Genomic DNA, 71714 nt, shown 5'->3' on the forward strand with positions numbered 1-71714 from the left:
TGTCGGAGATGGTGCTATCTCACAAACTTGCTCTTTCACCAAGCAAGTGTTTTGCTGCTTTCGGGGATTTATGGAAGCTGTTCGCACATGCGGAGGAAACCAGGCTAGCCCACCTAATCCCCTCCCCCATACACCGTTTAATTGAAGTTAGTGGAGCGAGAGTTCCATTAACCCCATTTTTCGAATTGTGAGTCGCCATGTCTCAGCTCCATGCTGCAACAACTCAAGAGGACACCCCTAACTGGGAGGCTACAGCCAGCCTCCTGATATTGGGGGGCTCTCCAGAATGCCCCCGCGCACTTGTGCAGGGCATTCTGGGGCTTCCGGGGGGCAGGCAGCCCCTGATCCCCGCTGCCCCTACTGGCTCCATGACAGAGTTGGTAATTGTGTGGGCGGACAATCTGGCCACCTAGGGCTCGCTGAATGCTCATGTGTGGGGAGAACGGGTCAAGCCCACTCTTTTTGCAGAAGCCCTGCAGGCTCTCCGCACTGCTTGTGTGGAGAGCCTCATGATGATGCTCTGTCCTGAGAGAACTCGATCTTCAGATCAAATGATCAAACTTAGTATAAAGGTGAAGACTTTTTGTACATGGTTCAGCAATCTTTGCTCATGCTAAGAGCCTGCTGCCCTGGCTGCATGGCCGGCAGAAGCTTTTACACCTTGATCCAGACCTATGCCTGAGATACCCGCACATCTGCCTGAAAACCTGTCTGCATTGCTCATCAGCTAGCAACAAACCCTGGCATTGTTTACATCCGTGGGGTCACGGCAAGATTTGGTAAAATGCCTTCCTAGGAACAACCAGCCTACCCCTTCCCAAACTAACTCTATCTCTTCACTCCTAAAGCAATCCCCCTCCCTTCTTCTCATTTTCATTTCTCTGTCTTATGTTAGAATTTGATATCCAGGTGAGTCCATATGTAACCAACACATTTATGAGTTAGAAATACTACACTACACTACACTAGGAAACATTATTGATTTAATTGATTTGCTTTATTGCAATATTGGGAAACCTGAGTGATCTTATTGACCTGTTTGACTTACCTGATCAGCACCATTGACTTAAGGAAGCCCTTCGAAACTTAATAAGTGTGTTTGTCTTTTCCCCCTATTAGTGTGTCCAGATCATACATAGTTACCGTATTAAAGAACTGTGCCAGTTTGTGGCTAGACTGAACAAGCCTTATTCTCTTTGCTAGCTCCGGGGCATACACAGAGTGTGAATCAGATTCTAGCCTTGTGGCTTGCCCATTCCTCCAAGCTTTCCATGTTCTCTAATCATTTTAATATCAGAAACAGCAGGTCGGATATGACTGGTCACGCCATATATTTTGCACCCAATAAAAGCTACTGTTGTCCAGTCACTTAATTATCTGAAATTTCCATAGGAAATAAACATTTACCTTAATAACATAAGTACATGCTGGTCTCTGTGCTTCCAAAGCAGGGCTGCTCTTGCACAAGAGTGCAACTATTTTTGGTGCTGTCCCTGTGCTCTGAAAGCAAGAGAAACATCCCTGATGCTCAGAGCTTCCAGAACACAGGAAGAATGTGCAAAATATTTGCATTTTTCTGCAAGAGTGCCCACACTTAGGAAGCACAGGGTCTAGTGCGGGGCCTAGCACTGAGTGTGCACTGCTGTTGGCAGCACTTATAGAGCATTAGTCAGGATGGCAGCCAATAATTATTGTTTAACACAATTAATGTAACTTTCAGAATAAACACAATGATAAAACATAAACAATTAGCACGCATACATTTCTCATTCCCCCTCACTGCATAAGAATCTGGACTGTTGCTTTCAGATGCCTAGAGTTGATGTGCCATTGAGTAAAACAGGAATCCAGAGAGATTAATTATGTTAGGCCTGAAGTAAAAGGACAACAAATGAATATATTCCAACTAAAGTAGATCAGTTCAATAGCGGCCACAAGCTGAGAAGTGACTGTGAAATGCTCTGCGGCAAAGGACATATGCTGCAACTATATGAAACAGAGTACTGATGGCCTTTCTTCCATGCAAAGAACTAACAGAAGGTGCAATAGGGTTCTTGCCTTTCCGCCAACCAGTTGGTTTCCCACAGTAACTCAGAGGTTGACACCAAGTCAACATGCCATTACTGTAACAGTGTGATGGTGTTGGGGGGGGGAAGGGTGATTTTCATAGATCTCCTCTTCTCGCTGAAGCTGACTGTGACCCCCCCCCCCAATATATACCTGTCTGAGGGTCATGCAATCCTTAGGGTCATATTTTTGAGAGTCACCGTCAGCTTCACAGAGAAGAGGAGGTTGTCAAAAATTGCTTCTCCTGTATAGCAACAAGAACAGTGTTAGCTGCAATCTGGATGTCACCATGAGTGTGTTCTTCATGGACACACCAAGCCCATATTTAAAACTGAACTGTGAGAAATATCAGGAAACTAAATGCAATCTGAAATAGCTCAGCTTTCTCCCTTTCCACTGGCTCCATTTTTCCTTATCATACCTCCTACTCCTGCCCACCACAGTTGCAACTATCCCATCCTCTGTCTCTGGTTGGGGAATGTTAACAATGCACAATGCAATCAAGTGCTTATATTTGAATGCTCACACCTGGAGGCAAAAGAGGAGGTCATGGAAGTAAGTGCCAGCAGGGAAAAGCAAGAGCAAAAGGTTGCAACCAGGATGTGTTTGACTAGTATATATGACAGTTGAGATTTCTGTTGTGCTTGTACATCTGTCCTCAGCCTAGATGACATGTTCTAGATCCACAACAAATAATATTATTTTCCATGCTGGGAAATAATATAATGGGGGAAAGTGTGGTTCTAAATTAATTCATCAGTGAATTGCAATTCGTTCTGTTATTCTCTTCAAAGCATCCTTCACCTCTTTGTTTCTCAGACTGTAGATCAGGGGATTCAGCATAGGAATCACCAGTGTGTAGAACACTGAGGCTATTTTATCTGTTGCTAGAGAGTGGTTACTACTAGGCTGCAAATACATAAACATCAGAGTTGCATAGAAGATGGTGACAGCTGTCAGGTGGGAAGCACAGGTGGAGAAGGCTTTGCTTCGACCTTGAGCAGAGCGGATTCTCAGGATGGCAGAGAGGATGTAAATGTAAGAGATGAGGACAATGAGAAAGGAACATATCATATCAAAACCAGCAAAAGCATAAATCAGAATCTGTTTGGTGTTAGTGTTGGAACAGGAAAGTGCTAACAGTGGGAGGTCATCACAGTAGAAATGGTTAATTACTTTAGCAGAGCAGAAGGACAAACGAAATGTAACTATTGTGTGAAACAGAGCAACACAAAAACTGTATATATAAGGACCTGAAACCAACTGTATGCAGACTCTCTGAGACATGATAGTCCGATAAAGCAGTGGTTTACAGATAGCCACATAGCGGTCATATGCCATCACTGCCAAAAGGAAACATTCTGTGATCATGAAAGTTAGGAAGCAGCCCAGCTGTGTTGCACATGCATTGTATGAAATTGTTTTCTTTGTGGCTAAAAAGTTTGCCAACATTTTAGGGGCAATGACAGAGGAATAGCAAAGATCAACAAAAGCCAAGTGGCTGAGGAAGAAGTACATGGGGTTGTGGAGGTGGGAATCAGTTCTGATTAAAATGATTATCCCCAGGTTTCCCATCATGGTGATTAGATAGATCAGGAGGAACAATACAAAGAGGGGAATCTGGAGATCTGGGTGGTCAGTGATTCCAAACAGAATGAATTCCTTCACTGTGTTCACAGTGTGATTGGTCTCTGCCATTTATTCCACTTCACTCATCTTCTTTAGGAGGGAAGGATTCAGTCAGGGAGTTAGTGACATGCATTGATGATAAATTCTTCTGGTGGTTGTTATGTGCTGATTGTTATGTGCTGATCAGGTGAAGACTCTTATGCATTTACAACAGTGCATCTGAAAGTATTTTTAGGGAAATGTTATTTACCAAATTCTTTTTTCAGTATTTCACTGCTTTATATTTCTTATGTCCCTTGTTCTCAATAACAACAACAAATGTGAGGTTCTGGGGCTCCTTTCCTGATGGGGCTTCTAGATCAAAATCCAAGACTGTGTCCCCTTTTCCATAGGGTCCTTTAGAAATGGTAGCAATTTGGCAAATACATTTCTGCATTTTCTCCTTCAGAAACTAATTACATATAATATTTTTTGACAACAAGAGGCCTCAGTTCAAAAGACCATGGTACAGGTACACTATTCAAAGTGCCGCAGCCAATGCAACAATGCAAGTGGCAATGGGTACGATAAATACTAAGGGGCTTCCTCCTCCAAGTTTGTATGGGAAGATGGACAATTACCCCTGCTACCTGGGAAAAGAGGCACATTTTACCGTGGTGATTCTCTTTATTTAGCAGGGGGAGAGTAACTGGCCCTATTCACCCACAGCACAGTACTTCCAGTGACTGTTGCTGTTGTCTATCTTGTGTTTCTTTTTAGAATGTGAGCCCTTTGGGGACAGGGAGCCATCTTATTTGTTTATTTCTCTTTGCAAACCACCCTGAGCCATTTTTGGAAGGGCGGTATAGAAATTGAATTAATAATAATAATAATCATCATCATCATCATCATCTGGGGCAATGTGGTAAAGATTTATGAAGCAGAACTATTATTTTTGGCACCCACAGAAGACCTTGCCTCTTAATGAATAAAACAATGGTCGTCAAACTGCCTTTATAGGACAGCTAGCACTTCACAAATGTCTGCTTTCTCGTGAGCTTTTGACCCCAGCTTGAATTATTGCCCACCTGGTATTTTCATCAATAGTTTCCATGTGGCAGTTCTTGGACCATATAATGTACAGTAACAGTCTCTTGAATATGTTGTTGGGTAGTTTTCTCTACGTTCCACATGGCAAAACTCTCGAAGTTTCTGAGCTCTTCTACCTTATTCCTCAAGATCTGTGAAGGCACTAAATCCATTTTTTGCAAGTGAAGACAGCTAAGTGTGGGGTCTTAGGATTTATTACAAAAAATAGATTTTTCCCAAGGTATCCTAATAAATGTGGTTATGAGGTCCTGAGGGGCCCTTTTATAATTATGGACACATTTTCTATACAGACATAATCTTCATGTTTAATATTATGTGTTTACAGTGATTTCAAAAGGCACACTTTTCCTCATGGATTGTCTGCAAATGGCCAGCAGACTGTTCTGCAAAATTGCATGTGGTCTCTGCTGACCATGTTACCAGTCCATTAGGGATGTGCACAAATTGATTTTTTTTAATTCAATTTGTGCCCAAAACAAATTGCCCCTGATTTGTTTTGTGTCCAAATCTACCCCTCACAAATCACCCCAGATTCGATTTGTATTTGCTTCAATTTGATTTGGATTCAGACCGATTCAGACCACTTAAGAAGGTCCTAGGGGCACCAAATTTGGGTGGTGGGTAGGTCCTCATGGGTGCCATGTACCACCCAAATATCAATTGGGTGGTACATGGCAGTGGTACATGGCAGTGGGACACTTGGTTGATTTTGAATGATTTTTTTTAATTTTTGAACATTTCTGCCATAGGGAACAATGGGGATTCAAAATTACCATATCCTAACTCCAACACAGATCCCCAGATTTCATTTTTTTAAAATGGTAAGCTCTAGCCCTTGTAGAAATGGAGTTATGGAGCAAAATATGTGGTCATTATTTTTCAAGTGTTTGGATTCTTTGGTATATATTAACTTTTCCTCATAATGAACCCCTATGAGGATTCATTGCACACCTTCATTTCTTCTCTTCATTTTGACTGTCACTGGACAGTGCCAAATGTCAACTGCCATGTGCCAACTACACCCCACCCTCCCACCTGCAAAGCAGTGTGGTGCCCATTTTAAGTTTTAGGAATATTGAAATTTTTAGATTCTTTGGTGTCTAACAATTTTTCCTCATAATGAATCCTTATGAGGATTCATTATATGCCTTCATTTCTTCTGTTCAGTTTGACTATTATTGGACAGTGCCAACAGTGAACTGCCATGTGTCAACTACACCCACACCCACCCCACATACACTGGGGTACTCAGTTTATTTTTTAGGTATTTTTGAAGTGTTTAGATTCTTTGGTGTTTCATTACATACCTTCATTTCTTCTGTTCATTTTGACCCCATTTCTTTGCAGGTGGGGGTGGGGAATTAGTGGCATCCCATGTTCCAATGACACCGCAACCCACAAGCCACTGGGTACTCAGTTTTTATTTTAGGAATGTGTGAGGTGTTTAGTGTGTAATGAATCCTCATAGGGATTCATGATGAGGAAAGGTTATTAGACACCAAAGAGCCTAAATACTTGGAGGCGGGGCAGAATCTAGAACATAAACTGAGTAGTACCCCACTGCCTTGCGGGTGGGAGTGGGGTGTAGTTGGCACATGGCAGTTGACAGTTGGCACTGGCAAAAAGACAGTCAAAATGAATAGAAGAAATGAAGATGTGTAATGAATCCTCATATGGATTCATTGAAGGAAACCTATCATACACCAAAGATTCCAAACACTTGAAAAATAGTGACCACACATTTTGCTGCATAACTCCAGTTCTACAAAGGCTAGAGCTTAGGTTTTTCTTTTAAATGAAAGCTGGGAATCTGGGGGAATTAATAGGAGGGATCAAAATCTTGAATTTATTTGAATCAAATCAGGTGGGATTCGATTTGGACCCAAATCTAGCCAATGGTCCACAGGCGTGATTTGTTTTGTCTCCAAATCACCTGAATCAGCTAGATTCAGATACAAATCGATCTGAACCTGAATCAATTTGCACATCCCTATAGTCTATGAGCACACCCTCAGAGAGAGAACATGAAACTAGCATGTCTGGACACTAGGGAAGCTCTTGCATCCAACCTGCTGGCAAATTCTTCAGGTTGGGGATATTTTGTGGTACGGAAGGAACTGTATTAAACCACATAATCTATGTGCTCATAACTAAACAGACAATTCTGCATTCTTTGTGCATGTCAGGATACACACTTTGTAGACAGTTCTTTTCCCCCAGCCAATAAATAATCATCTTGGAGGACAATGCATGACTAAATTGGGTGTTAGTTAAAATCCTCACCAGCTATCACGGTGTATTTCTGTACCCTTAGAGGCTCAAAACATTAATTAATTATTGGTTCTTAATTCTAAAATTTTGTCCATTTAGGATATTGTCAGGGACCACAGTAAATAAAACTTGCTAAGAGCAGGTCATTAACATAAATGGTTTTGCCTCCATGATCAAAACACTGCTGGGGTACAAGCATGCTCAACTCAGGGTACTTTCAAAACGCACACTGTCTTAGTGAAATGTATTTGTCTAGGACTTGGTTGGCCTCTGCAAGTTTTGTTTGGTTGACCTTTGGGTCAGGGTGCATTCTAAGTTCACTATAATGGAAAATTTGCACACACAAAAAAGGGGGGGGGAAGAGTCCAGCATTTTTACCTCTTGGAACCTTGCAATGACTGCCCCTAGTGTAATCCCTCATTATGTTTTGTAGATGACCTATTGGTCAAGATGCATTCAAAGTTCACCATAATGGCAACTTTGGAACAATATCACCTAGCAATGACTACCCCTTAACACCTAACTATGTTATCTGGTCCGTGTCACTCCTGGACACAGGAAAAAGTCATTATCACCTGTTCTCAAGAGGAAGGAACCTCTTCTTGACCTTCTGTCTCAAGAATGCCAAGTCACTTTTGACCTTCCAAATATGAAGTCCTATGTCAACCAGTCATCATTGCCTATAAAGCCCCTTTCCTACAAGCAAGAACAGAAAAGCAAGTAAACATGAAGATCAAGCAGGAGGAGAAGTGCAAAGCATAATGGATGCTCCTTCAACAGTAAGTACTTCTGTGTATTTCTCTGTCTGGTTGCCAAGGGCAGGCTGGCCAATGTGGGGTAAGGAGTTACCCCATGACAACAACATTTGCATTTTCATAACCTCTGGTGAAGATTAAAGTAATCCCCTGCCCCGCCTACCTGCAGATGTACTTCCTGTTTCTTTCTCCAGTAATGTACACCCTTCCTTGAAGATATCTATTTATATGAGCATCTATGTCCCTTCAGTAATCTGCTCCAAATAATGTCTAGAGATGTTCTGCTCCTAAGAGACATCTCCAAATTAACTGATAATAACATAAACAGCCAGGGATGTAATTGGGAGAGAAAAACAAATCAAGTTGCTGTGGTTTCATTTTTCCTTGATGGATAAGCCGAGAATAGGTTTGTTCAACAAAGAGTTTTATTTTGGGCCTGGACACAAGTTGGGAAACAACGAACTTGGTACAGTATTGTTGTGTGTTATTTGAACAAAGAGGCTTCCATCAGAACTTCAGAGGCAGCACCACACAGAAATCAGCGAGATATGTGTGACTGTGGCAAAACCAGCTTTCCCCAGCAGTAGGCAACAGCTGATACATCAGCCTAAGCTATGAGAAAGTGCCCCTGGCCACAGCAACCACAGCAGCCACTCCAGGAGCAATGCCAGAAAGAGGAACATTCCTAGCCTACAGACTTGATCCTTAAGGGAGAATGCAGGCCTACCTCAAACAGGCTCTTTTTCTCGGTCAGTTACTCTCCTGACCAGAAGCCAATCTGTCTTGTCTGGAAAGCCCTTCCATTTGTGGATATTATCAGCAGATTTAAAATAACACCCTCCAAATTTCTGGACAGTCTCTGCCAATGGTTTCATGTAGTCATTAAGTTATGATGAGTGGGGTCAAAATGGAGTCCTGCAGAAACTCATACTATAAGCAAAGGAAATGGGGACGAGTAGCAATTCCCCAGCACCACCACCAGGAGGCTCACAAGCATACCGTTCTGAGGCCCCTGAGGAACTGAGCAGGGATGCACTCCCCATGTCCAGTTCCCGGTCATGCATTAGAAGGACCAGGACTGTGTCACCCACAAAAGCAAGCTGGAAATCAGACAGAATAGGATTTAGGAAATTAGCACAATGTTACCATACCTGCTAACTGCCCTGTTTTTCTCAGGACAGCAACATTTAAAAAAGCAATTCCAGGTATCCCTGGGAGGCCCGCCAAAATCCCAGTTTCACTGTCACGGTCTCCCCCCACTTCTCCCCCACAGCTGCTGTGTGTCCTCTGCCTCCTCCTTCCTTTCTCCTCTGGCAAGACTTCCCACAAGATATGCAGAGGAGGAGGCTCCCAGCAGCCCAGAGCCTCCTCAGTGCCACAGTGTGGCCACCATGAGTGGGGAAGAGTCCAGCAGCAGCCGCCACCTGCTCTCTTCACGATTTGGTTTCTGCAGGTCAGTGGGAAGTAATCCTTAAAACAAACAAACCAAAAAAACCACCCTGGTCTCAACCTTCCCCTGAGTATTCTGGTTTTAAAAATAGTGCATTCAGCTAATTTAAGTGGCTGAATTGAATCTGTGTGTAATTTCTGTTTAAATATTTGCAGAAACAAGTATGGTTAATGCCTCTGTTTTCACAAAAACATGGGGATTACAATATTCATGGTTCCTGTGGTATGATATGTGTTGGAAGTAAAGGACTATATGCTGTCTCTTGTCTCAATGACATAGGAGGACAGACTAGTGAGTCAGAAGGCTAGAGGGTCAAGACATTGGTCGTCCCTTCTCTACTGCTCTGACACTATCCCTTTGGAATGTAGATTGCTAATCTCAGGGACACTTCCTTCCTTCCAGCCACTTCCTTCCTCCCCCCTTCTCTTCCTTTTCCTTCTACTTTGCAACATGCAAGCTCCTCTCCCCTGCACCATGTGTGCAGAGATGCAGAATCCATCTGCATCCAGCTAGCTAGCTAGATTAGAGATCTTTACTCTTCACTTTCCTATCCAGAATGGAGTTCTCTAATAAATACCATTTATATTGATTTGAAACTATGAACTGGCTCCAAGTTACTTTACTCTCAGCATACACTCATGCCTAACTAAATTCCGCTGTGCTGTGCCTCTGTGCACTCTGCTATGATGAAAAAGGGTTTCTCCTACCAGAGAGAATTCCCAACAATATGATGGTGTCATGCACTGATATAATAGTATGATTTGATACAAGTTTCAAGGCTACAATGAAGTTCAGATAACAGCATAAGAAGGAGCTAAAGACAGAAGGGAATAAAAAAGTTCTTGCTTATCCCTAGCTATCATGACTACATTACATCACTGATTTCATTTTTATTGTTATCTGCTTATTTCATGAAATATATTGTCAGGTTCTCTCTAGACTCTATAGCTGGTGGGAAAGCAGGAAACAAGTGTGTCCATGTGTGTATAAAGGTGGACCTTGATATCTATGGATTCTGGTCGGGTGAAAGACACCAACCCTGGCATACACGGGGGGGGAAAGTGGGGGGGGGACATGCCAATCTTGCATATCTGCAGGTTGTGGGGTGGCCAGAAATGACCGTGGAGGTCATTTCTGGCAGCCATTTTGTATTTTGGAGCCTCAAAAAGCCTATGCATATGAGTTAAATTAATACATTCTATTCTGAGGGGTTCATAGCTATACATACACAAGTTACGAACGTTAATTTTATGCTTAAATATATTTAGAGCATCTCTTTCAATTACTATGCAGATTCATTCACTGTGGAGAGGAGGCAGAGCTTGAATTTCACTTCTCTCCTCTCATTACATATGCTATTTCCACAGCTAGGAACATGTCCGTAAGGGCTGCCCTTATGCAAATATTCCTGTCAATCAAAACAGCTTTTTCAGCACCACCATGCTTCTTCTGTTCATGTAGTCCTGCATATTATGTCAATCATTGCCAGGATATTAATTTATTTTGTGGGTGTGCTTATATATTTTTATTCCACTTGTCTTCAGGCTCCTCCTTACCTTTATTCGTAGAGGTTCTAGGGTGATAACGAATAATTATGCCTGTTGCGGTTTCCATCCCCACCTAGGTTTTATTACGCCTTTCTTATATTTAAATCCTAAAGTTCTTCCATGGCCTCTAATGTCCTTAACCTACTTTTTCAAACTTCCTTTTACTATACCCTTTCAATTGCTGGGATAAATATTAGGCATGAGAATGGAACAATGAGAAGACCAATTGAAGTTAAGCCAAAAAGGTATAAATATTTATTTAACAAAAGATACCTTTGAGGTATTTTATATGTTGTAATTATATTTTATATTATCTTAGATATTTTATATGCTGGGATTATTTTATATTCACAGCATATAAAATAAACATATACTCTGTCATCTGTATACACAATTTACAGATTATAGAATAGATGTTTATTTCATATGTTGTGAGGTTTACTGCTCTGAAGGGTTGTGGCTATAGAACTGGACTAAGTCACTTGTGTAATTCAAGACTTTATCCAGACTCATCTCTATTTCCTAGTGAATGCTGCTGGTAGATGTCTCTGCTGCAAGGCCTCTGTCAGCTGTAGGTTGAGCTGTAGGCTTTCTTTGATCAAGTTCTTCCTGAAGACAAAACCTGGCCTGGATTATTATCTGGTGCAGGATTTGCTGACCTCCATCTTCCTTCTGTTTTGCGTCTCCTTGAAATAGGTTCAGGCAATGCAAAGTGTCGGTGTCTCCTAGAAGCTCCCTTGAAGGCTGCCTCAAGACACAGTACTCTCTTCTTTTCTCTGCCCCTTCTGCTTCCCTCTTTGCAACCCTATCACTTCTTCTAAATATAGATTCAAAATAAAAACCTTTCACATTCCAAACTGTAAGATATTAAAGCTTTTTTCTTAGTGTCTGAAGATAATGTAAAAAGAAGGCTTTGAAGAAGCAGTTTTTATTTGGATCCGCACAAGCCAGGCTACAGAGGCCTAGTTAATTTTCTCTGCAGAATCTGGCCTGGATTATCTTCATACACGACCAAATTTCAACTCCAGCAGAAACATGAACTTGCTTTCTAAACACTGCACAAATAAAAAAATGGCCATTCAATATTACCAAAGGCTTTCTCAGCACCAGGGAAACCATCAATATTTCTCCTTGTAAATAGGCTGCAAAGCCAGCATGGTTTAGTGGTTAGAGTGCTGGACTAGGACCAGGGAGACCCGAGTTCAAATCCCCATTCAGCCATGATACTAGCTGTGTGACTCTGGGCCAGTCACTTCTCTCTCAACCTAACCTACTTCACAGGGTTGTTGTGAGGAGAAACTTGAGTATGTAGTAGACCGCTCTGGACTCCTTGGAGGAAGAGCGGGATACAAATGTAAAATAAATTTTAAGATTTTTCCAAACATTGGCTGACATTCTGACTAATGAAGCACCAGCAAAGCAGAGTTGCATTCCAGACTAAGAATCCAGAGTAAGAAAAAATGACCTCCTCTTCTGCAGTGATGTAGATATTATCAGCAGATTGATGACACTACCTTTAAATATCTGGATAAATTCTCCCAGTATTTTATATAGCTTTAAAATAGTGGTAGGTGCAATCAAGATAAAGTCCTGAAGCTAAAGGGATGAGCAGCAGTCCCTCAGCATCAAGTTCAGGTGGCTCATGAGGATACCATCTATGGTCATTGAGAACACTCCAGGCCATAGTCCATACACTAAAAACCATGCTGGAAATTAGTTAGAAAAGGTTTCAGATAATCATTGAGGAATGTATGGAGATGAGCTGTCACTGCATGCACTTATGCTTTCCCTAACAATGATATACTTGATATTGAACTTGATACTGAACTATGTTGGGGGGATGAAGGGAGGGTTTGTTTGTTTGTTTGTTTGTTTGTTTGTTTAACACATTTTTATACCACTCAAAATGCAAGTTCTCTGGGTGATTTACAAGACAATACAAACCATTCATTTCCATTTAAAATATATATCCATATATTTATATATCCATATATATATATATGGTTTCCATTTAAAATATATATCAGTACTGTGTATCAGAAACAGGACACACTGGAACAGCTATTATTTATGCATTATTTATTTTTATTTATTTATTCGATTTCTATATTGCTAATGAGAATGGAATCAAAGGAACACAGAAGATCATTCATTCCGTTTCTGAAGCTGTCATATCTGAACATTCTGGCTTTTCCTCCCATGTTACAATCAATTACTGGGGACAACATACACTGGGGGGAAAGAGAGTTCTTTTACATGTTCATTGGCAAATGGCCATCACTGGCAAATTGGCAAATGGCCATCATTCTTTTTGTTGTTCTCTTCAAAGCATCCTTCACCTCTTTGTTTCTCAGGCTGTAGATCAGGGGATTTAGCATGGGAATCACCAGGGTGTAGAACACAGAGGCTATTTTATCTGTCCCTAAAGAGTGGGTAGTACTGGGCTGCAAATACATGAACATCAGAGTTGCGTAAAATATGGTGACGGCTGTCAGGTGGGAAGCACAAGTGGAGAAGGCTTTGCTTCGACCTTGAACAGAGCGGATTCTCAGAATGGTGGAGACGATGAAAATATAAGAGATGAGGACAACGAGGAGGGAGCATGAATCAAAACCAGCAAAAGCATAAATCAATATCCGGTTGATACTGGTGTTGGAACAGGAAAGCTCTAACAGAGCAAGTTCATCACAGTAAAAATGGTTAATCACAGCAGAGCAGAAGGACAAACGGAATGTAATTATCATGTGGAACAGAGCAGCAAAAATGCTATACACATAAGGACCGGCAACCAACAGTATGCAGGCTCTCTGAGACATGATGGTCTGATAAAGCAGTGGTTTACAGATAGCCATGTAGCGGTCATATGCCATCACAGCCAAGAGGAAACACTCTGTGATCATGCAAGTTAGGAAGCCAACCAGCTGTGCTGCACATGCATTGTATGAAATTGTTTTCTTCAGTGCTAAAAGGTTTGCCAGCATCTTTGGAGCAATGACAGAGGAATAGGAAAGATCAATAAAAGCCAGGTGGCTGAGGAAGAAGTACATGGGGGTATGGAGGTGGATATCCGTTCTGATTAAAACAAATATTCCCAGATTTCCCATCACAGTTGTCACATAGATCAGGAGGAACAATACAAAGAGGGGAACCTGCAGCTCTGAGCGGTCAGTGATTCCAAACAGAATGAACTCCTTCACTGTGGTCACACTGTGATTGGTCTCTGCCATTTATTCCACTTCACCTTCTTAAAGAGAGAGTGATTTAATGAGGGAGGCAGTTCACTTTTCTTAGGAGCAGAAACCAATGCACAGGACTTATTTTGTGTTATCTTAGTTAAGAGGCACTCATATATCCAGATGGCTTAGAAATTATCCTTTCTTGTGCTTTGCAATATGAAAACAGAGTAGTCATCTTTTTGATACTGATGAGGCAAACATCCTGCTATAAAGTGAGGTCAATCACACAGTCAAAAACTGTGTACTCCCGAGGTTTGGGAGCTGTGTGCACTCCCAATTTTTCAGTTGTGTGGAAGTAAATGTAAGAGGAAAACCTGGGTAATTATGATTGTGTGGAAGCAAGGTAGAAAGAAAAGCTACCCAGGTTTCCCTCCTACCTTGTTTCTACTCCTACCTTGCACACACAGCTCCCAAACCTGGGTAGAACACCATTTTTGTTTGTCTGAATGGCCTCAGTTACTTATGTGTCAGAATGGAGTGAGGGGAAATGCTGCTTACTAACTTTCATTAGATCAAGTAATTTTATTTGACATATAACGAATGAGAGGTCAGTTTCAACAGGAAAACAAACTTTAAAAATAATTCATTAAATTCTAGGCAATGATCTGAGGCATAAAATAATATAGACAATGACATGTAAATAGCTTAAGAGAGAGCTAACAGGCATTTAAGAGGTTAATAACCATAGCATCTTAAAATGGAGCGCCTTGCATTCCCTGACACAAAGGCTGTTCTTATGAGCAGCCTAATTCAGGCTAGGGCAGCCCAGCCTGGGTTAGGCAGTGCTGGGATCGTTCTTGATCCTGGTGCTACTGTCCAGCCTAACCCCACTTTGTGGTCCAGCATACAGCCGAGGTTAAGGGTATGAACATGCTCTTAACCTGGCTGCTGAATTGGTGTGTGTGCACACAGAGATGGGCACCTACACCACCTGTCTCTTGGGGGATGCCCTGAATGCACTGTGCTTGTCACGCATTGTGGGATATCTGGAGGCTGGGGCAAGTCGGGGGGGGGAGGGAGGTGGGTGAAACCCTGCCTTCCCCTCCCCACGCTTGGTAGGTCATGTGAATACCCTTGTAGTTTACAGCATCACCGAGACACTGTAGATCATGCTGGCCACTGAAAAGAGAGAGAAAGAAAACCCTCAATCTGCTGTTTCAGGTTTTTTGTGCAAATTCTTAACTCTTGGGATTCTGGAGGCCTGCCTTTTAGCTGCTACACAGAGGTTTGTACACAAGCAGAACACAGTTACATTTATGTTTAGTGAATGGCACAATCTAGCAAAGGAAAGCTGCTTTGTAACTTCCCCAGTTTTGGATCAGGCAGGAACAAAATGTTCTTCACACACTCATGAAGACTCATGCAGGGGGTGGGGACTATCTTGATAAGAGGAAGAGAGCAAAGATAAGACAAAGCAACGTTTAAAGTGGCTTGAGCCCAAAGTATGCCTGTCCCAAATCTGTTGAGCTGAGTGTCTGTAGTCAAAGTGATCATGATAACAGAGGAGAGTGAGCATAGCAGTTCCCAGGAGGGAAAATCAGAGCCACACAAATATAGTCCAACTTTCCTCATCCTTTTTCTCTAAAACTCATTCTAGTAATGTATGAAGGACAAAGTATGTGAACAACTTCAAGTGGTACTAACTATTCCTGGAATGGCTCTTAATGGTTCTGACCAAAAGTACTGTGCTTGCTTGAACAGGGAGTTTCCTGGAACGTTGCTGGATAGTAGATTCAGACTAGACATTTGATGGGGGAAATCCTTTTTGACTGAAGCCAGTGGCTGACATCCTGACTAAATTCATTTGAGGAAGGCCTATTGAAATTTAATAGTCGTCTAGACTACTCCTTGAGTACTACTAGTCAGTAAGTTAGTCTGGATGTCAGCCAGTACATTTGCATAACTGATCTGGCAGTTTGTTACAATAGCCGTTCTTTCCTGGTCTTTAACAGATTATTATGGTTCTTTGGAATTATGCTTCCTGGAGGTGCCAGACCTTTTAATTTACATTAAAGTCTGGAAAACTCCATACTTTCAATATCTTTGTCCAAGGTGTGAAGGGGGAGAAAGAAACTGCCATACATGCTGTTGCTGAGCCTTTCGCTTGAGCTTGAAGACAGGGCAGGGGGTAAAATAAATTGGAGCATCCTTAGCAAACTATATGCAATTTTAATGGCACCATCACATGAAAATATTATTAGAGAAACATTTAACATTCAGGTTTTTGTTCAGTGCAACAATACTTTATATTTCTTATGCTACCACACCTCACAACAACCACTCGGTGAGGTGAGTTAAGCCGAGTTGACGTTTCTTCTTGCCCGGAAAGGAAGAGGGAAGCATCCAAGAAGCACTCAAAAGCCAAGCCCACCCCCACCCCCCTGCAAAAGGGGAGGCAGGTTGCCAAAGACGTTGAATGTAAAATCTTTATTCAATCATTGTCTGATGTGTTTTGAGCATAAAAGTGCTCTTCCTCAGAGGCAGCGTCTGGGAGAGAGCATCTGGGTTGGATGGTGTTTCCTCCTCTCTAAGTAAAGTGCAGGTACTACAAGAGCTGTGAAGGACAGCATGCAGCTCCCCTCTCCCAGAGAATCACTTCCTCCCCCTCCAACCTTGCTGTTTCCCTCACATATGAACACAAAATGGGAGTGCGCTCAGCTCCTGAACCAGGATAGGACATATGTCTTGCTATAATTATAATCATGTGAACGAGCCTGTTATGTGCTCATAGCAAAATTGACCTTTCTTCATGTCCAGGTGGCAGGATACATGCTTTGTACAAGTTTTCCTCTGAATTTTCACCTTGGAGAAAATGGTCATACCTAAATTGGCTACTAGTCAAAGTAGTTAGTTGCCCAGCCTACCTGTAGATGTGCTTTCTTTGTCTTTCGCCAGTAATAACAGTATTTGTCAGATATCTGACTATTTTTATATGTGAGTTCATCTCTCTCCATTAATTAGTTCCCAATGATGTCTAGAGCCATTCTGCTCCTTAGAGACATCTCCAAAGTAAATAATAATAACATAACCAGAAATGTAATTGGAAGAACCGGGGGGGGGGGGGACAACAAACCAAGTTATTTTGAGTTTGTTTCTCTTTGATGGAAAAGCCCAGAATATGCTTGCTCAACAAGTATGTCTGAATTGGGCGTGGACACAAATCGGGAAACAATTAGTTTCGTACAGAATTGTACCCGAAACAGAATTGTACCCCTGGCATGGCCCAGGGCCTCACAGACACCATTTGCGCATATGCGGCATCTATTTATATATATATTTTTAATGGCCACCAAAAAAAAAAAAAAGGCTGCCGTGCATGCACAAATGGTCTCTGTGAGCCCCTGGGTCTCACAGAGGCCATTTGCACATGCACAGCAGCCTCCAAAATGGCTGCCACGCCAATTTATGGAGGCCCAAATGGGTAAAAAAATAATACTCTGGTGGGCCACAGCAGTGATTTTAGAGGCAGGCGGGGGCCAGGGAACATTCGCAAAGCCCCCCCCCCCCACCAGTGGCCTATAAGAAGCCTTCCAAGGGGGCAGAAGGTAATTAACTATATTTTACATTTTAAAAAAAATTCACGAGCTGCCTGGGGAGGGTTCGGTACTGGTCCAGATGGAATGGGGGGGGGGGGTTTCAGTTCAACTCTGAACCCCCAAACCCCCAAACTGAACCCCCAAACCCCCAGACCGGTTTGCACATCCCTAACTAGAGGTTGTCAAACTGCATTAACCTCTACCATTTATTCCACCTCATTAGGGGTGTGCATGAAACCAGTATGCGCGGTTTGGTTGGAGTCCGAATTGGACTTGAATGGAACTTGGCATGTTCGGTCTTGCCCCCTCCCCCCAAACATACCCCCATGTTTAGCTCTGTGTGTGTGTGTGTGTGTGTGTGTGGTGGGTCTCTGGTGATTCCTCTCTCCTCCCACTGGCCTCCCCACAGGCCTCCCGCTGCTGGCCTCCATGAAAGTGGCCAGTCGATATGTGTGGCAGCCTCCAAAATGGCCACCACCAGCACCAAGAGGCCCAGAACGGGCCACACAAGGACTGAAATGGCCCAAACCAGGCCGACTGGAAACCAGGGAGAGGCCAGCGGTGGGAGGAGGAATGGCCAGAGTCCCTCCCATGGCAGTGCCCTTTGGAGGTGATGAGTTGTTTTTAAAAAATGTGGTTTTTTGTTAGAACCCCTGACCGGCACCCCCGGTGGGGGTGGGTAGGTTTGAGTGTGGCCAAATCGGGTCTGGTTCAGCTCAAGGGCAAGTTGGCTGAATTTGAAGTTGGACCAGCTCAAAATCGTGCAGGTTTGCACATCCCTATACCTCACTCATCTTAAGGAGAGAGGAATTCAATCACAGATACAGTGATTTATGTGGATGACAAATTCTTCTTATGGTCCCAGTTACAATTCCTTTCTTTCACCTGTTATGTGTGGATGAGGCAAAGATCCTTATGCATTTACAGTGGCATATCTGAAAGGGAAATGTTATTTACCAAGTTCTTTTTTCAGTATTTCACTGTTTTATATTTCTTATTCCCTTTATTCTCCCAACAACAACTACAGCAATGAGGTGGATTAGGTTGTAAGGAATTTTCTTGACCAAGTGATGAATCTCCTAAATCTGATTTTAAGACAGTGTCTATTTCACCATGGGATCAGTGATGTGTGAATCGATTCGTGTACAAAATGATTTGAACCTGAATCTACCTGATTCGGGTGACTTGTAGACAGAACAAATCACCCCTGTGCTCAATTGCCCAGATTCGGGTATAAAAACTGATTCAGACCCCCCCCCCCAAAAATGGGGATTTGGACCTCCATTTTGTGGCCATAGTGGGTTGGGAGGTAGTGTCCAGTGGGTGGAAGATACTACCCAAATTTCAAAGAAATTGGGTAAAGGGGTGATTTAAAAAAAAAATTAAGTTCACATGTCTTTAAGCTTTTTCCCATAGGGAATAAATGAGGAATTTCAGTAGCCTGTTATAACTCCACATGGGGGGCACCAGGGTGGCCCAGTGCAGATTGTGGTGGGTGGTAGTGCCCAATGGGTGGAAGGAAGCTACCACCCAGATTTCAAAGAAATTGGGTAAAGGGGTTATTGTTAACAATGTTTTGAATTTGGCATGCCTTTGTTGCAGATTTGGGGCAGAAAAGGGGTTCCAGGGGTTGAGTGGGTTGAGTGGTAGTGCCCCAATGATTTCAAAGAAATTGGTACCCAGATTTCAAATAAATTGGTAAAAGGGGTGGGTTGTGTTTTGTTTTGTTTTTAATTGGCACCTTTTAAAGCTTTTCCTCCATTGGGAATAATGGGGATCTCAGCAGCCCCATAACTCCACTTGAGGGGTGCCAGGGTGGCCCAGAGCAGGGTGTGGTGTAGTGAACATAGGGTGCCAACCATCCCCAAAACCACAAACATATGGGGTACTGGATATTGTTGTTTTCAATGTCTGAGGTGTTCTGAGAGTAGATTCTCAGGTAGGAAATGAGAGTAGATTCTTTCTAAGTTCATTCATCATTTTGCACCAAAGAAGATTATGAATGAAAAGATGAGCAGTGATAGTGGATTCGCTGCTCATCTTTGTTCATTCATAATTCCACCCATTGGGCACTACCACCCACCACAACCCACTCTGCTTGTGGTGCCCCCCACAGGGAGTTATAAGGTTGCAAAAATCCCCATTATTCTCTATGGGGAAAAGCTTAAAGATGTGCCAACTTCAAAAAATTGTTAAAAATCACCCCTTTGCCCAATTTCTTTGAAATTTGGGTGGTAGATTTCACCCATTGGGCACTACCACCCACCACACTCTTTTGCCCACAGAGACCCTTCCCCCCAAAAAAACTGATTCAGATTTTGATTCAGAAAATTCAGGTACAAATAGAATCTAGGGTGATTGGGGAGGCAGATTCAGACCCAAAACAAATTGTGGGTGATTCTATTCAGGTACAAATTGAATTGAAAAAATCAATTCATGCACATCCCTAATAGGCAAACCTCAAAGGCATAGTGTGTAATGATGTCATCCACCCCAATTCAAGATGGCAGGCACATGAACATTTGAGGCACAAGTGGGCTTACTTGTGAACTGCCTAACTGATTTGGACCAAATTTAGTCCAGTTGTCGAGATAGGGAAAGTAAAGTAGACAGATTATTCCTTACCAGGACTACATGTTTTTCTTGTAGACTTTGCTGGGGTGGATTTTATTGGTGATGTATTTGTATGTACTCTTTTTTCTGGGGAAGGGTGCTGTTTTTGTGTTAGGTTAAGGAGAACATCTAATATCTTATTTTTTCTAGCAGTAGTATTTGGTATTAGTCTGTCCAGGCATTGCATCAACTGTTAACTTTTACCAAATATCTGAAGGGCCATAGTGCAACCTTGTGCTCTAAGAGCTAGTTTGATATGGATTGCATTAATGTTCAAACAAACAAACAAACAAACAAACACTTGTCAATGCATATCAAACATATAGGGATCGTCCGTCACTTTCCTCCCCCCTGCCCAGAGCATTGTACAACAGAAAAAACAATACAAACAGCTGTTGAAAACTAAAAAGAGAGACTAGGAGGCTATTCACATGATGGGATGGAATCTGGTTAGCGGAGGCTAGCCCAATTTCATTCCATCATGTGAACCACCGGGCTTGGCTGTGAGCCCGGTGGTTCCTAGGCGGGTAACCCGCCTAACTTCCCCTTGCCTTTAAAGCCCTTTAAAATTGTGAGTAGCCACGGCGCGGCTCCACGCTGTGGCTACTCATGAGGAGACCCCCAAAGGGGAGGCGAAAAGCCGCCTCCTGGATCTGGGGATCTTGCCAGCATGCCCTGCGTGCTCGTGTAGGGTATGCTGGAACTTCCGGGGCCCAATTGGCCCCCGCTCCCCCCAGCACCCGCTGGCTCCATCATGGAGCTGGCAGTCGTGTGGGCAGCCAATCTGGCCAACCAGAGCAGACTGTCTGCTCGTGTGCTGGGAGAGCGGGCTAAGCCCGCCCTCCCCGCTCACCCTCCCCAGGTGGGTCTCATTGACCGTGAGACCCACCTCACCATGAGACTGTCGTGGCAACATTTGATAGCAGCATCAAGATCCAAAAGTCCATCTCTGATTTGGCATATGATTGTCTCCCATTCATCACGTGGGTGATCCCACCTCGATTATATGATACCTGCACCTTTATGAGAGGTATACTATCAAATGCTGTACAAGAGAGATGAAGTCGCTGTCACAAGCCTAGATCTGGATGCAGGTCATTTGCTAGAGTGGCCACTAGTGTCTTGTACTGAAATAGAATCCTTGGTGAGGCAGCTTAAACCTGGCAAAGCTCCTGGCAATGATTACATATCTGTAGAAGTAATCAGGAAAAATCTTGCATGGTCATCCCCAGTCCTGGCCTCTCTCTTTTCTTTTATAGATAGAACTGCATGTGTCCCTAAAGATTGGGGAGTGGCAATAATAATCCCAATCCATAAAAAGAGTGAAAGGAAGCTACCTGAAAATTATCGACCCATTAGTCTTCTTAGTATAGTGAGCAAGGTGTATGCTAGGCACCTATATGAGTGTTTACTGGACTGGATGGATTCTGAGAATATCCTGGCTGAGGAGCAAACTGCCTTCTGTGCAGGCCGTTCTGTTATGGACCCTGCTTTAATACTACAAGACCTAGTAGAAAAATATACTTCCAAATCCAGCTCTGCTCTATATGCAGGATTTGGTGACTTTAGATCTGCTTTTGACCTGATTCCCAGAGAGAAACTTTGATGTAAGCTATTGAGATCATCAGTAGACTGCAGTTTACTTCTTTTGATGTTCAAATTATACAAAAGCTCCCATGTAAGGGTGTGATGCAGCGCTCAGGGACACCTCACCAAGGAAATATCAACATTCGGGGGAGTCAGATAGAGATCTATTCTGGCTCCGCTGCTATTAACTCTCATGTCTCCCATTTAGATAACCTAGAGCACCATCCACCAAAATTAGCAGACAGACATCTTGCTATATTTCTATTTGCAGATAATGCTGTCATTCTCTCACAAACTCCAATAGGTCTAAAAAGAGCTTTGCGCTCTCTTGCTACCTATTGCGAAGAACAACTTTTAGAAATTAATTAGAACAAAACTAAGATCCTGGTGTTTGCAAAGAGACCAAAGATTTGGCACTGGTCGCTAAATGGGCACAGGTTAGAACAAATTAAGTATTTCAAATAACTTGGAATAATATTCCAGTCTTCAGGCAGAAGGGGTGCACAAAGAGAATATGTGAGGCAGAATGCACATAAGAGTATACAAGCAATTCAATTTTTCCATCGCTCCAGGGTTGCCCAATTTATCTCCTCCACAATAAAACTCTTTTTGACTTAAGTACGAACACAGCTCCTATATGGAGCTAAATTTGGCATGTACTCTAAGGTGGAAGACGTGCAATCTAAGTTCCTGAGGAACATTTTTCAGGTGCCCCGATGTGTGCCCAGTGCTGTCCTTCTCTGGAAGCAGGACTGCTTAAAGTAGAGGCCAGAGCATGGATTAATATCTTCAAATTCTCGCTGAAGCTGGTATTCCACCCTGCAGGTCTAGATCCACTTGTGCTAAAGGATATCTATCACTCCAGGTGGAAAAGGGAGCTGGAGGAAAGGCTGCATCATTATGGTTTCTCCCCTTTTGCACTGATAACTCTGGGGTATGAAAATGCCAGGGTCAGACAAAGAATATATGATATGGAGCATCACATTGATCAGGGCTCTATTCCTGTTGGTGTCCATTTGGAAAACCAAGTTCTGAGTTTCAGCCCTGCCAGATACATAAACCAGATAACCGTGCCAAAATATCGCAGAGTTCAGACACAGGAACGATGCAATGCCTTGTAAACAGCAGTCCTGGAAGGGAGATATCAAAAAAATCCCTTACAAAGAACTTATTTGTCTCTGCAAATTGGGAGATATTGAAACAATGGCTCATGTGCTCCTTTATTGTCAATTTTACCAAGAAATACAGTGTAAACATATAACCCCTTTTATTAGCTGCCATCCAGGTTGTACAGATTCTTTATACCTTGATTATCTTTTAACTGACCAGAATGACTTGAGATCTTATAATGTGGCTACGTTCTGTTTAATAGCTAGTAAAATCCACCAGGAGTTCATTAAGAAGCATTGTTAATTGATCTTTAACTATGTGCTTAATTGATTGATTGATTGATTGATTGATTAAGTGTCGTCAATTCGGTGTCGGCTCCTAGCAACCACATAGAAGGTCTCTGAGTGGTGCATTCATTGCTGTCTTAATTGAGTCCATCCAGCTTGGGGCTAGTCGTCCTCTTCTTCTCTTTCCTCCAACTTTCCCCAGCATTATGGACTTCTCAAGGGAGCTGGGTCTTTGCGTAATGTGTCCGAAATATGGTAGTTTGAGTCTGGCCATTTGTGCCTCGAGTAAAAATTCTGGATTGATTTGTTCTGTGATCCATTTGTTTGTTTTCCTGGCTGTCCATGGTATCCTCAAAAGTCTTCTCCAGCACCAAAGTTCAAAAGCATCAATCCTTTTTCTATCTTGCTTCTAAGTCCAGCTTTTGCATCCATAGAATGTCACAGGGAAAGCCATTGTCCAAACGATTCTTATCTTTTTAGATATGGACAAATCATGGCATCTAAATATCCTTTCCAAGGCCTTCATTGCAACCCTACCAAGTGCTAGTTTGCAGCGTATCTCTTGACTGCTGGATCCTTTATTGTTGATGGTTAATCCTAAAAGGCAGAATCTATCCTCCACTTCAGTATCTTCATTGTCAATTCTGAGGCTGGTTGCTGTACCTGTTATCATTATTTTAGTCTTCTTTACATTTAATTGTAGTTCCATCTTTTCACTGTGCTCCTTGACTTTCATTACTAGAGCTTGCAGATTGTCTGCATTCTCAGCCATCAGAGTGGTGTCATCAGCCTAGTGCAAGTTATTGATGTTTCTTCCTACAACTTTAAAACCACGCTCATCTTCTTCCAATCCAGCTTCTTAGTGCTTAACTACTGTATCACAAACCTGTAGGTTATGTAGGTTTTATGGTTGGGCTTCTCTTTGTAAATTGTGCTGGTCTGTATTGATAATAAAGGAATTGAATTGAATTATTAGTATTAGTATTTGTATTAGTAGTATGTATTATTATTATTATTAGTAGTAGTATGTACAATATATATTGTATGTATATTAATTCCATCCCCTCACTGAGGTATCAGCTGTCAACAGCTGTCAACAGTTGTCAACAACACTGTACCGAGTCGGCATATACACTCTCCCAGAAGACACTCCCCAAAATCAAGGACTGCTGTGTGTATGTGGGAGGGAGGTTCAGTTGAGATCGAGCTGGCTCGCATTTGAACTGGTCTGGCTGGAAGGCTCACCCCTGAGCCACACCAGGCCTGGTTCAGCTTGAGGTCAAGCCAACGCCCGCCCGCCCTGCCCCCCAGGCCCCGCCAGGCCAGGCCAATTTCGGGATTCCTTTTTTGAAAAGAAAAAATTGGAGACTTACTGCCGTTGCAAGACCATGGGTGTGCTGCTGTGGCTGTGTGGGGTCTCCTGTGGTTTTCCCTCCTGCCAGTGGCCTCCCCCGGTCTTACATGGGTCATTTCAACCCATTGCAGACCTCTCTGTGTTGGTGGTGGCCATTTTGGAGACCTTCACCCATGCCATTTGTATGGCCAGGTCACAACCAGTCAAAAAAATTTCATCCTCCCCCTGAGCTGGGCCAAACTGGTTTGGGCTCAAGCCAGACCAGGCCCAGCTCTAATATGCACAAATCAGGATCAGACCCGGTTTGGTTTGAGTTCAATTCAACCCAAACCAAACCAGGTTTTCTGGTTTTGTGCACACTCCTAGTGCTGGGCTAGGGGGAGGGGAACTGCAAGAGACATTTTCAACACTTGCACAAAACAACAATTCCAAGAATGTTTTCAGGAAAGCAGTGGCAACTAAATTATTACGCAACCACTATGCAACCACCGGACTTGATTACTGCAATGCACTTTATGTGAGGTTGCCTTTGTACGTAGTCAGGAAACTGCAGTTGGTCCAGAATGAGGTGGCCAGGTTGGTCTCTGGGTCATCTTGGTGAGACCATATCACTCCTATTTTAAAAGATCAACACTGGTTACCGGGCAAAATACAAGAGTTTGGTTATAACCTACGAAGCCCTAAACAGCTTGGGCCCTGGGTATTTAAGAGAATGCCTTCTTTGCTATGAACCACACTGCCCATTGAGATCATCCGGAGAGGTTCGCCTGTAGTTGCCACCGGCTCGTCTGGTGGCTACTCAGGTAGGGGCCTTCTCCATTGCTGCCCCGAGGCTTTGGGACACACTTCCTGCTGAAATAAGAGCCTCCTTATCTCTTACAACTTTTTAAAAGGCGGTCAAGACACATTCATTCACTCAGGCTTTTAATTAGATACTGTTTTAATTGTGTTTTTAATAGTTGTAATGCTTTAAATTTTAAATTGCTGTAATGTTTTGACATTTTTATATGTTCTTTTTGTTGTTTTGTTGTAAACCGCCCAGATACTTGCATTTTTGGCAGTATACAAATTAGGGGTGTGTGTTTCATTTCAGATACAAAACGTTTTGTGCCCAAAACAGGCCATATCGGAATTACCACCAACTGAAGAAGTTGCTCAGGTGGGTGGAGGAGATGTTGGAAATAGAGGATGTCACTGTTGCTGAACTGTTTCAAAATCAAAACCAGGCAACCTCCCCTTTGCCTTCACCTCAAAAACCCAAATGCTGTTTAACAGAAAAGCAACAAGAACTAAAGCAAAAAATAACTGAGCACATGAACCAAACAACCACCAGGGTTCAACTTCCAGCTTTAAAAACAGTTGCCAAAAAACAACTTGCTCAGGGCTTAATCTGTAATGCTAGACATGATGATGATCACGAAGGGCTGATGACAACACGCCTTTCCTGGGAGGGAGGGACGGAGGGGAGAGCAGAGTCGCCCCAGGGAATCGTTTCAAAAACCGGAGGGAGAAGAAGTGTGGAGTAGCGGGCAAAACCTTTCTTTCATGATCCTCCCATGCTGGTGGGTCATTCGTTCATTGCTGCTGCAACTAGCTATTATTAGTTAGAACTGTTATTTGCAAATGACATTGAAGTGTAAATTTCTGCTAGAGACTAGAAGTGTTAGCCCTGTAAAATATTCCCCTCAGGGGATGGAGGTGAGTGTAACTTTCTTGCTGCCGCGGTGACGCCCGCCCTCAGCATTCCTTTGGGGAGGATGGAAGATGGATGGATGTTGCTTGGAAACTTGTGGCTCACTTGCTCAGCTGTTCTCATTTTGGTTGGTTCTAATCTCTGCACACAGTAAAAATTGCATGTTGCTTCTTGACAATCAGGCTTGCCCCTTTCTGGCTTGAAAAACTCTGACGACTAACAGCAAACAGCAAAAAGTGCAAAGGGTTTGCTTTTTAAAAGTAATACTTGTTGCTTCCCCACCCCACTCTGGTTGGCTCTCAAACAAAAGCCTGCAAGTGTGGTGTTTAAATGGTTTAAAGAGTACCTTCAATTGGTAGTAGCTCTAGGTGCTAAACATTCAAGATTATAATGCTATGCACACTTGGGAATAAGTCCCTTTGAACTGAATAGGACTGACTTCAGTTAAACACAGAACTGGGCATTGCCCTTCTACCACCATTCAATGCAAATCATAAAATTAGAACTGGAGAAGATATCAAATTGTCCTTATACATGCAAGACTATTTCTACCTGTGGAGGTAGAAATAGCAGTGCTCACTAAAACTAGTATCCAAGCCAAGATTGAAAAGACATTTTTGAATAGAAGTTGAGCAGAGGGTAAAACAATTCAGTTGTACTGTTTGGATGGTGAACATAATTGATTGACTATTTACAGATGACTACTAATCTTTCCAACTTTGAGAACACTCTAAATGCTGCATTTTTGGTAATATTCTGTGCCCACACAGCCAACTCCGGCTCTGTGGGAGCTCAGACTCTGGTGCCAGCTAGGGATGTGCATGGAACCAGCTGATCCGGTCCGGTTTGAAGCTGGACTGGCCTTGAACCCAAATGGGCCAGTTAGGTCAGGCACCCCTCTCAACCACCCCCCGGTCTGGTCCGGTCTGGGGGGGTTCATTAACTTCTTTTAGTAAAAAAACCTCCATACCTTACTCCCCTCAGGGGAGTTCTTGGAGGCAGCAGCAGGGGTCTGTGGAGGTTCCTCCCCCCCCCCCCCGCTGGCTGTCCTCATGCCCCCCTCTGGCCAGTTTGGTCGGCTTTTCGGCCTTCTCCCAGTGGCACGGCAACCATTTTGGAGGCCATGCGCCTGCGCATTTGGCCTCTGAGTGGCCCAGGCCAGCTGAACCGGCTGGAGGACAGCTGAGGACAGCTGGTGGGGGGAGGGGGAACCTCCACGGACCACCCCCGCTGCTTCCAGGAACTCCCCCAGGGGGAGTAGGGTAAAAAAAAATTTAAAAAATATTTTTTCCCTAAAATAAGTTTGCAAACCCCTCAAACATTTTTTTTGGGGGGGGGGGTGTTCGGTCCAGTTCAACCCTGAGCCATTGAACCAAACCTGCTGAACGTCGAACTGGCTTGACATTGAGCCGGTTTGCACACCCCTAGTGCCAGCGTTCGTACGTAATGCTGGCACCACAGAAATGGAGTTTGCAGTGGCAAAACTCCACTCTAACTGAACTTTCAGAGCGGAGTTTTCCAAAGGGAACTCTGGGTCGCTTTCCCCCACAAACTCAATTTCCCCCAGTCTATACATTCTGGTTTGGGAAATGCAGGTGAAAGGACCTCCAGTTTCCCGTTATGGATGAACTGGGCAATAAAATAAATCATGGCTCATATATCATGGCAATTGCATATAGTCAATAAAAACAGTCTTAGAAGGAGAGCTGCTCTTGTCCCCTTAGCAAAGCATGACTTGTCCCCTTAGCTAAGCAGAGTCCGCCCTGGTGGCATTTCAATGGGAGACTAGAAGTGTGAGCACTTGTAAGATGTTCCCCTCAGGGGATGGAATTGCTCTGGGAAGAGCAGAAGGTTTCAAGTTCCCTCCCTGTTCAGCTACTCCAAGATAGGGATCAGAGAGATTCCTGCCTGCAACCTTGCACAAGCTGCTGCCAGTCTGTGAAGACAATACTGAACTAGATAGAACAATGGTCTGACTCAGTATATGGCAGCTTCCTATGTTCCTAGTCTGCAAGATAGGGACTAAGTTCTCTTGAAATCATATTTTAATTCTTAAATAAACATTAAAATATATTCCTAAATAATATTGTAATTCTTTAAGTTCTTTCAGCTGACTTCTAGAGCCTGTATCCACTTCCTAGAGGACCCCACTTTTTTCACCTATAGACATACCAATATGCAGTGTATGTTTAAGGCACTCAACAGAGGAAAGATTACAGAAAAAAATCAAGACAGGACCTTGAATTCCATTTCTCAAGAGGACCCTCTGACCCTATCTAGGGAGGATTTTGCAAAGTCAATTTTCATTGAGGATTTTGCAAAGTCAATTTTTCATTGCATCTATGGCTTGGCATAACATTTTTGGTTCAGCACTCTGCATGACTTTGATGTCTGCTGTATCTCTACCTTAGGTTTTGCTGGTTTTTGTTATGTTGTTTCTGGATTTTAATTATCTGTTTTGTTATTACAATTTTATGTCATACACCATCATGAATGTTTTCTTTAAGCTAGAGAGGCAATATATAGTGTTTTAAATAAATGTGTTTTAAATAAATACATACCAAGTCGGCACCTTCATCCAGAATCAAATCATGGATGGTTTCTGATTTGTTCTGTACTGACCTGGCATTACAGAGGAGCAAGGTGAGGTTCCAAGGATGATCGGCACTGCTCCCCAAGGTCAAAGAGCTGGCAGGACTGCCGGAAGGGGAAACAGCTAGTAGATTTCCAAGTCTCCTTCCCCTGTAACGGCCCGCTGACCTGCCAATGTTACTTCTTCTGTTCCCCACCACAACCAGAATGGATGCCCCACAGTCAGTGGAAATGCCCCCCCTCCCCGTCTCCCCATCTCCAGTTAAGCCCAGACACATTCTATGATTGTCTCACCCAGAGCAAATTAAAACAGAAGCTCCACTATTAAATGCCCCCCCCCCAATACCTAGGCCAAGAGACCTGGCCCTCGCACTTGCTGTCCCCCAAAGTGATTCCCCAAGGGGGCAACCCCCTTTGGTGTTGCCCCTTTGGTGGCAACCCCACCGGTGGTGGGCCCACCGCCACTGGCAGAAGCCTATATAGCCCTGAGCAGGCAGCTCTAGGCAGCTGGAATACAGGAAACTGCCAAGTCACCCTCCTCTCTGGCCCCAATCCTGCAAAGCCTCACCTCAGCACAGCAACCAGTCCTGGGGGGGGGGGCAGATAACAGACAGGGGGGCAGCAGAACAAGCAGGACAAGCAAACAGGCAGGCACCTAGTCTCACACCCTGGGGTTTACCTGGGAGCAGATGTTGTCTCTCCTCTCTCTTGCAAGCTTCTTTAGGTTTAGGCAAAGGTTTAGGCAAAGGTTTCTGGTCTATACAGAGTGGCATGTGTCATGGTGATGTATCACGCCACAGCAAGAAATCAATTAGTGTCATGAAGCAGTTAGCACAGGAAGGCGGAAGAAGGGGGAACATTTTTTACCACTTCAGCTTCAATTTAAGTTGAAGTGGCCTCTGAGCACCAGTTGAAGGGGAGTAACAGCAGGACAGTGAGCATGCCCTCAACTCCTGCTGTAGGCTACCAGTGGCATCTGGTGGGCAACTGTGTGAAACAGAATGTTGGACTAGATGGGCCTTGGGCCCAATCCAGCAGGGCTGTTCTTATGTTCTTAAATGTTTTCTTCTAGCCTGCTAACCAGGGGAGCAGCTATATTTGGGCAGACATGTCCAAAAAACACATGCCACCCTTCTCCAGGACCTCCTTGCTCCTCTCCCCCTCCCCCTGCTGGCCAGCACTGTTGCTGCTCACCCACTTGCTTGCTGGCCATGCTGCCCCTTTGCCAGGCTCCTCCTGGCCTCCTGGAAAGCAGAAAAGCCCCATGTGTCTTGAATTTCTAACTGGCTCCAAGCTGATGCAAAGCAGAAAGAGTCAATCCAGGGCTTTCCAGCTTCCCATTGCCCAGGAGGAGCCTGGTGAGGAGGAGACTGGAGCAGCACACAAGGGGGTGGCATGAGCAGGGCTGTGTGAGTCGGCGGCCTGAACCATGGAGGGAAGAGGAACTCCCTGTGTTCAAGTATTGAACACAGGCTCTCTCTGCCCTTTCTACACCACTGCTGCTAAGTGTGGGAGCTCAGTTGTGAAAGGCTATGTTTCAAGGCAGAGAATCTAAATGATTCTCCTAGTAGTGTCAAAATATAACAATAGACTAAATAATTAACAATTTTTTGCCCTTTAATTGTACTCTGAAATATGCTACCTGGGGCAGGTTATGTTACCTTGCCTTATAATTAGGGATGTGCACAAATCATTTTTTTCTATTCAATTTGTGCCCAAATCAAATCACCCCTCATTTGTTTGGTGTCTGAATCTGTACCCCAAAACCAAATGGGGGTGGGGGTTGAAGGGGGCCAAAACCAAACTGGCCTTATGTGGTTTCAGTTTGGTTCTAACTCGAACCGAACCTGGCCAGGTGGTTTTGTGCACACCCCTAGTCATAGGAGTTTTGCGTGCAGTTTAGTGGGAAAGTGTGCATGGGAACTCGAAAGGAAGCACCTTGATCACAAGGAGACCAGCAGGAAGAGAAGTTAAGTACTACTTCCTCTTTCATATCCTCATAAAAGAAAGTTTAAACTGTTGAAAACTATAGCTAAGATATAATTTTTTTAAAAATCTCCAAATACTCTAAACAGCAAAAAAACCCACCCCACAACACCAAAAAATCCCACCAGTTATGAGTATAGAAAGCCAACAGGGGAAGGGGCACTTCCAAAGTGTAGCACAAAGTATGCATGTATAACTATTTGCTTGATGGGCAGAAGCTGTAGGTGTGTGCTTGGTGCAAGGAGCTCCTGGCCCTGAGGGAACAAGTTCATTCCCATGAACCAAAGTGGAGAAGCTCAGGGAGACAGAGATGAGATCTTCATGGATATGATAGGAGCATCCCACTTCCAGGCTGATGGCTCCTCTGCTGTCAGGGAGAATGAAGGTCTTGGGAAAGAATGACATCATTCTTAGATAAAGGAAAACAATCTCTTAAAAGGGACCCCTTCTGTGAATGATGAGCCTACTGTATATGCTCTCTCACAGGGGATACTCCTCCAGGGGTGGGGGCCCTAGTAGTGGGTGATTCGATCATATTCATTCTTTCATTCATAAATTCATCCATCCATTAAATTTATATACCTCCCTCCCTAAAATGGCTCAGGTCAGGTTGCATTAAAATAAAAAAATAATAATTAAAATTAAAAACCATTTTAAAGCACCTTGACACCATAGCAATCAGATCATGCCCCTGTTATGCTGGTTGTTCATTTAGAAGATTGTTCCAGTACTTTATTTATTTATTTATTTATTTATTTATGTATTTATTTGTCAGATTTGCACACCGCCCCTAACCTACGTCTCTGGGCAGTTAACAATAGCATTAATATACCACCATTTAGGTGGTATATTAATAAATCTTTGATGAAAGATCTGAAATTTACTACACAAATGGAATAGGAAATGGAGGATTTTTTTCATTTTAACAGGGGATCTATTACATCAACATCTCTGGTTTGGGATACTTTTAAAACATTTTTTTGTGGGGCCAGATCATAGCTTATTCTTCATATTAAAAAAGACAACAAATGGCTCAGATGGTATCTCTTGAGAAGCAAGTTCAGAATTCATTAATCTTTTATGTGTTACTTCTTGTGAAACATACAGAGCCTTATTTATAGCTAGATATGAATGAAATAAATTATACTCCTTAGAAACTGAATTGTTTAGAATTGTACTAGGCAAAGATATTGGGAAAGGGAGGAAAATCTAGTGAACTTTTGGCTTCTAGACTGAAGCAGATTAAACAGCATAATATTATATCTTCTTTCTGTGATGCACAAAGTAATGTCTACGTAGATCCTGAATTTATAAATTAGCAGGTTTTTTTGAGTTTTATTCTAAGCTGTATAGTAGTGGCACATCTAATATTGATGCAGACAGACTGTTTCTTGCAGAGGATGCATCTTCCACATTAAACACAAGATCAGATCAATCATCTAGCTGCAACTCTTTCTCTACATGAAATAATGACCACAATTAAATTAATTAAATCTATGAAATCTGGAAGGGCCCAGAGCTCAATGGATTTTCTGTGGAGTTTTACAAGAAATATATTTCTTTTCAGGCTCCAATTTTATTGAAGGTCTATAATGATGCTTTTCTTCATAAGTACTTCCCTCTTTCTTTCAATGAAGCTTATCTAACTGTTCTCATTAAGACTGGTAGAGATTCTGGTGTATGTACTAGCTATAGACTTATCTCTTTGTCAAATGTGGATGCTAAGATTTTGACAGCGACACTGGCACATAGGGTGCAGACTGTGCTCCCTACCATTATTCATCCAGTTCTGACAGGGTTTATATCTGGCTGCCAGGGATAAAATAATATTAGATAGTTGATTGATGTACTAGCCTTATTCTTGGAGAAGCAAGACCAGGCCGCTATAATTTCTTTAGACACAGAGAAAGCATTTGACATGGTCCATCCAGGGTTCTTGAAACATGTTTTGATTAAATCTGGATCTCCCCCGAGGTTTTTTAAAACTTGGATTACCATGCTATACAAGGCTCTGTATTCACGAGTCATCACCAATGGGCTATTGTCCCCTTCAATTAGACTAGAACAGGGCACATGCCAGGGATGTCCTGTATCTCCTCCTCTTTTCTAGTATGGTGTTAGAATCCCTGGCTTGTGCTATTAGAGACCCTGATAATATAAAAGTTATTATACGAGGTGGGATCGAGCACAAGTTGATTTAATATGCAGATGGCATTTTAGGTTTTGTTGATAGATCAGAGGTCTCAATTCCTAATCTTATTTCTTTAGTTTTAAAGTTTGGTAATTTATCAGGTTACAATTTCTAGGAAGCTTTCTCAATTAGTAAATTCAAATTTTTCTAAATTTTTAGTTCAAATGAAAAATGACTTTGATGGGTGACTACGATTCTGATGAGTATCGGGGGCGGGGGGATAAATGTGATTAAGATAAATCTAATTCAGAGGCTCATACATATTTTAAGAAATTTTTCCATTCTTGTACCCTCAGCATATTTTAAGCAAATCTATAAATCAGTGGGGGGTGGAGCCAACATGGCCGATGGATAGTTTGATTCCTCTCAGCGCCTCCAGTTTTTTGTCTTTTTTCCCTGTAGAGGCCTCTTTTTCTGGATTATTCCTTGCTATTTTATTATTTTATATTTTTTATTTTACTCTTTATCACCTGGGAGACTATTTTTAGCCCTTCAGGATGGGCAGAAGAATTGCACAGGAGCTGGTCTCCCTGCCTCAGTCCCAGCTTCAAAGAGACGCACCAAGCAGCTGAAGCTGGACTCCTTTTTGCCTTCGGTGAGTGCCTCGACTCCTATTTCACTACAAAACAGATTTGCCCCGTTAGAGGATATTTGTGCCTTCACAGAAGCTGCTCCTGGGGATGATTTTGATGACCCCCCCCCCGAATGGCTCTTTACAGGAGATGCAGTGTAGCATTGATCAAAACGTTCTTCTATCTCAATTCTGCAATTTAACTGCAGGCATGCTGCAATATATTCTACAAACACTAAAGAGACTGGAATCTAAAACAAGTGAGATCATGAAGCTTGTTTTAACTCAAAGCCAGTCTTGCTCCTGTTTCCACCGTGAAGGCAATACTAAAACAAAGATAGCCTCACCAGTTAATGGGCCATTAAATCATATATCGTTCCCTTTACCTGACAACAAAGCTAACCTCAGTCTTCAACCTAATTGTGTTATGCTCTCTATTCCTCATCAGTCATGCAACCGTTATAGCTGGATCCACAAATCTGCTATTCTTCGCTCAATAAGCTTCTTAACTGCCCGTTCTATCTCAAGCTATGACCTTATTAAATATGAACATTTACCAGATGCGAATCATAATCAGAGGATTCTACTCACATTCAGGAATCCCAGTTTCCCAGTGCTACTTCTTCGATCAAGAGAGTATCTGGCCAGATTCAATATTTCAACCCAGACATGTTTTGTAAATGCTACTGTTAAACCCCTAGCTGTGAGAGAGATAAATCCGCCACTCTCTGTGCCTCGCCCTCGGCCTCGCAGCCTTGAGAGAACAAAGCTAAGCAGTAAAACTTCCAGGCCTAAGACAACATCACATTCCATTCCTCAAGGGCAGCATCCCTGTGTACTCTCAATTAAGACTCCCTCCCAAGAAAAAGGAGTTGAGGCAGAAACTTTAAACTCTTATGCTGCTCCAAAGCTTACTTCTGCATTACAGGACTATGCTGATATACTTCCCCTACTGGATACTACAAAGTCCTTGCCTGAGGTAGCCGACGATTTGGCTGAACTGAGTAAACAAAGTCAAGCTGCTTCTCTCTCCATAGCTGGGAATTCCTCTCCTGTTAACCATCTATCTGCTGACGTTCCTGTGGATATGGATATATTGAAATTGGCACGCATGGCTTTACAAGAAAATGGCCAAATTGAGGAAGACCATTGGGCAGGCTTGGCAAACGACCCCCATTTCTGTGCAATTTTTTCTTTGCTAGATTTTAAACAGCACTCTTCTCCTGTTAAAGCTTTAAAAAAGACTGGTGCTAGGCCTCTCCCGGATGACAACGATAATGGTCCCTCATTCCCTACTTTTAAGGATGCTACCGCTAACGCTGTTGATACCGCAAGTGCCTCACCTTCCCCTTCTCCTGCTACCCCAAGAATTACAGAAGACCCTATTATTCTCTCCTCTGACGATGACACAAGTCTGATTTGTATTTCAACTATTCCATCTCCTCAAAATGATCTTATCTCTACTTGCAGATTATCTGCACCAATCAATATCCCCAACTGCTCTTTGTTGCCAGAACCCCTGGCCACTGATGCCACACTATGTGAACCTGAAACTAACTCTACTCCCGCGGCTACCCTGATTCCAACTGATTGACTTTCGGCTGGGCCAGAACAGATATCGATCTTAGCCTGGAATATTGGCGGTTGGAACAGCAAACGTCGTGACCCGGACTATTCAACTTTTGTCTCCCACTTTGACATTTTGATGATCCAAGAAACTTGGTTAACAGGAGATCTTTTTCTCCCTGGTTATACACCTTTTCTACTAGCTGCCAAGGCTGAGGGGGGCAGGGGTAGACCGAAGGGTGGTCTTGCGGTCCTTGTATCTACATCCCTGCAATGCAAATTGACTTACCTTGGCTCCCTTGACCCATATGCATTAGCTGTCCTACTTACTTTGGGGGTTTTCAATTTAGTGCTGATAAACATCTATATCCCTCCTTTAGGTTCACACTCTTGTGTTAGGGGGATATGGCTAAATTTAGAAGCATTCATTACTGATATCCAGATTTCACAGCATAATTTACATTATGTACTGGCGGGAGACTTCAGTGCTCGCATTGGCTTGGATGATCGAGTTCTTTATTCCAAATTTCACTGTTACCCTCCAACTGTAGAACCTCCATTCCCTTTATTCGTCAGACGCTCTAAAGATTCTAGAGCTAATGCTTCTGGTTTAACCTTACTTCAGTCATTTAATAAGTTGGATTTACACTGTCTTAATGGAGCATTTCACACTGATTTTCCCGCAGAGTTTACACACTGGGCAGGAGCTAGACCTTCCTTAATTGACTATGTGGCTATTTCTCATGGTTTGGCCTCAGCTATTAGGAATTTTCAAGTTGTTAATCGACCAGAGAGCGATCATTTCCCCCTGCTTCTGAATATTGGTTGGGAAGGCCTTGTTAGGTTAGACTGCAGACAAGACCTTTGCAGGAATGATGGACCTATACTTCAGCGAGTGAGATGGTCTCCTTTCCTGTTTAACCAAGTAAGCTTGTTCCTAAATTCTCAGGATGCCATCTCTCTGTGAGATGCCCTAGTAGGGAAAGGATTACAGATTTCCTCTCCAGCTATCTTAGATCTTTATGATAGCCTAATTAGCCTCCTTTCACCCATGCTCACCAACTCCTGTCCACCAGCTAGTCAGCGCCATAAAACCCCCTCCTGCCCATGGTTTGATTCTGTCGTGCTGCCAAGAGGGCCCTCATTCAGGCCTTTAAATCCCATGCTGAAGGTGCCTCTGCATTCATCAGTCAACAACTTCTTATGGCAAGGACACCTGCCCAGATTTTCACTTCGTAATCTTCAACTACCTATTGAAGAAGGCAGGTTTAACTTTCTGCATTTTCAAGCTTGTCATTGGGCATTTATTTTATCTTTAGTCTTAGGGTGGAACAATGAGTCCCAGGTTTCAGTCACACCTTGGACACAGGACAAAGTTATTATTTGACACCACTGAAATCTTGGCTGGTGCTGGGCTCATCATTTGTTTGCGGATCTATATAATTAGCAGTGTTAAAGCTGCAAGAAATATGATGGAGAACTTTGGGTTCTAGACATGGTTTCAATCCTTGCCAGCATGAAAAGCTTACATTGTTGTAAAATCCCTGTGAAGATTGTTAGTAGGGATGTGCACGGAACCATGGAGGCGTGGTCCAGCACTGGGGGGAGTGTTGCTTTAAGGGCAGTGGGGGGTAGTACTTACCCCTCCCACTTCTCTTCCCCCTCCGGCGCTCAACTTTAAGGAAATGTTTTTGGGGTGGCAGGGTTCCTCCCTGCCGCCCCTGTCCCCATCATTGCTGCAAAACTCTGAGCAAGTAGAAGCTGGCGCCATGCATGTGCTCATCACGGCATGCGTGGCCCAGATATGTCACACGCAAACATGTGAAGTATGCGGCGCACACGGCATCGATGGGTGTGTGGCACTGTTGCCAGAACCTCAGGGGTATACTTGTGAGTCAAATGGGCCGTAACTCAAAATTTGGCTTTAAAAAAGCCAAATCTGGCAACAGAGGTGTGTGCTGCGATGGGCACATGCGTGGCGCCAGCTTCTACTTGCTCAGAGTTTTGCAGACTACGATGGGGGCAGGCACGGCAGGGAGGAACCCTGCTGCCCCAAAAACGTTTCCTTAAAGTCAAGCGCCAGAGGGGGAAGAGTGGCGGAAGGGGTAAGTATTACCCCCCACCCTTAAAGAGACACTCCCCCCCCCGCCAGACCACCTGACCGCCCAAATTCTGGACTGGTCCGGAGGCCTTTTGCATGGCTCCGGACTGGTTCGGGCACACCACTAATTGTTAGTAAATATTTTTATTGGGCTAAATGGGTCTCCCACAATGTCTTTACACTAGATCAATTGCTCTATTCCAAAGCTGTTTTTAAATATTTTGATACTTTGAGAACTGAGTTTGATTTATCTTTAAATGCTAGCTGACAGTTTATTCAGCTAAAACAGTTACTATCACAGCTTTTTGGTCCTGATGCAGTTTCTGAAACTCCATTTCTATTATTAGACCTGGAACATCTGTTGGATGCACCTAAGCCTGTAACCTTGCTCTATTAGAAGTGTAAAGACATTGATAAGATTGATATTGATTATATCCGAGATATGTGGAACAATGATCTTGAATCCCCCATCTTATTAAATCAATGATAGGTTGCTTTGAAGGCAGTGGAATATGCCTCTTTGAATCTCAAAATGTGGCTAATACAGCAGAAAATTTTATTCCATATTTATTGGACACTTCAGAGAATGCTTAACAAGAGATGGTTACAGACTTCTAGATGTTGGAGGTCTAATCTGCATGAGAGTGCACTTATGCATATGGCTTGGATCTGTCTGGTTATTGCACAATAATGGCTTGAAATCCATAAGGCTGTTAACATGACATTGCAGCAATTGCCTGCCAAGGTTGTTCAAGTTTTGTTGGGGTACATCCCCAGCATATGGAATGTAGCATTACATCAAGAATTGTGGGTCCTTCATGTTGGTGGGGTGACCAAAAGGATAATAATGAAACACTGGAAGGACAACTTCACTCCTCAACTGCAACTTTGGATAACTGACATGCCTTCCTTATCAGCAAGGTTTCTGTCTGACGGAAAGGTAAAGAAGAGGAATTTTCTACTATTTTGTCTGATTTTAATGAATTGTTTATGCTTTGAAAACAAAATATATTAGAAGGTGTTCCCCTCCCCCTTCCCTTGCTGTTTTCTTGAGTAGGTTGTATTTTATTATGTTAAAGTTATGCTTAAGGCATATTTCTTTCTTCTTTGTCTTTTCTTTTCTATTTCAGTTATACTCACATATATAATTGCTATCCTTGATTATATTATATGCACTGTTGTAATCTTATTGTGGGGGTATAAGGCTCTTGTGTCCTGTTTGTTATAAGAACAGTTCTCATTAGCAATGATAATCTCCTGCACTCCCGGGACGGTTATAAGTAGAATGTTTACAAAACAATTCATTTCCTCTGATACTAGGTTTCATCAGTTTTATTACAGACTCATTAAACTTATGGAAACATCTTTAATTAAGGCAATTTGCAGCTAGAGCTATATTTCTAATGGTGTCAACATTGCCCTGCACTATTGCCTGACTGACAAAGGAAATACTTCTTTATAAATGAGGAAGAGAAGTGTTATACAAATTTTGTAAAAGTTGATACAAGAACAAAGTAGAGATATCTGTAGGTATGAATTAGTCCTAAATATATTAAAACATATGACTATTATGAATTTAGATGAATTTAACCTGGGTTCAGTTTAGCTGGATTTAAGACAGCAACAGCCGGATACATTAACAAGTATCAAGGGAAATGAAGCTTAAGTGAGCAAGTGTGAAAGGTCACAAAAATATAAATAAATCCTTGGTGGTTGGCTGCTTTGGATATCAGATGTGTACCCCCATGCTGATGCTTCATATCATAGGTAAGCTAGTTATTAACCAATTCTAAATATGGCATTTAGGAGGCAATAATTAGAAATTACTGGCATCACCACCACCACCACTATCATCATCATTTATTTTAGCACATGTATGTGCTTTCTTTTTGCAAAAGTATTCAAGGCAGTTTATGGTTGAAATTAAAGGTTTCCAGTCCAAGATAAATGATAAAAAAACAAAAGAGGAGCCTGGAGGGAAGAGGAAAATGGGCACACGAAGGTACCAACTCTTATATTTATGTATTTAAAATATTATACCCCGCTACTGCTCGAGGCAGATCACAACATTAATAAAATAGATGTCCACCCGCTTAGCGGTGTGATGAGAACTCACCCAGTAGATTATATATTCCTCCTTACCTTCCCTAAACATAGATGGGCCTTCTAGAGGGTGCATATAAATGCCCTCCCTTCGGAACTACTAGATGGTAGATATAGCAGAATTCTGACTGAGCAGAGATATTACCCCTGTAACTCAAATGAGATCTATTCGGTTGTGCATGTGGTCCTGCAGTGTGTCTTTTATATAGGGCTTGGGTGAAGCGTAATCAACCCAGTTTTACAAAGTTTGCCGGGACGATCAGATGAATTTTATGTCAAATATTTGTTAGTAGACCCGAATTTGTCAATCACACTTGCAGTTGCAAAATTATGTTGCTCTGCAATACGAGTTCATCGCACTCTGCTTGCTAATGGTTAGAACCAATGTAAAGATATATTATTAATATGGATATGTTTAAATTATACAATTGTTTTAGGTGTTCTGGTATTGGTCAAGACAGACTGACTGACTGAATAAAATAGATGTAATGTAAAATAAAAGGCTAATAAAGTTAAACAAGTTAAAAGACCAGCTAATACCACATTTTTAAATAAAAATGTTCAAATTAGTTATTAATAAAAAGCTTAAAACTGAGAACTATAAAAGCTAAAGAACCTACCAGATGTAAGCAGCAGAAAAAACATTTAAAAGCCTCTTTTAAAAATATGTCTTTTAAATTGTTTTTAAAAACTCTGAGGAAGGGAGCATGGCTCTTCAGAGAGGGCATTCCAAAGCTGAGGGGCCACAACAGAAAAGGGTCTATCTCTAGTTCCCTCCAACCGGATCTCTGTTAGTGGTCTGACAGACCACATCAGCAGGGTCTGAGATGCCAAGTGGAGGACCCGGGCAGGTTCATATTGGTGAATGTGTTCCAACAGGTAACCCGATCCCAAGCCATGTAGAGATTTAAATGTCAAGGCCAGCACCTTGAATCTAGCTCGGAAGCAGACTGGTGACCAATGAAGTTGCCGCAGGAAGGGTGTAACACTCATGAAGCAACTTGCACACACAAGCAACTTTGCATCAGCATTCTGGACCAACTGAAGCTTCTGAACTATCTTCAAGGACAGCCCCACATAGAGTGCATTGCAGTAGTCCAATCTGAATGTTGCCAAAGCATGAGTGAATGAGGTCAGGTCTGAGTAGGGTTGCATACCAGCCATCGCTGGTAAAAAGCACCTCTGCACATTGCTGCCACCTGTGCTTCTAAGGACAGTGTTGGGTCCAGAAACACCCCCAAGCTACAGACTTTGTCTTTCAGATTTTGTCTTTACCTCATTTCTTGGATGATCAGTTTTATCAACCCAGACCACTTCCATCTTATCTGGATTAAGTTTCAGCTTGTTTGCCCCCATCTAGTCCAGAACAGCCTCCAAATCCCAGTTCAGAGCATCCACTGCCTCCTTGCTGTCTGCTGACTTAAAAGATAGGTAGAGCTGGTTTTCATCAGCATATTGGTGGCACCACAGCCCACACCCACAGACGACCTCTTCCAGAGGTTCCGTGTAGATGTTAAACAGCATAGGGGACAGAATAGATCCCTGTGGCACCCCATAGACCAAAGGCCAAGGGGTAGAACAGGCATCCCCCAGCATCACCTTCTGAGTATGACCCTCCAGGTAGGAGTGGAACCACCATATGACCATGCCTTCAAGTCCCAACCAGGAGAGATGACCCAGAAGGATACCATGGTCGATAGCATCAAAAGCCTTTGAGAGGTCAAGGAGAATCAGCAGAGTCACACTCCCTCTGTCTATTTCCTGGAGGAGGTCATCCACCAGGATGACCAAGGCAGTTTCTGTCTTCTGTTGGAAGCTAGACTGGAAAGGATCTAAGTAATCTGATTCATCTAGGACTACCTGAGTAATGCCACTAGAGAAGAGAGCAGACTTGTGGTGGACCACCAGGGAGGAGAGTAGTCTTGTGGTAGCAAGCATGACTTGTCCCCCTAGCTAAGCAGGGTCTGCCCTGGCTGCATATGGATGGGAGACTTGATGTGTGAGCACTGCAAGATATTCCCCTCAGGGGATGGAAGAGCAGAAGGTTCCACGTTCCTTCCCTGGCTTCTCCAAGATAGCAGGGCTGAGAGAGATTCCTGCCTGCAACCTTGGAGAAGACGCTGCCAGTCTGTTTAGACAATACTGAGCTAGATAGACCAATGATCTGACTCTGTATATGGCAGCTTCCTATGTTCCTACATGGAGCTGAGACGTTGTAGCTGTCCAACACCTTGCCCAAGAAGGTGAGCTTAGAAACTGGTTGAAAGTTATTTAAATCATCTGGGTCCAATGAGGACCTTTTAAGGAGGGGCCTATGGATCGCCTCCTTCAACTGAGGGGGGCTGTTATATGCTGTTAAATGCTGTTACATAGTGAAATGACACAATGACACAATGACAATGACGGGCACTGCTGGTCTTAGACATGCTACTGAGGGGGACCTGCTATCACTTTTCCCTGTGAGTCACCCAGGTGGAACATTATATTGTTATTCAAATAGGCCAACAGCGTGCAAACTGCTGTTCAGAAAAGAGATCTGGTTTCTGTCTGGTGGGTTTACACAGTATGTTACATAGAAAAGACAAGGATGTTTACTGTCAGAGCATACCTGAGATAGGAAGCACAAAGTGAACTGATGCTGGTTTGGAAAAGGCTCCATTAGAGAGTGAGTATTGAAGAGAGACTTGAAGGAGGAGAAAGAGTCAGCCAGATGGACAAAGGAAGTGAGGAATTACAGGATTAATAAAATGGGAACACTTTGGGGAATTACAGAAATCATGACATAATGTCATTCCAGTGCATTACAGAGGGCTCAATGGTTTTCACCCCCACCCCCAACCCACCCCCAGAAATGTACTTGGAATGACATTATGTCATGACTTACATCATTCCACAGGGCATGACAGGGCAAAAAACAAACAAACAAACAAACAAACAAACAACAACAGTGAGCAGCAGGAGCTGGCTGCCAGGAAAGAGTTCCACTGTATTAAGTGCTACTGCTTCAACTACCAGTGTTTCAGTGGCTGTCTTTGGACATAATGCCTAACTGGTGGCAGGGTCAGACTGGGGGCACTGAGAGGGTGGTGGAATGTATGTTAGGGATGTGCGAACTGGTTCAAATTCGAACCAGGGTGGTCTGAAGGTTCGAATGCGAACTGAACCAGCCATCAGGTTTGAGCTGCAGGTTCGAATTCGAACTGAACCAGGGGGTGGTTCAATTTGAACTGGTTTGAACTGGTTAAAACCGGTTAGGACATCCAACAATTGGTAGGATGGTAGCTGGCACCCAGGGGTACCTGCCACCCAAACCCCAAAGCAATCGGACACTCATACGATTTTTCATGAATTTTTGAAAATTATTTTTAATTTTTTCTCATAGGGTATAATGGGACTTGAACCAGGCCATTATACCTTATTGTGGAGAACCAATGGGTGCCAACAACCACCCAAACCCTGAAGCAATCAGACAGTACTACTATTTTTTATGAATATTTGAAATATTTTCAATTATTTTTCTCATAGAGTATAATGGGACCAGAACCAGTCCATATCCCCTATTGTGGAGCACCTAGGGGCACAAAAGTGGGGTGAGTGGTAGACAGAAGGGGTGCCTACTACCCACAAAACCCCAAGGCAATTGGACACTCCTCTGATTATTGGTGAATTGTTAAAGTATTTTTGAATTCCTCATAGGGAATAATTAGGATTGCAGCAAATTTATAGCTTCACGTCGGGGGGAAAGGGGTGTCGTAGAGTGGAGTGTGGTGGGTGGTAGTTCCTAGGGTGGGCAAGGAAGCTATCAGAATTATTTGAAAGGAATTGGGCAAAGGGCTGGTTTTAAAGTGATTTTTGAAGTTTAAGGTTTTTCTCCATAAAGAAGCATGGAGGTGTCAGCAAATGTATAGCTTTACTTTGGGGGCAAAGGGGTGGCCTAGAGCAGAGTGTGGTGGGTGGTAGTGCCCAAGGGGGACCAGGAAGCTATCAGAATTATTTGAAAGGAATTGGGCAAAGGGCTGATTTTTAAGTGATTTTTGAAGTTTATGTGTCTTTAAGGTTAGCAATGAGAGTGGATTCATAGTTTGTCATTGAAAATCTTATATGCTACCAAATAATCTACACTCAGAACACTTCAGAAACAAACCCAGCACGCCATGGGTGCCAAACACCCCATGTGGGTGCTTGGCACCCTCTTTGCACTAGACCACCACTCACTCTGGGCCACCCCAGCACCCCCCAAGTGGCTTTAAGGTTTTTCTCCATAGGGAAGAATGGAGGTTTCAGCAGCCCCATAACTGCACTTGGGGGGGTGCTGGGGTGGCCCAGAGCAAGGGTGCTTTGGGGTTTGGGTGGCAGGTACCCCTGGGTGCCAGCTACCATCCTACCAATTTTTGGGTGTCTGAACCAGTTCGAATTCAAACCAGACCAGGGGGAGGTTCAAGCAAAACCAAAACCGAACCACCCCCTCCTGGTTCGAACCTGGTTTGAATTCGAACTGAACCGGGCAAACCGGTTTTGTGCACATCCCTAATGTATGTGGGGAGGGCGCCAGGTTTTGAGCAGAAAGGATATTCAAGGGTGGGAGTTGGGGCGCAGGGGCACCGCGTGGGTAAGGCGCACTGGGAATATGCCCTCTTGCCTTATGGGCCAGTCCGAGCCTGATGGAGGCAATTATGCCAGAGGATCCAGTGTGTGGTTGTCGAATGCATGAACCCATGGCTTCATCAACCATGAACTGCCCTGAGCCATTTTGGAAGGGTGGAATATAAATCTAATAAACAAATAAATAACCAAGTGCGGTTCGGTTTTCGAACCCAAACCTGAATTCAAACCTTCAGGTTTCGGCATGGCGGGGGGAATGGGGGCAAACTGTGGGTCTGTTTAACCCACAGTTTGCTGTTATGTGCGAAGGTCGCCAAATACTTAAACCAGGGACATAGCTGTAATTGAACAAGAGGGGATGGTCACTGAGGAAGGACCACGCACCCATGGCACCCATGGCACTGCCCATGTGCGCCAGAAATGAATGCCATCTGGAGCTTTTTTGAGCATATTGAACAGCTTGAATTGAGTAGGTGACTGTTGTGAAATCTGAGGGCAACAACAGGCAAATGTGCCAGACCGTGCCAGTGGCAAATCAAGCATGGGCTCAATGGCCCACAGCTCCTCTTCACTCCAATGGGTCCTTTGGGTTGATCCTAGGCCCTTGTAATTCCTCTACCCTCCCATATCCTGGAGAGGAAAAGCAGGATGAGGCAAGGCCTTTGGCAGAGCCTCCTACCATCTGGAATGAAGGAGTCAGCAACAGCCATGGCTGAAACTGAACCACTGGAGGAGCCAGCCAAATGCCAGCCTGTGTCCCACACCACCGGCGGCCCCACCAGTGATGTCCCGTGTGTGTGGCATTATATATATATATATATATATATATATATATATATATATATATATATATATATATATATATACACACACACACACACACACACACACACACAGAGAGAGAGAGAGAGAGAGAGAGAGAGAGAGAGAGAGAGAGAGAGAGGTTTAAGCCAGGAGGTACGGATGGTTTTGTAAAAGGTACAGTGTAAGAGCACATGTGCAGTTGTCTCAACCACTTCTGCACCACAGGGACATCGTCTATCGTTATAAGGGACGCCCTTACACCTTCCCTTCAAAACCATAGATGGTAAGACATTAAATTGAGTGTGGCATCATGAGCATGTGGGCATTTCCATGCTCTGGGGAGCCCCGAGAGAGCTTTCCCGACCTCATTTCCAGGCCAGCAGTGTTTGCTGCCTGCATGCATTTATTTCCCTGCCTTTCCTTTGCTGGAGGGAGAGGAAGGGAAATAAACGCTGCCAGCCAGCAAGTGAAATGAGCTCAGGAAAGCTCACTCAGGGCTTTCTAGAGCCTGGGCATACCCACATGCATGTGATGTCATGTTCAAAAGGGGGGTGCCCAGACTCCGGAAAGCCCCAAGCGAGCTCTCCTGAGCTCTTTTCCAGCCAGCACTTGCTGGCTGGCAGCATTTATTTAGACATAAATGTATCCAGGCAGCAAATGATGCCTGCCTGGAAATGAGATTGGGAGGACTGGTGTGGGCCCTCTGGTGATTGGGCCACACCACCTTTGCATGTTATGTTGCGCAACGGGGGCTCCAACAGCCCTTTTCATTGGTGGCCCTGGTTCTTTGAACCCTGTCACTCAATGGTGACTCCTCCGCTGGTCGGAACACTGAGTAACACCCCCCCACACACACACTTTCCAGCACAAACTGTATGCTTATCCCAGGCAGGCTCAGGACCTTTGCAGATGCAAATTGGCATTAACAGAGACCAGACAGAAAAAGACAGTTGGCAATGGAAAGTGAGAGGTTTGGCAACAGTGTCCCTCTCCCATACAGAATCCACCCCAATGAAAGCCCAGATATGTGCGCAGTGTGTTGATGAGTGCTAGAGATTCCCAAGCCTGCAAATCTCTGAGCTGAAATCACGACCTTTTAGGCCCCTAGTCTATCAAAATTACCCGTGTTTATGATTTGGTTTGCTACTATTACAAATAGGTATCTATTCTATTGATTCCCCAAATGAGATTGTATATTTTGATTGCTTCATAATAAATGTGCAGTACTTTGCATCAGAAGCTTGTTGTCTCCCTATTGTATCATTCTCATGTCTGCACCCAGGTTAGCCTTTGCTGCCAAGTTGCCATACATGTTGTTATAGCACAGCAACAGCAACTAATTCTTTGCCTGCTGTCTGATAGGCAATGGGACAGTGCCGGGGGGTGGGGCTAGTGGTGTACCACAGGGGAGGAGAGACTAGGGCCAAGCCTTGCCCCTGATGCCAGGCCTGGTAAGAAGGCACATGATACAGCAACCATGGTGGATATAAGAATATCTGGGTCTGGTCAATGCCTGCACAAAAGCCTACCTGGGAATCTTGTTTACACAACTGTGAGTTCCATGGCAGAAAGTTGCAGTATACATTTATTTCATTTATTTATTTATTACAGCTATAAACCACCCCATCCAAAGGTTCTAGGCGGTGTACAACGTTTAATTAATTTATTAGTAAATGGATAAGTCTGTGACTCTAACGACATGATACTGTCAACCCAAACAATTATCAGCATATTTTATTCATTTATGTAACTTTCTTTCTTTCTTTTTTTACTCCCAACAGGTAGATCAGATTCATGGAAATGTCTCTCTGCAATCACTCCAGAGTCTCTGAGTTCATTCTTTTGGGGATCACAAACCGGGCAGATCTAAAACTGCCTTTATTCGTTTTATTTCTACTTATCTATCTTGTCACCCTGGTGGCCAATCTGGGGATGATCCTTTTAATCAGTTTTGACTCACAACTTCACACTCCCATGTATTTCTTTCTAAGTAACTTGGCTTTTGTGGATCTCAATTATTCCTCAGCCATTACTCCGAAAATATTGGTGGATCTTTTAGCAGAGAGCAAAACCATTGGGTTTGCTGGCTGTGCAATTCAAATGTTTGTGTTTGTTATATGTGGGAGTACTGAATGCCTCCTATTGGCTGTGATGGCATATGACCGCTATGCAGCCATCTGTAATCCTCTCCATTACACTGTCATAATGTCAGGGAAAAAGTGTTCCTGGCTGGTAGCTAGTTCATATGTCCTTGGAATTTTGTATGCAGTTTTACACACTGGATTCACATTTACTCTATCCTTTTGTGGGCCAAATGTGATCAATCATTACTATTGTGATATTCCCCCTCTCTTACAACTGTCTTGTTCTGACACCCACACCAATGAGAAAGTGATTTTTACACAAGTTAGTATAAATTGTGTAGGTACTACAATGATCATCTCAATCTCTTATGTTTCTATCTTGGCCGCCATCGTGAAAATCCAGTCTGCTACAAGTAGACGAAAGGCTTTTTCCACTTGTACGTCCCACCTGACAATTGTTAGTTTATTCTATGGGACAATTTTCTTTATGTATTTGCGGCCCAGCTCCACCTATACTTTGGAACAAGACAAAGTGGCTTCTTTGTTCTACACTGTTGTGATCCCCATGTTGAATCCTCTCATCTACAGCCTGAGAAACCAAGATGTGAAGGAGGCTTTTAGAAGAATTCTTAAGAATGTATTTTAATTCTCCAAAAGGATTATAGTATAATAAACACATATGACAATGAGCAAAATATTTTCATTTCTATTTTCTGTAACATAGTCATATAGAGCCAGCAGAAATCAGGTTAACCAGGAAGTACCAATTAAAAGCTTGCTTGAAGAAGAAAGCCTTGGCCTGGTGTGTAAACATATGCACTGTTATGTGGATCTCCCTAGTATGGGCATTCCACAGATGGGAGGGGCACTACCAAGAAGGCTCTCTACCTGGTAAGCATCCATTAAAACCTTGTGGGTAGTGACACCAAAAGGAATCTCTAAAGATGACCGTAAAGAACAGGCGGGAACATATCAGAGAACGCACTCTGACATATCACATATCAGAGAAGGCACCCTTTCATGTAGGCTGATCCTAAGCCATTTAGGGCTTTAAAGGTCAGCACCAACAGTTTGAATGTACAGGTATGAAATAGCCCTAAATATATTAAAATATTACTATTATGAATTTACCTGGATTACCTGTTATCCAATTTACCTGGATTTAATACAGCACCTGCAGCATGCAAAAGAAGTATTCTTAAGGGAAGATAAGCTTCAGGGAACAAGTCTCAAAGGTATGAGCCGCTGCTCTGAATCTCAACCATGCTGATGATTCATCTCACAGGTAAGCCAGTTATTAACCAGTTCTAAATATGGGATTTTGGAGGCAAGAATTAGGAATTACTGTCATTATTCTTAGTCTCATTCTCATTCTCATTCACATTCCTAATAGCAGTAGTACATTTATCTACTGCCTTTTTGCCAAAGCACTCAAGACAGTTTAAAGCGGAAATTAATAGCTTACAGTCTAAGAGAAATGATAACAATAGAAATAGGAACATGGAGGGAAGAGACAATAGGCCCATGTAGATACAAACTCTTAAATATTGTCAAATATTGGAGTTATATAATGAGAGGTGAGATGGGCACTATTTAAGGCAGTTTAGGGTGGTGGGCAGAAGCCAAAATGGGAACAGGTCTTAGCCAGGCTCCTGAAGGGGACCTGCTGTCTCACCTTTCCCTGTGAGGCACCCAGGTCAAACATTCCAATCTTATCATGAAGACAGAACACTAACAGTGTGTTAACTGCTTTTCAGAAAAGGGAAGTTATCTGGTTTCCACCTGGAGGGCTTACACGGTATATTACACGGAGAAGACAAGAGTGGGGGAGATTGTGAGAGGACAGTGGGTATGGGAAGCACAAAGTGAAATAATCTTTGTTAGAGAGGTGGTGTTGAGGGGGGACTTGAAGGAGGAGAAAAATTAGCTAGATGAACAAAGCAAGTGAGGGAATTACAGGATTGATCACACAGGAACACATCAGGGGATGATGTACCTCAGGGCATAACTTCACTCCAGGTGCATTCTGGGGGTGGCATGGGGGATGTAGCCAGGGCTGTCCTTAGAGAGCCCTGGTGGGGTGCGAGGCCTGGGGCAAAGCAGCCAGTGCAGGGCCCCCTTCCAGTTAATTCTAATGGGGGTTAAAAGAGTGGGGCCCAGGGCAGTCTCCCTGCCTGCCATGCCCTAAGGACAGCCCTGAATGTAGCGGGTACAGTGTCTGTACCAGAGAGTAGGGATGTGTAAATTGAACACAGGCTAAGCCAGTGGAAGGCAACATGGACACTGCAGCTGTTTTGAACTACGTCACCCATCAGTTGTGGCTGGGGATAATGGGCGTTGTAGGTCAACAACAGCTGAAGTGCCAATGTTGCCTATTTCTGGCCTAAGCAGTTCACTTCTTTCCACATTTGCTACAAGAAATCATGGAAGAATTTTGTTTGGCAATAGAATTTTCTGATGGACATTTGGCACTTTAAAAGAAACTGATTTCCTGATACAGCCCCACTTTTGTTACTGTTTGTCTAATTGTTGATCGTCTTTGAATATTACAATGCAGCAATAAATTTTGACATGTGGACATATGAGGTCCTTTACAACAACAACAAAAATATTTATATACTACTTTTCAACAAAAGTTTTACACATTCAGTGAACACATGGTGGGTGGACGTGGGATCATCTTTGCTCTTCATGCTGCTGGCCTCCACAAGTTCAGCTGAAGGTGGACATAGAGCCCATACATGTACAACAGAATGTGCAGAGGCAGGCTGTGCCTGTATGATCAGGGACCCTGCAAAAGGAAGAGACTGCACCTATATGTATACACTTGTACTGTATACTCTGAGAAGTCAAACAGTGGAATGTTATGGAATGAAGTCTAAAGGACAAAGAAACTACAAAGAAGTAGAGTCTGTTTCAAGATTAGAATGAAGGGTGGTATATAAATATAAATATGATTAAAGGAAGGATTGCTTACAACATGAAACAAACTCTGTGCTTTACCAACAAATGCTACATTTTATACAAGTAAAGGTTTTCCAGAGCTCTTCTCAGGTCAGAGAAGATTTCCCAGGAAGCACAACATATCCAGCCTAAATCTAGTGGCTCTTTCTCCTGTTGACATAGTAGCCCCATTCAGACCTTTAAAATTGCACCACTGTAACCATTTACAGTATTGATTGATCCAGTCTTGCAATCATGGAAGTGCCCACCATCATGCGTGCCTACCATCATTCTTAGGACACTTCCCTATTCAGACAAACCCCTCTGTAAGCATGAGTGCTGTGGAACACTGCTGATTGAAAGGGAGGGGTGGGAGGAGAGCAGGTCCAAACCATGTATGAAGGCGCATGATGCAGCAACCATGTTGAGTCTCAGATCTGGACCTGGTCAGTACCTGCACAGAAGCATGACTGGAAATCCCATGCAGACAACTGTGAGTTCCATGGCAGAAAAAAATTAATAAATCAATGATCAATCAATCAATCAATGAGGCTTAAGATGTGATACTGTCAACCCAGATAATTATCAGCATGTTTTATGTAACTTTCTTTCTTTTTTTTACTCCCAACAGGTAGATCAGATTCATGGAAATGTCTCTCTGCAATCACTCCAGAGTCTCTGAGTTCATTCTTTTGGGGATCACAAACCAGGCAGATCTAAAACTGTCTTTATTCGTTTTATTTCTGTTTATCTATCTTGTCACCCTGGTGGCCAATCTGGGGATGATCCTTTTAATAGAGATGTGCATGGGTTCGGACTGGTCCGGACCGGCACGGGGGGGGGGTCTACCTTTAAGGGCGGGGGGGTAGAACTTAACCCTCCCGCCACTCTTCCCCCTCTGGCGCTGCATTTAAAATTGAAGTTTTCGGGGCAGCAGCGTTCCTCCCTGCCGCCCCTGCCCCCGTTGTTGCCCGGAAGAAGCTGTAATAGAAGCATGCATGCGCGCGGTGCATGCACACCTGTCATCGCCATGTGCGGGCACAGGCGACAAGCGCACACGCCTATTACAGCTTCTTCCGGGCAACGACGGGGGCAAGGACTGCAGGGAGGAATGCTGCCGCCCCAAAAACTTCAATTTTAAATGCAGCACCGGAGGGGGAAGAGTGGCGTGAGGGGTAAGTTCTACCCCCCCACCCTTAAAGGTAGACCCCCCCCTCGGTGCCAGACCGCCGGACCGGTCCATTTCCGAACCGGTTCGGAGGCCTCCAACATGGCCTCCGAACTGGTTCGTGCACAACCCTACCTTTTAATTAGTTTTTACTCACAACTTCACACTCCCATGTATTTCTTTCTAAGTAACTTGGCTTTTGTAGATCTCAATTATTCCTCAGCCATTACTCCGAAAATATTGGTGGATCTTTTAGCAGAGAGCAAAACCATTGGGTTTGCTGGCTGTGCAATTCAAATGTTTGTGTTTGTTATATGTGGGAGTACTGAATGCCTCCTATTGGCTGTGATGGCATATGACCGCTATGCAGCCATCTGTAATCCTCTCAATTACACTGTCATAATGTCAGGAGAAAAGTGTTTCTGGCTGGTAGCAAATTCATATGTCCTTGGAATTTTGTATGCAGTTTTACACACTGGATTCACATTTACTCTATCCTTTTGTGGGCCAAATGTGATCAATCAGTACTACTGTGATATTCCCCCTCTCTTACAACTGTCTTGTTCTGATACACACAGCAATGAGAAAGTGATATTTGCACAAGTTAGTATAAATTGTGTAGGTAGTACAGTAATAATCTTAACCTCTTATGTTTGAATCCTGATCACCATCTTGAAAATCCGTTCTGCTACAAGTCAGTGCAAGGCCTTTTCCACTTTTATTTGCCACCTGACAGTTGTCAGTTTATTCTATGGGACAGTTTTCTTTATATATTTGCTTCCCAGTTCCATGTATTCTTTGGAACAAGACAAAGTGGTTTCTTTGTTCTACACTGTTGTGATCCCCATGTTGAATCCTCTCATCTACAGCCTGAGAAACCAATATGTGTAGGAGGCTTTGAGGAAAGTTTTCAAGAATGTATATCAATTTTTAAAAAACCTAATAATAAACATAGGTAATAATCTGCAAAATTCAAAGTGTAGGTGTTGATCGTTAAAGCGCTAAATGGCTTAGGACCAATCTACCTGATGGAGTGTGGACTTGCATGTGGACACTCCAATCCATAGTGAGGGAGGGTCTGTGCATCCTAAGCACTGCATCAGAACAGCTGTGACTGACTCCCATTGAGAATAATGGAAAATTTTCACAGCTGCTTTCGTGCTGCACGTAGGATGTATGGTGCTTCCCCTGCCACTGGCGTCCACCTACTGATGAGTCCCACACAGTCAGTGAGATCTCATCCCTCTGACTGGCTGGCTGTACGGTATGTAAGCCAGTTTATCCTGATTTCAATAAAGCCTTTAACAGCATCTCCTATGATACCCAGTTTGAAAAGATGGTTAAATGCAGGCTAGATGATTGTATGGTGAATTGGATTGATTACTAGTAGGACAACTGTATCCAATGGATTCTCAACCAATGGCACCATTGCAACTTGGAGACCACATTCTAATCTGCTGTGAGCAGAGCAGGCTGATGAGCTACAGATGCTTTCTGAATACTTGCTTCCCCATCTGTCAGGAAAGGGGCACAAAAGTGACAGGTGTGGGCCCTTGGTTGGATCCTGCTCCTGGAAAGCTGAAGCTGAAATAATCCAACTGAAGCTACAAGCCCAATTGAAATCAGAGCCATTGACCAACTGAAATAAGAGCCATTGGCTGACATGATGGGGGAAATTACTCAAAATAATCCTAATGAAATTTAAAGGACAAGTTAGGCACTATTTATCTTGTCCTTTTATTTCAGTGGCAACATATGAGTAATTTTCTGCATCATGGCAGCCACTATGTGTGAAAACAGTCTTAGATATTTAGCATGGCGTAACTGCTTTCATTTGGTGAAGTCATTAACTCTGTTCATATGTGATGTTTGCACATACAGTGGTACACTTTCTATCCATACCCTCCATTTGCGAGGCTCTGAACTAAGTGTCTCTTTTCAAGTGAGCAAATGTACAGTCATTCATACAAATACGTGTACGAGTGTACAGAGATCGGTATGCATGTACGGTGTAATGTCATAGGGCTCTTGTGTCTTGCTGATTATAGAAATAGCTCTTGGGTCTCATTAGCAATGATGATTTACTAACAGTCTCAGGATGACTGTAGGTTGAATGTTTACAAAGCAATTCATTTACTCAGACACTACTCAGTTCCATGGGTTTTTATTAGAGTCTCACTCAATTTGTATAAATATCTCTAATTAAGGCAAATCTGGGTTAGAGCAATGCTTCATAACTGTGACAACAAGGAAAGAATACCTTGTAAATTAGGGAGACAAGAGTTATACAAAGTCAGTATGAAAAGAAGAAGTAGAGAGGTCTCTAGGTATGAATATGTCCTAAACACACTAGAACGGAATTTGGATGTACCTGGAGTCCAGTTTGTCAATGTCCAAACTAAAGACCCTGGCCACATTCACATGTAATGGGAAACTGTAGGTTAATAGACAAACCTGAGGTTAATGTTTGTAACTGTGAATCACATGGCAGACGTTTGTCCAACTATAGCCTGTCAACCTCTGGTTTCAGTGCAGGGGATAGGATAATGGGTAGGGATAATATAAAGGGTATTACACTTGGTGGAATTGAGCACAAGTTGATTTTATTTGCTGAATATTTTATGTTTTATTGATAAACCAGAGGTCTCAATTCCCAATCCTTTTTCTATGGTTCAGAAGTTTGGTAATTCTTCCTGTTAAGCTATAGATTGGGGTAAATCAGATTTGATGCCTATACCTGTAGGCTTTATAGATTTTCCTGATGAGTATAGGCTATGTGGTTTTAGGTGGTGCCCAGAGTTTTGTTGTTGTTTATTTAGGTATCATAATTGATAGGAAACTTTCTCTATTAGTAAATCCAAATTGTTCCAAATTTTTGGCTCAAATGAAAAAGGACTTAGATTGGTGGGCTATGATTCTATTGAGTATTTGGGACAAAATAAATGTGCTTAAGATGAATTTAACACACACATCTATCTATCTATCTATCTATCTATCTATCTATCTATCTATCTATCTATCTATCTATCTATCTATCTATGGTCTTCCAGTTCTTATACCTTCATCATATTTTAAGCAAATATATAAATTAGTAAAAGACTTCTTATGGCAAGGATACCCACCCAGATTTTCACTCTGCCAACTTCAACCACTTATTGAAGAAGGTGGATTTAATTTCCCTCTTTTTCAGGTTTATCACTGGGCATTCATTTAGTTCTAGGATGGAACAGTGAGTCCCAGATTACAGCTACAGCTTGGGCACAGCTCGAGAGCCATTATTTGACCCCATTGAAATCTTGGCAGGTGCACGGTTCACTATTTTTTCGTGGATCGGTGTCATTACCGGTAGTTAAAGCAGCAAGGCATATATAGTGAATCTTGGGTTCTAGACATGGCTGTGATCCTTTTCAGCATGAAAAGTTTACATTGTGGGTGAATCCCAGTTTAAAGATTAATGTCATCATATTAGATCAACTGATATCTTCTGAAGCTGTTTTAAGATCCTTTGACACTTTGAGAGCTGAATTTGATATACCGTCAGATGCTGGGAATGCAGAGTTGTTATACTTGAGCAATCTCATTACATCTGACTGGCCAGGAGTCTCCTTTGAGGAGGTTAATAGACTTATAACTCAATAGAAACCAGGCAGGGCCCCGGGTTGTGACAACATACCTGCAGAGTTAATAATGGTCAATGCTGACTGCTGGCTCCCATGCTGGCTCCCCTTTTTGCTTACATAGACAGAACTGATGATATACCAGACAACTGAGGATTTGCCATCATTATCCTTACCTTTAAAAATGGAGGAGGGGGAGGGGCTGATACAGGCAATTACAGGCCAATAAGTTTGCTGAGTATTATCAGCAAAATTTATAGACATCTGCAATGGAAGTTGCAAGATTGCTTGGAATTCTAGCCAAAGAGCAGGCCGCTCTGTGTAGACTGAAGTTTAGGACTCCAGCATCTTGTAGAAAAATATGGCAATAAATCTGGTTCATTGTTATATGCTGCCTTTATTGATTTAAACATGGTCTTCAATTCTATCTCAAGAGGTCTTTAATGATCAAAGCTTAGGGCAACTTCAATTGATAAATGCTTATTACTATTAAGCTACAAATTACATAGTAATACTTCTCTCCATGTGAGATGTAATCCCAGTGGTGACCTTTCAAATTCAATCTCCAAAGGTATCGGTGTCAAACAGGGTTGTCTTTTAGTGCCCCTGATATTTAATTTTTATATTAATTCATTTGTCCAGTATTTGAACAGGGCAGACATGCACCCTCCTAAGTTAGTGTCTATACTTCTCTATGCATATGATGCAGTAATTTTATCTTTATCATCTATAGGTCTTAGGAGAGCACTGAAAGTGCTTACCCAGTTTTGTCTAGAAGATCATTTATCAATAAATTTTCAGAAAACCAAAGTAATGGTCTGTGAACTGTCTAGAGCCTTTGGAGTCAAGCAATATATAAATGAAATAAATAAATAAATAATCTATCTTAATCTATTGATTGATTGTTTGACTGACTGATTGACTGATTAAGTGTTAGCGACCACATAGATAGATTCTCTCCAGGATGATCTGTCTTCCACTTGGCCTTTAAGGTCTCTCAGTGGTGCATTCACTGCTGTCGTAATGCTTGCTGCTTGTCGTCCACTTCTTCTCTTTTCTTCAACTTTCCCCAGCATTATGGACTTCTCAAGGGAGCTAAGTTTTCATATAATATGTTCAAAGGATGATCGTTTGAGCCTGGTCATTTGTGCCTCGAGTGAAAATTCTGGATTGATTTGTTCCATGATCTCATTTGTTTGTTTTCCTGGCTGTCCATGGTATCCTCAAAAGTCTTCTCCAGCTCCAAAGTTCAAAAGCGTCAATGCTTTTTCTATCTTGCTTCTTCAAAGTCTAGCTTTCGGAAGCATAGTGTCACGGGAGAAATGATTATCCGAACAATTCTCATCTTTGTAGGTGTAGACACAACACAGCATCTAAACATCCTTTCCAAGGCCTTCATTGCAACCTTACCATGTGCTAGTCTGCGGCGTATTTCTTGACTGCTGGATCCTTTACTGTTGATGGTCGATCTAAAAGGCAGAAGCTATCCACCACTTCAGTGTCTTCATTATCAATTCTGAGGCTGGTTGTTATACTCGTCATTAGTTTAGTCTTCTTTACTTGTAGAAAAGTAAAGTTGTAGTTAGTTGTAGTCCGATTTTTTCACTGTGCTCCTTGACTTTCTTTACTAGAGCTTGCAGATCATCCACATTCTCAGCTATCAGAGTGGTGTCATCAGCGTAGCACAGGTTATTGATGTTTCTTCCTCCAACTTTAAAACCATACTCATCTTCTTCCAATCCAGCTTCTCTCAGTATATGTTCAACATATAAATTGAACAAAGAAGGGGAAAGTATACAGGCTTGTCTTACTCCTTTGGCGATCTGGAACCAGTCTGTTTCACCATGTTCTGTCTGGACCGTGGCTTCCTGTCCTGTGGACAGGTTTCTCATGAGGACAATGAGGTGTTCTGGGATGCCCATTTTCCTAAGGATATTCCACAACTTGACATGGCCGACACAATCGATGACTTTTCTGTAGTCAATAAAGCACTTATTTCTGAGGCTTTCTCAATTATCCATCAGGAATGATGTCTCTTGTTCCTCTGCCTTCTCTGAAACCAGCTTGAACAACTGGCATTTCCCGTTCCACATAGGATTCTAATCTGCACTGGATTATCCTGAGCATTATTTTGCTAGCATGTGAAATTAAGGATATTGTGCGGTGGTTTGAGCAATCTGTTGAATCTCCTTTGCTAGCATGCGAAATTAAGGATATTGTGCAGTGGTTTGAGCAATCTGTTGAATCTCCTTTCTTTGGTATGGGTTTTTAGACTGACCTCTTCCAATCTGTTGGCCACTGAGTCATTCTCCAAATTTGCTGGCATAGTTTGGTGAGAGCCTTGACTGATGCTTCTTCTGTTGCCTGCCATATTTCTGTAGCTATTCCATCAATTCCTGTAGCCTTCTAAATTTGTAATAACTGGAGTTCTGATCTAACTTCTAGAGGTTCTTGCAAGTAATATATTCTAGAGTATCTTGGATGTTGACGTCGCTGCTGTACAGATTTTCAGTATCCTCCTTCCATCTCTGTTTGATCTTCTCTGAATCAGTTACTATCTGTCCTTTGGCATCCCTTAACATACCAATTCGAGCTTCGAATATACGTCTGAGTTCAGAGATCTTTTGGAAAACTTGCCTTGTTTTTCCATATCTATTTCCATCCTCAAGGTCTTTACACATGGCATTGTAGTATTGCTCCTTGTCTTTTCTAACAGCTTTCTGAAATTCCCTATTAAGTTCCTTCCTGAGGTCTTTATCTTACTTGACTTTGGCTTCTCTCCTCTTCTTGGCAATTCCCACCTTCTCTTCTGACATCCATTTTGCTTTCTTCTGTTTCTTGGTCTTTGGCAGTCTCTTTTCACATTCTTCTTTGATTTCATTCCATAGTTCCTCTGGTTCCCTACCAATAAGGTTCAGAACTTCAAAGTGGTTCCTGATGTTCTTGAAAATGGTGGGTCATATTGTGGAAGATCATATTGTGGAAGCTGGGTAGCTTTTCTCCCCCCCACCCCGCCGCTTTAGCTTGATTTGGAACTTGCACATGAGCAGTTCGTTATCTGTTCCACAATCGGCACCTGTCCATGTCTTTGTTGTCATAATTGAACTCTTCCACCTCATTGCACCAATAATGTAATCCATTTGATTTCTGTATACTCCATCTGTTGATGTCCATGTGTATAGGCGCCGCTTTCGTTGTTTGAAGAATGTGTTAGCAGTGAAGAGATGATTGGCTTGGCAGAAACTAATAAGTCATTCTCCTGCTTCGTTTCTGTTTCCTAGGCCATATAGGCCGACTGTGTTTTCCTCCTTACCTTTTCCAACTTTGGCATTCCAGTTCCAACCACCAGCATCACATCTTGCTTGCATGTTCTGACAATTTCAGACTGAACTTAGCATAAAACTCATCAACTTCCTCTTCTTCTGCATCAGTCATTGGGGCATAGACTTGAAGAACTGTCATGTTAAAGGGTTGTCCATGAAATCTAATTGAAATTAGTCAGTCACTGACTGCATTGTACCCAAGTACTGTCATTGCTATAACCTTCCTGACTATTAAAGCAACACCGTTCCTCCTTTGTTTTTCATGTCCTGAGCAGTAAACGGTATGATTTCCTGACTGAAAGTGTCCCATTCTAGTCCATTTTAATTCACTGATGCTCAATCTATAATTGTCTTAAAACAGTGGTGCATATGCAGGTAACATCCATATTTGACTACTGCAATGCACTCTATATTGGGCTGCCTTTGTACGTAGTCCAGAAATTGCAGCTGGTAAAGATTGCAGCAGCCAGGTTGGTCTCCGGGATTACTTGAATAAATCATATCACCCATTTTAAATGAACTGCATTTGTTGCTAATAAGTTTCCAGGCAAAATACAAAGTGCTGGCTGTTACCTGAATGACTTGGGTCCAAGGTATGTAAAAGAATGCCTTCTTCTTCATGAATTCTGCCACCTATTAAGATTATCTGGGGAGGTCTGGTTGCAGTTGTTTCTCTCTTGAATGGTGACAACTTGAAACCGGGCCTTTTCTAGGGTTGCCCCAGGACTTTGGAATGAGCTTCATAATGGGAAGCTTCCCCTTCTCTGGGTGCTTTTAAGAAGGACCTGAAGACATACCAGTGTGGTATAGTGGTTAGAGTGCTGGACTAGGACCAGGGAGACCTGAGTTCTAATCCCCATTCAGCCAAATACTTCCTGGGTGACTCTGGGCCAGTCACTTCTCTCTCAGCCTAACCTACTTCACAGGGTTGTTGTGAGGAGAAACTTGAGTATGTAGTACACCGCTCCGGGCTCGTTGGAGGAAGAGCAGGATATAAAATGTAAAAATACAAATAAATAAATAATATAAATACCTGTTTAGTCAGGCTTTTAATTTAAAATTTTATGTTTTAGATCTTTTTTTAATCTGTATTTTAAACTGTTTTAATTGTGTTTTTAGATTGTGAATGACCCAGGGACTTGTGTATGAGGCAGTATAGAAATGTGTTAAATAAATGAATACAATGTATAAATGTATTAATTTGAGTACTTAATCTGAAATGCAGAAATAAGAGACTGGATTATACAAATCCTGGTTTCATACACAGAATGACTGTCATGTTTTTCTTGAGAGTTCTGTTGAGACATGGAGCTCTGAAATGCCCCAGTGGCTCAGTCCCAGTAGATTTCAGAAGAAATAAAATAACGTAATATTTTGCACATGCAGGAACCACACAGAATTTTCAGCAGTGTCTTCCATAGGTAAGGTGTAGAGATGGCTATGAGAAAATGTAAATCTAGCCTGGAGAAAAATGTGAATGCAGGGATGTCACCAAGTCAGACAGTTCAAAAGCTTTGCATTATGTACCAGGGCTTGACAACGGCCAGTGGGCAATGTTATTTAATGTGGTCAATAATGCTTAGTCATGTTGTTCTTCAGTGTTACCATCCACATGAGAGGTCACTGGAGAAGACAAGCCACCTGAGGTAGACATCTTCAAGATCAGGGAATGAATTTGTGGGTCTAAGGGAGAGAGAAAAGGAGAGCCAGGCATGTATACAATTATGAGGACATCTGGTTATTTATTTATTTATTTAACATATTTCTATACTGCCCAAAACTTACGTCTCTGGGCGGTTCACAACAGATAAAAACAGCATTAAAACATTAGTTAAAACAAAAACAAGAAATTTAAAACACAACAATTTAATTTTTTAAAAAAACAATGCTCTAAAACAACATTAAAAACAATCAAAACAGTATCAGTTAAAAGCCTGGGTGAACAAATGTGTTTTTAAGGACCTTTTAAAAGCTGTCAGAGATGGGGAGGCTCTTATTTCACTAGGGAGCACATTCCAAACCCTCGGGGCAGCAACGGAGAAGGCCCGTCCCTGAGTGGCCACCAGACGAGCCGGTGGCAAATTGCAAACTCTTCATTTTTGCAATGAAGAGTTTTGCATACAAGATTCTGGCCAGTAGTAAATGTATGTGATGTTATTAGGACAAGGCACATGCCCAGATATATATATATATGTGATTTTTCATGTGTATAAATATATGACTATGTATTTGAATCATTTTGAGTCTGCCATCTCAAGTCTATGGAATGTTAACTAGGTTACTTGGGGCACAAAGTACAATTATTCATTGCTTTCCTTATTAAGAGCCATATCCTTCACACACCTTAATGTGTGTGTATTAATTGTATTAGACAGTTACTAATAATCTGAAATATTTTCCCATCTACCTATTGGTGTTATGATTCCAGGGAAATGAATAGCATTAAATAAGCAATGGTTTATATTCCCAATGCCCAAATTGCAAACATTTCAATATTATATGGATTTTATTAAGGGTGTGCATGAAGCGGTCCAACACAAACCGGTCCAACATGAACAGAGTGGTTTGAGCAGCCTGATCATGAACCAGTGCAGCCTTCAAGAACGCCAGAGGGTCCACAATCAGACTGGACCAAGCCCGGTTCATGGCGGACTGGTTCGGTGGACGATGCTTGTAAAGGGGAATCTGATGAGGATTCCCTTTTACAAGCAAAGAGGAAGCACTCACAAAAAGGCTTTTAAAGGGTGGTGAGGGGGGCAGTGACAGGTAACATTAACCTTAGATGTAGATGAGAAGGTCTTTACTGTCACAGTAGCAGCCACAGTACCGCTCCTGGCTGGCCACCCACTCCTCACACTAACTGCTGCTGCACACTCCCTCCCTCCAGCAGCCTGTGCTACACACGGTAATGCGACCCAGCCTTTTAAAATTTTGTTCTATTTTGAGGTGCTCTTGCACAAGAGCACCATTCTAGTCTTGCAAGAATGGTGCTCTTGTGCAAGAGCACCTCATAATAAAACAAACAAAAAGGCCGGCCACATTGCCCCATATCTATGGGCTGCTGGAGGGAGGGAGCGCACACTGCTGCTCTGCAGCAGCAGTGAATGTGAGATGTGGCCTGCCAGTGAGGAGCTGTGCTGTGGCCACCACCACGCTGGTAAAAAACTTCTCATTTACATCTACTGTTGTTAGTTGCCTCTCACCATCCCCTGCCCTTTAGAATCCCTTTGTGAAGGATTCCCCTTTGCTTGTAAGGGGGAATCCTCACTAGATTCCCTTTTACAAGCATTGCTTCTCAAACCACTGAACTGGTTCAACCTGTTCCAATCAAATGGTACAGGGATTCTCAACATTGTGTCCCCAGATGTTATTGGACTTCAACTCCCATAACCCCAGCCACAGTGGCCTTTGGGATTATTGATGTTGAAGTCCAATAACATCTGGGGGCCCAACATTGAGAATCCCTGGACTAGACCATCCAGTCGGTCACTGACCACAGTCCAGTCCAAATTTGGGCTGAATAGTAGAAATAGGTTCCGTGCACACCCCTAGATTTTATAAAGTAGTTTAAAATACTTGTTTCCTCAAACTATAACTCTGTCCATCCATATCTTACAAAAAATTAAGAATATTTTGTGGTAGAAAAGAAGTTCTAATTGTGTAGAACACAAGTATCAGGACTCCCAGCAATGCTTTGGAAATGAGACAGGGTAATATTTTATCTCATCTTCTATAATAAAATCTTATGTTCTTTCTAATGCAATATATTCCATGCAGGTAATGCACTGTGAATGAAATGGCTGAGGGAAATCAAAGCACAGAGATTGCTGAATTCATTTTTGTGGGATTAACAGACGACCCTACACTACAGTTCATTCTCTTTATGTTATTCCTCACCATCTATATCATCAGCCTGATGGGGAATTTTGCAATGATTATATTAATCAGGGCCAGTTCCCAGCTCCACACCCCAATGTACTTCTTCCTCAGCAATCTATCTTTCTTGGATATCTGTTATTCTTCAGTGGTTGCCCCCCAGACACTGACCAACTCCATTGCAGATAAAAAATCAATTTCTCTGGCTGGCTGTGCAGCACAAATGTACTTTTTCATAGCATTGGGGACCACAGAGTGTTGTCTGCTGGCTGTGATGGCATATGACCGATACGTAGCTATCTGTAACCCATTGTTGTATCCAGTTCTCATGTCCCCTAAAGTTTGTATCCCTTTGGTGGTTGGGTCTTATGTACTTGGGCTATTCCATTCTCTTATTCACACAATCTTCACATTTAGGTTGTCCTTCTGTGAGTCCAATGAGATCAATCATTTTTATTGTGACATCACACCACTGTTATCCATCTCCTGTTCGAACACACATGTCAGCGAAGTTCTTTTATTCAGCCTTGTTGGAGCCATTGAAATAATCACCCTTCTGACTATTGTGATTTCCTACACCTACATCCTTGCCACCATCCTGAGAATCCACTCAGCCCATGGAAGACACAAAGCCTTTTCCACCTGTGCTTCCCATTTTTCGGGAGTCACCATTTATCATGGAACAATCCTATTCATGTATTTGCGACCCACCTCTAGCTACTCCTTGGATACTGACAAAATCCTTGCTGTGTTCTATACATTGGTGATCCCTTTGCTGAACCCTCTGATATACAGTCTGAGAAACAAAGATGTGAAGGATGCTTTAAGAGACTTCCTTAAAAAGAAGCTCTCCAAACGTTTCCTCACTAGTATGATTGCTAATGTTCTGAAGAAGCAATAAGGGCCTGCCTGATAAGCATGTCACTATGTTATTTTTGAATAGATGGGTTTCCATTTCTTATATACATAGACCAAAATGAGCATTCTGTAGGTAGACAAGAACCATATGCATGTGTAAGTTGTAAACTAGTAACGAAAAGAGAAAGAGCCAAGAGAGAGAGAAAAATGGGTTCTGGAAGAGCTTGGACTACTCACTTTATTATTCTCATTGTTAGTCACTTTTTACATCATCTAACATCATACAACTTGTGCATGACTGCAAAAAATTGTACAAATGTTTTTCTAGAACTGCACTCTTGGTTTTTTTGTTTTGTATTTGGTTGCATTTATTTTTTTTTAAAAAAGCTTTGCTGTCTTATATTATCAGGACTAAAGAACTGTGTATGGCCCAGGTCATACAACTACTTACCCAGTTGGCTGTTGGTCCGGGACATAGTTATAAATCAACAAGGTGGGACAAATGTTTCTGGGTCCTACCTGGGTGGGGGCCCATTGCATGGGGAGTGTATGATACTAATAACATAGAAGCAAAAGAAAGGGCATGTTAAGAACGTTTTGACCATGTTCTTATCATTCTTCCAGAGCAAAGACATGGGGGAAGAAATGCACTAAATAAAGATAAATACATAAGAAGGCGGGGTGGGGTGGGGCCATTCTTCACTTCCTGTCTCAGGGTCCGCTGCAATCTTGCTACACCTCTGCTGATGGTGCTTCATTACAGATGGTTGTAATGTAATGTGTTTATTTCTTGTGTTCCAATTGCATTTTCACTTCTCCCCCAAGAGATTAGGCTTAATTCTGAGGAGTCTTCCTGAGACAGAGAGCTCTGAGATATCACTTCTGTGAAAAACTCAACTCCATCTGTGGCACTGCATTCAACATGGATTTTCTCAGAACTGTTAGCATTGCATTCTGTTACTACAGAGAGCACACAGCTCTTACTAAGCCATGTTAACAGATGCCATATGACACACTGCTTGTGTGTCATGTTACTTTCTAGGAGAACTTAAAAGGGACGGGAATGCCTGAAGAAAAACAACCAGACTTTGAAAACCAAAGACTTTTTGGAGGAGCCTCAAGCCAAAGCTGCTTCAGAGAAAACAGCAAAGGTCTCATATATGCAGTTACAGAACAAAGAACGGTGGTACTATCATATAGGAGTGGCTTTTCCTGTTCTTGCTAGGCATTCTGGAAGAGCAGGGTAAGGACAGTCTGGATTCAAAGACCATTTGGCTACAGAGAAGGGAACTGGAAGAGCGCAAGGGGACCAGTTGTTGTTGGGGCTATTAATGAAGGCAATAGAAGAAACAGTAGAAAATTCTGAAAGCTACTTGAGATAGATGATTTTGAGACAAGATCAACATCAGACAAGAACACTGTTGATCATTTCTCTAGAACAGTGGTTCCCATCCCAACCTGGGGGACTCCAGAGGTTAGTTAGTTAGTTTATTTACGGTCAATGACCAAACAAAACAGCACCTGAACAGTAAGTATGCAATTACAAATCTAAAACCAAATAAAATAAATTTAAACCCCAGTTTGCAAGCATCTTATTTTGCATGCCGTGGCACAAAAACATGCAATTCTGTAAGTAGTCTCCTCTTGACGCTCCGCTAGAAAGAAAGCAACATGATAATCATCAGAAAGCCCAGAATATTTTTTCATATAAGCCTCAATCCAAATGGAACGAATTGATTTATAAAAGGAACAGTGAAGCAAAACATGAACTATTGACTCAACCACGCCTATACCACAAAGGCAGAGGCGATTCCTTAGAGGGACTCTTTTATATCTTTCCTCTAATAGAGCTGAGGGAAGAACACTAAATCGTGCCTTGGGAAAAAAATTCTTCTCAACCTTGTCCGTTGGGTTAAATAAGTGGCAGGCACCGGGTAATTTAAAAAACTGCCACAAATATTCCTAGGAGCATTCAAACTAAGGTCTATTTACTTCTCTATATCTAACACTCTCTGAAAATCTTTTTAGTTACATCATGGCTTAAAGTACGAATAAATTGTTCTGAAGCCACATTTACCTAAGATGGTTTGGACATTCTTTATCCAGGGAGACTGAAAGTCATCCCTCAAAACTAGTGGGACAAGGCCCAAAGAGTAAGTGTGAAGTTTGAGCCAAAAAGTGACCGTGGGCAACCACGCCTGTGCCACAAACGTAATCATTCCAGATTCCAAACGTAAGGCCACATTTGGGATACATCTAGACAGCTGAAAAATGGCTTGCAAAAAACTCGCCTGAACAACTTCAAGAGATTGTAGGTTGCCTGTGGAAAATATCTGAGCTCCATACAGCATTTGCACCAGGGTTTTAGCTTTAAAAACCCTAAGCATTGCTGGTATATAATGGGCTCCTTTAGTATAGAAGAATGTTAATATCACTGCCATAGATCTCTGGGCGTTAGCAGCCACATACTCACAGTGAGGTCTCCATGATTTTCGTGCATGGAATACTAGGCCAAGATATTTATAGATTTTAACCTGTTGTACATTTCTTCCATTAATTACCCAATTGTGGATCTTCCTTCCCTTACTAAAGACCATCATCTTGGATTTCTGTGTATTAATAACCAGAGATTCTTCTTCGCAAAATAATGTGAGTGATCTCAAGACTCTTCACATGCCAACGAGCGTAATAGATATTACCACCACATCATCGGCATTGGAAAGACTCAACTCGAATCTGACAGATTACGACATGGAGCATATCTAACGATCTATGCTCAGGCGATACGTGTGGCAAAGAAGCAGTTCTTTTCTGCCCATATTGCCTCTGCAAGTTCACGTCCGGCGGAGTTGTTCAGGGTTGTGAGGGGACTAGTATCTGCCCCGCCTCCCTTGAACCAGAATTTGGAATAATCAGTTAAAGATTTAAAGAATTTTTCACAGATAAAATCTTTCTGATTCGGGCCGACTTAGATGGAGACTCCACAATTAATTTGATGTCTGAACTGGAGGTGTCCAACTATTCTTCTTATGTGATTCAACTGGATCAGTTTCAGTTTGTGACTCCTGAGGATGTGGACAAGCTGCTTGGGGTGATGAGGCCTAACTCTTGTTCTCTTGACCCTTGTCCAGCATGACTTATTCAATCTAGCAGGGAGGCTGTTGTAGGCGGCCTGGTGGAAATAATAAATGCTTCTCTGAGGGAGGGCAGGATGCGTCCTTGTCTTGAGGCAATTATTAGACCTCTTCTGAAGAAGCCTGCATTAGATCCCTCAGAGTTGAGCAATTATAGGCCTGTTTCCAATCTCTCATGGTTTTGGGCAAGGTAATTGAGAGGGGATTTAGTATGCGGTGTTATCAGTATGCTGATGACACCCAGATCTACTTCTCCATGTCAGCTTCTTCAGGACCTGGCATATAGCAATAGCACTTACATTTATATACCGCTCTATAGCTGGAAGCTCTCTAAGCGGTTTACAATGATTTAGCATATTGCCCCCAACATTCTGGGTACTCATTTTACCGACCTCGGAAGGATGGAAGGCTGAGTCAACCTTGAGCCCCTGGTCAGGATCGAACTTGTAACCTTCTGGTTACAGGACGGCAGTTTTACCACTGCGCCACCAGGGGCTCTTTATCCTCCCTAAATGCCTGCCTGGAATATCCTCCCTATGGAGGATATATCCCGATATTAGGGAATATCCTCCCTAATATGCCTGGAATATCCTCCCTAAATGCCTGCCTGGAAGCAGTAATGGGCTGGATGAGGGAGAATAAACTCAAGCTGAATCCAGATAGGACGGAGGTACTTATTGTGCGAGGTCACAACTCTAGAGACAATCTAGATCTACCTGTTCTAGATGGGGTCACACTTCCCCAAAAGGAACAGCTTCACAGTCTGGGAGTACTTCTGGATTCACACCACTCCCTGGTTTCTCAGGTTGAGGTGGTGGCCAGGGGTGCTTTCTATCAGCTTCGGCTGATACGCCAGCTGCACCCGTTTCTCAAGATCAGTGACCTCAAAACAGTAGTACATTTGTTGGTAACCTCCAGACTGGACTTCTGTAATGTGCTCTACGTGGGGCTGCCTTTGTACATAGTCCGGAAACTTCAGTTGGTTCAGAATACTGCAGCCAGGTCAGTCTGTGGGTCGTCTCGGAGAGACCACGTTACTCCTCTATTGATGGAGTGACACTGGCTGCCCATAGGTTTCCGGGCAAAATACAAAGTGCTAGTTATAACTTACAAAGCCCTAAATGGCTTAGGCCCTGGGTATTTAAGAGAACATCTTCTTCGCTATGTGCCCCACCGCCCATTAAGGTCATTTGAAGAGGTCCATCTCCAGCTGTCGCCAACTCGTTTGGTGGCTACATAGAGATAGGCCTTCTCAGCTGCTGCCCCAAGATTGTAGAATGCGCTTTCTACTAAGATACGAGCCTCCCCATCTCTGGCAATTTTAAAGAAACTTCTGAAAACACATCTCTTCAACCAAGCTTTCTCAGCTTTTTAAAACTTGTTTTTACATTGTTTGGCTATTTAATTGGTGTTTTATGATGTTTTAATTGTTAATTATTTTATGCAGTTTTACAATTTCTGTTTTAATTGTTAATTTATTTTAATGGTGTTTTAATGTAAACCGCCCTGAGCCTTTTGGAAGGGCAGTATAAAATTTTAATAATAAAATAAATAAATAAATAAGTAATAAAATATAATAATATAGAGATGGGTCTTCCTGCTAATTTAGGTTGGTGTAAGGCAGGGTCATCAAGTTAGGGGATTAAGAAGTTGATATAAACATTAAATAAAAAGGGGACCAAAATACAGTCCTGTTTAACTCCCTTCTGCAAAATAATTGGGTTCGAAAGATGACCCTGGCTATTAGATTTGAATATCAAAAGATTGTTTTCATAAAGTGTACGAATCAGAAGGAGCAAGCGAGGATCTATATTAGTCTTAGCAAGTTTGCTCCAAAGACATGGTCGAGAAATTGAATCAAAGGCGGCCTTGAAGTCAATAAAGGCTACATATAAGGAGGAGTTCTTAGCAGTATATTTTTCCACCAGGTGGTAAAGAACCATGGCTTGATCCAGAGTGAACCAGCTGGCTCGAAAGCTGGCCTGTTAATCTCTAAGAACAGAATACTGCTCCACCCAGTCAATGAATTTGGAACACAGGTGCCTCACGTACCGTTTACTATAATTATAATTATAATTATACTCAAGAGGCTTATTGGGCAATAGCTGGCAGGGTTTAAATGCTGCCCACCCTTAAAAATCGGAACAATAATGGCTATATACCAATCCTCGGGAATATAACCCACCTGATCTATATAGGTGAAAAGCTTGGCTAAGACCGGTGCCTACCAATCAATCTCCACTTCCAATAGCTCCCCTGGGATCAAGTCTATACCAGGGGCCTTACCGGATGGCAACTGAGAGAGCAGACTAGTTATTTCATGGGTCGTAACCAGAGGCCAAGTGGGTAAGCTATCCAGATGATATGGTCGAGGGGAGGAACAGAGCATATTAGCTGCATATAAAGCTTTAAAGTGAGACGTCCAGCTATCTACAGTAATAAGATTGCCCAATTTGGAAGGACCTTCCTTGATACTGGGCGCCACTATCCTCCAAAAGAATCTAGAGTCTTTCGACCTAGCTGCAACAAGAAGCCCTTCCCATGCTTCCTTCATCGCCGTGTGCTTTTTATCCCTAATTAATTTTTTGTATGATTTCTTCCTCTCCACTATTTCTTGAAGCGAGTCCTCATTTGGGTTGAGCCTATGTTGGTTAAATTTAGAAACCAAGATTTTCTTTGCTGCAATGCAGTCATGGTCAAACTCCAGAGGTTGCTAAACTCCAAATCTCATCAGCCCCTGCTATAATGTATCATGGCTGGGGATTATGGGAGTTGTAGTTCAGCAACAACTGGAGGCCCCCAGATTGGAAACCACTGCTCTGGAATTTTGGGGAGAACACTTAGTAGGCTGTCCACTGACATGAAAGCCTATTTTTTTGCCATCATATTGACAATCCTAATTAAACATATTTAAACATCATTTTGACATTCCTGATTAAACATATTTAATTTCATTTAAAACAATATTTTACCCCAAAGCTACTAGTAAGAATTTTACCTTCTGCTACTACTAAGTAGGCTATTGCTAGAAAAACTGCTACTTTCCTTGGTCGGTTTGGCCACAGATCTCTTTGTTTTGCTGCAGCATACTGACACATCTACTTATGTGAAACCTGGGGAAGATATCCTTTCAAAGGTAATCCTAAATATTTTAATCCTAAAGAAGTTATCCTAAATAAGTATAGAACCCGTTTTTATACTTCCTTGTGTTGGTGTGGTAATTAGTTATATTTATGAAGAGAAATCATGTCCTGGAGTTCTTTGGCAATTCAAAGCAGAAGGACTCAATATCCACAAACTATGCATAATGATGATCCTGGAAAGCCATGAGTGCCACAAGCCCACATCCTCTTCCATGTTTCTCAGGCATTGTGTAATTAGGAACTAGTTCAGTTCAATTTTATTACAGATATTGACCAGAAAAGTAATTAGGAACTATGTATTAACTAAAAGCCTGGCAGAACAGACTCCATAAGTGATTCAATAATCAGGCACCTCCTTCTCAGTTGTAGTCCTCCCTCTGCTTTTTATCCCTTTGTCCTGTATTTTGCTTGTTCAAAATATTCTTTAAACAAATTTTCATGATCATCATGTATAATGAAGTTCCAGGACGTTTCCTCCCGCCTTTTGTTACTGTAGGCCTATGTCAAGAGCTTGACACATAAACATGGCTCTTAAAGCTACATCAACCTTGCTCATGTTTTCTTTATTCCAAAGCTCATCACAGCTGCCAGTGCACCTGCCCTGTGAATGGCTGCCCACCAAAGCAACTGGCTATTGTGTGAGATTGTTTGAAATCTTTAAAGCAGGAATGGTCCATTTCTCTGATCGTATGACCACTCTGTTTCCAGACAGTGGCCCAGGAGCTGGATTTTACTTTTACTACACCAACAGACCACATCAGAGTTCAAAATAGTTCATCTATATATTCACACAGCATTGTTTTCCCATTTTTCATGGTGGAGGAACTGAGGGGGGTAAAATAGCACATAGTTACCAGTTTTTTGGTTTTTTAAAAAAGTTCTTCTAGTTTGCTCTTATCTTCAGAAACCAGCAGATGATAATGGGACAGAGGAAATGGCAATAGGACAAAGGAAAACACCATGGGCAACGCTGGCTCTATTTGACCATCTTCAGCTCTCTGGTAATCTATCATTCCACTCCAGCCTTATATCCAAGCTTCCAGGATGTGGGAACTTACTGGTGAGGGAAGAATCCTTGCAGATATCCTCATCCTGTGGTTAGGGAATTTGATACCATTACTGTTATACCGCTAAACAGAGAACTCCATGTAGGCGCACGAAGACTCCACAAATATCTTTAAATGATCAGATAGAGGATCTTCATAGACCTTGGCTGTTTAGGGCATAATCTTCAAAATAAGCAGCACCAATGACCAGTGTGTTCATGGAACTGCAAACAGGAGGGTGGGGGACACACAGAGCAGAAAAACAAGAGAGAGAGAATATTTCCCTGAAGTGCCTCAATATATTTTGTTATGTGTTTGCCTACTGCAATACTTGGGAATAATCTATCTATCTATCTATCTATCTATCTATCTATCTATCTGTCAAACTTGTACACTGTCCCATACTTTAATCTCTGGGCAGTTAACAATAACACAAAACAAGTTAAAACAAAAAACTTATAACTATTTAGACAATTTAAAAGTCAAAAACAGATTAAAACTTAAACATGTAAAAAGCTGAAAAAGCTTGGGTGAAGAGGTAAGTTTTCAAGGGCTTTTATAAAATGTTCAGAGATGAGGAGGATCGTATTTCGGCAGGAAACGCATTACAAAGTCTCGGGGCAGCAATGGAGAAGGCCCGTTTCCAAGCTGGTGGCAACTGGAGACGGATCTGTCCAGATGACCTCAATGGGTGGTGGGGATCATAATGAAGAAGATGTTCTCTTAAATACGCAGGGCCTAAGCAGCACTTAGTATTTTGCCCACAAACCTATTGGCAGCCAGTTTAGTTCTATCAGCAAAGTAGTGATGTGGTCTCTCCGAGATGACCCAGAGACCAACCTGGCTGCTGCTTTCTGTACCAACTGGAGTTTCCAGACTATGTACAAAGGCAGCCCCACATAGAGTGCATTGCAGAAGTCAAGTTGGAGGTTTTCAGCATATGTACCACTGTTTTGAGGCTATTAGTCATTCATCTCAAGAAATGGGCGCAGCTGGTATATAAGCCAAAACTGATAGAAAGCCTCTCTGGCCAACTGCCTCAATCTGAGAAACCAGGGAGAGGTGTGGTTCCAGAAGCACTCCCAGACTCCATACCTGCTGTTTTTGGGGGCGTGTGACCCCATCTAGAACAGGCAGATCAAAATTGTCTCCAGAGTTCTGACCCTGCACAATACATACCTCCATCTTATCTGGATTCAGTGTCAGTTTGTTATCCCTCATCCAGCCCATTACTGCTTCCAGGCAGGCATTTAGGGAGGTTATGACATCTCCTAATGATGTTGACATGGAGAAGTAGATCTGGGCATCATCAGCATACCGATAACACCGCATACTAAATCCCCTGATGATCTCTCCCAGCAGTTTCATGTAAATGTTAAAGAGCATTGAAGACAGTGTGGAGTCCTGAGGGATGCCATACATAAGCTCAGATTTCAAAGAATCACAGTCTCCAATACACACCATCTGGAATCTGCCCATGAGGTAGGAGTGGAACCACTGCAAAGCAATGTCTCCCACCCACAACACTCTCAGATGTTCCAGAAGGCTACTATGCTCGATAATATCGAAAGCTGCTGAGAGATCCAAAAGGACCAACGGAGTCAAACCTCTGCTTCTAGTTCCCAATTGGAGATCATCCATCAGGCCAACTAAGGCAATTTCCACCCCATAGCCAAGCCCACCCGAAAGCCAGTTTGAAATGGGTCTAGATAACCAGTTTCCTCCAAGACCGTCTGGAGCTGAGAGGCCACCACACTCTCAATTACTTTGCCCAGCCGTGGG

The 71714-nt window shown here is 42.6% G+C and overlaps 6 protein-coding genes across 8 annotated transcripts in view; 3 read left to right on the forward strand and 3 right to left on the reverse strand.

Annotated features, from left to right (window-relative positions):
• Positions 1–1062, reverse strand: part of LOC128326529 (olfactory receptor 5M11-like) — an 8521-nt gene extending 7459 nt beyond the window's left edge. Inside the window, exon 1 of the mRNA XM_053253544.1 lies at positions 1049–1062. Coding sequence (XP_053109519.1) covers positions 1049–1062 — 14 coding nt within the window. The remainder of the gene's footprint in view (positions 1–1048) is intronic.
• Positions 1063–2300: 1238 nt separating this feature from the next.
• LOC128339281 (olfactory receptor 1038-like) lies at positions 2301–5594 on the reverse strand. 2 transcript variants are annotated; one of them, XM_053282898.1, is made up of 2 exons: positions 5570–5594; positions 2301–3734 (listed from the first exon to the last, which is right to left on the reverse strand). In XM_053282898.1, exons 1-2 carry the CDS (start codon positions 5592–5594, stop codon positions 2824–2826), a joined length of 936 nt encoding a protein of 311 aa, XP_053138873.1. In that variant the 3' UTR covers positions 2301–2823. The 2 variants fall into 2 exon arrangements, with proteins under 2 accessions (XP_053138873.1, XP_053138872.1); XM_053282897.1 differs by lacking the exon at positions 5570–5594 and having other exon boundaries at positions 2301–3839.
• A 2086-nt stretch (positions 5595–7680) lies between these two features.
• On the forward strand, positions 7681–47470 carry LOC128339282 (olfactory receptor 1020-like). 2 transcript variants are annotated; one of them, XM_053282899.1, is made up of 3 exons: positions 7681–7835; positions 9085–9264; positions 46522–47470. In XM_053282899.1, the coding sequence occupies exon 3, from the start codon at positions 46535–46537 to the stop codon at positions 47468–47470; it is 936 nt and encodes a 311-aa protein (XP_053138874.1). In that variant the 5' UTR covers positions 7681–7835; positions 9085–9264; positions 46522–46534. The 2 variants fall into 2 exon arrangements, with proteins under 2 accessions (XP_053138874.1, XP_053138875.1); XM_053282900.1 differs by lacking the exon at positions 9085–9264.
• LOC128326564 (olfactory receptor 1038-like) lies at positions 13061–14035 on the reverse strand. The gene has a single exon (XM_053253679.1). The coding sequence runs from the start codon at positions 14033–14035 to the stop codon at positions 13061–13063; it is 975 nt and encodes a 324-aa protein (XP_053109654.1).
• Positions 47471–51283: 3813 nt separating the features above from the next.
• LOC128326611 (olfactory receptor 1020-like) lies at positions 51284–52147 on the forward strand. Its single transcript, XM_053253800.1, is given in 3 exon segments — positions 51284–51596; positions 51599–51748; positions 52107–52147. Coding segments are annotated over 3 exon segments (504 nt in total).
• A 9521-nt stretch (positions 52148–61668) lies between these two features.
• LOC128326660 (olfactory receptor 1019-like) lies at positions 61669–62652 on the forward strand. Its single transcript, XM_053253924.1, has one exon. It carries the CDS (start codon positions 61672–61674, stop codon positions 62650–62652), a length of 981 nt encoding a protein of 326 aa, XP_053109899.1. The 5' UTR covers positions 61669–61671.
• The last annotated feature ends 9062 nt before the right edge of the window (positions 62653–71714 follow it).

The sequence above is a fragment of the Hemicordylus capensis genome, chromosome 1 (assembly GCF_027244095.1).
Source record: "Hemicordylus capensis ecotype Gifberg chromosome 1, rHemCap1.1.pri, whole genome shotgun sequence".
Taxonomy (NCBI): Eukaryota; Metazoa; Chordata; class Lepidosauria; order Squamata; family Cordylidae; genus Hemicordylus; species Hemicordylus capensis.

Coding starts and splice junctions, on each gene's coding strand:
- LOC128339281 (XM_053282897.1), bottom strand. CDS start 3,765: ATGGCAGAGACCAATCACACTGTGAACACAGTGAAGGAATTCATTCTG.
- LOC128326564 (XM_053253679.1), bottom strand. CDS start 14,035: ATGGCAGAGACCAATCACAGTGTGACCACAGTGAAGGAGTTCATTCTG.
- LOC128339282 (XM_053282899.1), top strand. CDS start 46,535: ATGGAAATGTCTCTCTGCAATCACTCCAGAGTCTCTGAGTTCATTCTT.
- LOC128326660 (XM_053253924.1), top strand. CDS start 61,672: ATGGCTGAGGGAAATCAAAGCACAGAGATTGCTGAATTCATTTTTGTG.